The sequence below is a fragment of the Mercenaria mercenaria genome, chromosome 11 (assembly GCF_021730395.1).
Source record: "Mercenaria mercenaria strain notata chromosome 11, MADL_Memer_1, whole genome shotgun sequence".
NCBI classification, from domain to species: domain Eukaryota; kingdom Metazoa; phylum Mollusca; class Bivalvia; order Venerida; family Veneridae; genus Mercenaria; species Mercenaria mercenaria.
Window position 1 is genome coordinate 78,139,971 of NC_069371.1, and position 72,089 is coordinate 78,212,059.

Below are 72,089 nucleotides of genomic sequence, written 5' to 3' on the forward strand. Positions count from 1 at the left end.
AGTAACTGCCAACTTCCCCACATGGATCAGAGGTGGAGGACAAATGATTTCAGACACAATGTATTTTATCAAATCGTCACGGAGAACAAACCCCCGCCCGCGGATCGAACTCACGACCCCGTGATCCGTAGATCTGCGCTCTCCCTGTTGAGCTAAGCGGGCGGGTTATATGAACATTATATTTTGCGATATAAACTTTTTTATCGTTTTCCTGCAATTTTCTACTTCACTTTCTGCTTGTTTTGAGATTCTTTTACCATAGTCAAACAAGCCATCGATGACTAATAACGTATGTTGTTTTCACGATACTTGAGTTCTAGAGTAAATCTGTTTTAGATCCCAAGTGCTGTTACAATATACTCCACCATTTCATTAAATTCTTGAGTCAGTCGGTACTGTTTTTGGAACTGGCGGTGAATTTTGAATTGCTGATAATGACATATACGAATCTGTTGATCTTGATAAAATTGTGCTGCAAAATGGTTCGCCATGAATAAAAAAGAAAAAAAATGAAAACAAGACATAAAAGTTTCCAGATATGGCCATAGAAACATTTTTTCTGAAACTTTGACCACTTCACTGCAATTTTAGGGTGGGTGTCTTCAAATGGAAATTACGGATTTAATCATAAAGAAAACTTATTGTATTTACACTCAAGTTAGACCTTGATGACGAAGGGAATGACGTTTTGAGCAGGACATATATTAATTATATAACTTAGGTAACTCAACTGGTTTATGTTCGTTCGTGTTTAGCATCATTGTCAATAACTTTTCACTCATATACACTTTGCCCTACTTTATAATAGTACCCGGAATATCACGCTTTAACATGTGACATGATACCCCATCACCTTATACTTTCACCGAATAACCAGTTCTTGAACTATCCACTTATGGATGAGTGCGAAGCAAGGGCGTTACTTGTACCATTTGTTAAGTAACACGGACAGGAAGCGAAGCCATGGTCTCCCGTACTCGAATCGGGTGCTCTTCCACTGTGTTCTATAATGTGTTTTTGTGCCTTTGTGTTACTTTGTCCATACAGCTGTATGCAAGTGTCTCCTATTAGCACATACGTACATATATGCATGTATGCATTGCTCTGGGGTTTCGTCTCGGGACTTGTGTCGTAGCTATTCCTTCTGGATCTTTGTGTTCGTTTTGAGGTATGTTTAAGTATTATTGCAAATATTTTACAGCATAATATTGGTACATGAACAAAACAAAAGGGAAATTAAAGAAATAGACTCACGAAAAATCCACAGAATGTGTTACATTCCTTAGAATAATCCATGTCTGAGTGATATACGAAGTATGAATCGCACAGTTTATACCAAAGGTAGTTTAATGTAACAAAAATAGTTGATATCTTTATGGTAAGGTAATCTGCTATTGAACGTTCAATTTTAAGTGTTTGGCAGCCCAATTCAGAGTGGGAACACCTTGTAAATTAGACACCGCAAAGTTGGAAGTGTAAATACTACCATTAACATTATTCGGTTTATTTTGAAAATTGAGATTGCCTCTGTGTCAATCCTATTGACATGTCATCCAGTGCAAATTCCCGTTAAGGAGAAGTAAATATACTCTTAAATACATTTAATTCAGTCTTTAATAAGATTTCTGCTTGTAAAACGACAAGTGTGCTGCCAATTTCTCCTAATAATTACATTGTGTTGCGCACAATTTACTAATTGCTTAAACCCTATAACTGGAGTTAGGCACTTTTAAAAGCCATTGCGTTTAATACATACAGAAGGTACAAGTAGTAGGTAGGGAACTATTTTATCCATTAATTCTGTAGCAGAGGTTTTCGCAATTTCTTCTTCATTTTGTAATTACAAATTATCTAAGGTTTTGGAGTAGACAACATGGATAAAAGGAGTATTTTTTATACTTTGTACTTTATATTAGGTTTGTGCTTCATTTTCCTGAGCATTTCATATTAAATGATGAATCCGTTGCTTTGTACAGTAAAGATTACATACGTTATTAAAGTTTGAAACTGATTCAATTATTGTTACATAATATATAAGTACTATTTTCAAGGTTGGTTCGGCTCTCAATATTTACATTCGCTTCATATTACTATGAACAGTTAAATGGGCCGTGCCATGAGAAAACCAACATAGTGGGTTTGCGACCAGCATGGATCCAGACCAGCCTGCGCATCCGCGCAGTCTGGTCAGGCTCCATGCTGTTCGCTAACAGTTTCTCCAATTCCAATAGGCTTTAAAAGCGAACAGCATGGAGCCTGACCAGACTGCGCGGATGCGCAGGCTGGTCTGGATCCATGCTGGTCGCAAACCCACTATGTTGGTTTTCTCATGGCACGGCTCAAATCGTTTATTCTCGTATAAACAATATTAGTGTAATGATATCAGAACTAGCCCTTTCCGCGAGATTGCCCGCGTAATATGAAGTCATTTACAAATATATGAGAAAAAATGTTGTCGTTCGAATAACTGTTTCAAAACTGGACACAAAACTTTAAAAAAAGAGCAATTAAATTGTAGCTAAGACTTTTTTTCTGGTGGCAAAGTTCAAAATTGAAATCACACGACTTTATGAGTTAAAGTTTTAAATAAAAATAAGGATCTGTTTTTTTTTTGTTTTTTTTGTAAATCACAATTAAACGTGGGCAGGTTTTTCCACTGTTCTACTTAGATCTTGAATAGATCGATATCCTGGCTTATATTTTTAATTTCTGATACTCTTTGAATGCAAACAACTTTTTTTGTAGCAAACTACTGTAAAAAAGTAAATATAACGATTGAATGCTACTTTTATGTGCGCTTTTATGGGTATAAACCACATTGGGACTTCTAGCACGATTTATGCATTTGCAAAGAAGGCCCAGTGTGGTTCGTTCCCGTTTCAATGCACAAAAAGGCATTCTATCCTCCATTATATTGATATCAACTCGAGACATTTCTCTTGACTCAAATACAAATAATTTATTAGCATGTGACCCACGCAGTAGTTCGGAAAACAGCAATATAATATGAATAATATTTTTTATTTAAAAAGAATTTTTCACATTGCAGTTAGATAACACAACACTACGTCGTTCTAATTCTACAATGTCATAAGTCTATTTGTAGCATTCAGAGGAAAATAAAATGTTAATGGTTAACCAGACATTTGGCTTTCTTCTAATAACTGTTTGTCGTATTAATCAGTTTATTAATACGTAAATACCAAGAGCAGGAAAAGCTCTTCAATACTAACAAAATGATACCAAGAACTCAGCGTTTCCAAAAAGACATACTGCATTTAGTCGATGATTTTGGCTGCTCTGTGCATTTAGAAATAGTCGGCATGATAATAAGATCAACTTTTATTAGTCTGATCTATTTTGGGTTATAGTTAATTAGTTTCAACGGAGACACTAGCACTAATAGAGAAATAATAGCTATATTAGACTTACAAAGTCTCTTGAGATCATGAAATATGTCTGAAACCCCATTTTCTCTTTAGGCTCATCGCAAAAGAATCAGAGCTAAGTGACGATGTCAAATGTTTCAGGAAGAGCTGTTAAAGATGATTCTCATTTTTAAGGATATCTGACGATTCAAAAAGCCTATAACTATACATTTGAAGCAAAACAATAGCTATGATAATAAACAGAACCAATGTAATGTCTGTTTGTACGTGCAGCTGAAACAGAAGCATTACAATAATTTCTAGAGTATCAGACAATAACATTTCTATCAGAAATGAAAGAAGCAGACAGAAATATCGACGGTTGGTAGCCGTTTTACTGATAACCAAAATGCATAATCTTGTGCAAATCCGTTATCTTTTCCAGTCTTTTTCTTTATATATGTCAACGTTCGCTTCATAATGTAGTAATATCTATTCTGTTTAAGTGGATTTTCATGTTCGTTAATGTATTTCTAGGTTTCTGTGCCTTGCGGTAATATGTCTGCCTTTTTTGCATTCCTTTTTAGTTCTCTTGTCTCCATATTTCTGTGCTTATGGTTCATACATATTCAGCATAGCTTTAGTTTTAAAGCAATCAATCACTTTAAGTATAGTATTATGTTAATTATATTTTTCCATTGCCAGTGCGGTTAGGTTCCGTTAACATAATATGTTCCACGTCATACATTTCAGTTTTCTCCCTTGCAAAATTATCATTTTCTCTAAACCTTTGTGACACTACCGTATAGTTTGTTACCAGGGAATGTCTTTTTGATTTAAAAATTTCCAGTTTTCTCAGTGAATTCTTCAGGCAGGTAATTACCTCTCCATTGAAATAGCAAAATACAAGTGCTATGATGCCTCCCTGAAAGTAGATATGAAGTTATTAGAAGGAATAATAATAAGATAATCAGAGGGTGTTCTAAAAAATAGTATAAAACTGTAACAGTATATTCATTCATACATTGTGTGACCTGACTGTGTTTCAGTAACGCATCATGCCTTCGTTTCTAGTAATAAGAACAATTTATAGCAGACGGAATTCTAAATAACTTATTTTTGTCTTTGTTTGTTCATTAACATATAACATCTGAAATTAAGTTTAAAGGAAGCTAAGAAATGCAAACTCGCCTTCATGGGTAATTTTAAATGGTTTGTAGTAAGAGGAATGTTCCAAAACTAACTCCATCTTTTAAAGTTTTTTTTTTATTAAAGAAATGATTTGCAACAACTTTCAACGTAATTTTTGAAACTACTCTGCTTTGTACTTTTTACACAATTTCAAATGATTTCAATGATTTAGAAGCATTTTGACAATCTCCAAAAGGTACACTATTAAAGCACCGAAAGATAATTGAACCCAGGGCGTTCCTTGATGTATTCCTGCGCCCTGACAAAAACTTCTTGTAAGGAAGAAACATAGTCACATAGGGCAAGGTCTGGATATATATCATTCCACTGGAACACCGGCATTTTAAAAATAGTTTTACTTCAGCCAACATGTAGTACTATCAACCAAACACAAACTTGTCCCGTGCCTTTGGAACATGGTGGGGGTAAGAGTGAGGTTGGGTGCGCACCATAAACCGGTTTAAGCCCGCCAGTGGTGTTTTTTGCCACTGACCGTTCCAAGGCGGTGCCCCACTGTGTTCCTTTGTTTGTTCGTTTTGTCCTCATGTGTTGGCCGTGTGTGTGTGTGTGTGTGTGTGTGTGGTGTGCACGTCTGCGTACTGTGGGTTTCGTTTTGGTGAGGCTGCGATTTTGGTACGTGGCATTCCCTGTTTGATATTTGTCTTTGTTTTTTTGTTTACTTAGAGGATATTTTTCAAAATTAAGTTAACACAGAATAAATACAAGACAAGTCTGAACGGTGGGATAACTGTCGAATAGTAAATCTAGGTTTACTGGTAAGCGGTTCATACACTTTTGCTGTATTATGTTTGGTTGTTGTCGTTTTAAGACGACCCCCACCCGTCTTATCTTCCAAGTGCTCTTCCCCTGCCTTGAAACGTTTTTTTTCCAATGAATAACGGTGCTGTATGACACCGCATTATTCCCATAAATATCACAAACATCTTTAGAAATAGATTTTGTGCTAGAAGTTTATTTCTACATTTCACGTAAACCCTAATTGCAGTCCTATGTACAGAACGTTTTCCCCCCATTATTAAATTAAGTACGATGACTAAGTAATTGAGCAGCTGCCTCAACGAAACGGTTCGATGAAATCAAACCGAATTTTAGCATACAGGTAGATAATAAATGTCCTTGAATACTTGCCAAATGTGACACCCACGTTGATTGCAAGATAAGTGAGGAGTGAGTTGCATTTGTTTAAGTTCACAACCATCGTACACATAATCTAGAGTGGTAATACAAACTTTTCAGAATTTTATTTATAAATCTGTAATTATTTGCGAATTTATTTTCTTCATAATAATATCAAACAAGATATGCAACCTGAGACCCTATGATGAGTTTTGAAGCTATTTCGTAGACGTTAAGCCACTTGGACTTGCTTGGACGATATATGACAAGAAACAACTGTAGGCCAAATAGCGGAACCAGCACAAATGTTGCCTTTATAGCTCTTCTGAAATAAGACAAAAAAGAACAAATAGAATGCTGAACTGTGTTATGATAAGTAAAAAAAACTGATTAACAAACACCGCTAAACAAAACAATTCCATTATAAAGTATTCCGCAAATAACCTGTATATACGCGACAATTTATATTTTGGTATGTCTGAATGACAGTTACAAGTGAGTTATGTTATACACAATTCATAGAATAACATTAATTGTGACTCTTTGTGATATTCAAAATGTAAATTCATTTCCCGTCCTGACATGATATTGAATTAAATGTTATTTAAACAACCTCTACAAAAATGTTCTTTAACATTATTTTGGCAAAAAATTTGCTTAATATTTACCTGTAATTACTTGGCTCATTTGGATGTTGGTGAAGTTGTGTTAACAGTATTCGCAGAATTCCCAGCAAAAATATCAAATTGATCTGTAATACAGCAGGGCATGTTCAGCATCATTAGAACCGAAAAGATGTTTAGGCGAAATACTAACACGTTTAATTATTTAGTTATGGTTAGACCATGTCTCTGATTTCAATTATTTGTATTCATTCATAAAGCAGGTAAACCGTAAAATGTTACCCTAAAAGCACATCCTTGGAGAAAAGATGTCTCGCACATATATATATTCCGATCATACGAAATATCTCAGGCCTTTGTTTTTTTCTATGTATGATAAATAAACAACATAAATGATACCAAAATATAGCCCGGCTTATAAGTCATTCGATCTTGCACTTTTTAGTAGAGACAAGCCATGAACATAAAATGATTGAAGGTTATGTCAAATAGAAATCTGGATATGGAACACTGACTTTTCGCACCTTCTCTTGTCAGGGGCAGACAACTCATATAAAGGATATTTTCAGCAAATTTCTTTTTAAATCGTCATATTTCGCTCAATTTTTAATAAAACATTAAGATTTTTGGGATTTAAGTGTTTTGTATTAATATCTTTCTATTTATCATATCAAAAACAGGTTTACTCTCAAGTTTATTCGTGCGCAACGACTTCCGTTATTTTGATAAAAATGCTCTTAGTAGTTATATTTTTTAATGAATCCTGACAAAATTGTTATATAATTTATCTTTATTGGAATGCAAAATTGAAATAATGTAAATAAATAATATATTTCAGAAAAAGACAAAAATATTCATTGTGGTTTATAAACAGCTACCGGTCCTTCATTTTTATCAAAATTACCGTAAAATGTTTGTAATATAATACTCATTTTTCAATACAAAACCCTTAAAACAACACTTATTACACTTCTGTGACATTATCCGCGATCGAATATATCAGTTTCCTGAAAACAAATCAGTTAACGCAATTAAAAGGGAGGTAATCGGTAAATGTAAATAGATTGTGCATATTTGTCGCATTACCGTTATTAATGTGTTATAATTTTGGTAAGTTACAAGTATCCAGTCACTTATGTATTTAGATTAAAAGGTTCGTGGTCTCAAAAAGAATAATTGAGTGGAATCATTCATGCCGATTTACCATTAAATAAATTGCACATTCTGACATAGCTGGATTTGGTTGCAAGTTAAACAAAGAAGAATGTAGTCAGTCTCTGTATATTAAAGAAATAAGAATTAATATCACCTGGGCGTAGCTCGAGTGATATAATAATACGCATCAGATGACAAACAATGAAGAGCAAATCACTAAATTTGATATATTATTTCGATTCTAACACGTTACGAAGGACTTTAAAGTACATCTTTGACGACATCTATCATATGCTAGTATTTGCCTATTTTCTATTTTGTCTTGATTTCGTTTTCCTGCGCGACTGACGTAATTATTATTATCATTATTATTATTATTATTATACCAGATTTATATAGCGCCCTTTTCATGATAAACACGTTCAAAGGCGCTTTACAGCAACTGCAGCCACACAGGGCGCGAAATCATCCTCTGCTAGTACAGACACAGAGCGATCTGACCAGAGGGACAGAGTGAGATAAAGCCCCCAGATTAGACAGAAAGAATGTTTCAGATACGTGTTCGGCTAACTTAGCCTAGCTCTTTTCGAATAGACAGTTTGGTTCTTTAACGTGCCCGGTGTATAGCACCGATACACGCGAAGCCGTCTTTCCTGGGAAGAACCAGTATAGGCCTCTAGTGAGGTTGGGGAGGGGGGGGGGGGGGCACTCAAGAGCATCTCAGAAATTTCCAGTGCCTGGACCGGGATTCGAACCCCGGACCTCTGGATTGACAGTCAAGCGTGTTACCACTAGACCACCGGCCCACCACTAAATAATTGTGACGTCAGGAAAGTGTACTGATATATAAAAGTACACAATAATCAGCTAGGAAAATGAATTCGGTTGTGTCAGAATATGTGATAAACAACGGTTATCGCGCGGACCGGTAAGACAGCATTATGATTTGATTTGATTTGTTGGGTTTAACGTCGCACCGACACAATTCAGGTCATATGGCGACTTTCCAGCTTTGATGGTGGAGGAAGACCCCAGGTGCCCCTCCGTGCATTATTTCATCACGAAAGGGCACCTGGGTAGAACCACCGACCTTCCGTAAGCAAGCTGGACAGCATTATGAAGTCCATTATGACGTCAAATGGTGGCATGACGTCCGGTTTATTACTACTTGGATAAATGAAGCCCAGCAAAATTTTATCATAAAATTTCAATGACCATGTTAGAATAAAAATAAAGAAGGCCGTCGAGTGGGTTATTCACCTGCTTTATCACAGTTCAGAACTCAGATGCGCAAGAATTGAACCAAAATGTTTTTAATATATCTAATTAAAATGCGATATTTTTAATAGGGTGATTTATATAAAGACATGGGTGTGATATTTTAAGTGAAATGTTTCTATAAATCTAACAAAGCTGTTTTACTCTTTGTAATGGCATGATGTGTGTATCATTCTATATAGTTTTGCAAACTAACGTAATTAAAGATATACTCAAACGAACAGTACTAAGTCCCGATTTATTTCTTACGTTAATCAAACTGTATTTATATCTGACATATGAATATTTTTAGAGTGAAAGAAAATTGATATCAGAACATAATTTAATCACACAAAGCATGAAAAAGTCTTACAGAGCTATTATTTACCTATCATCCTAAAGGTCTATGGCGATAGTGTAAAATAAAAATCAGCTAAATATATTCGTGGTTTTAAATGTTAAGGGGTGCGTATTTTCGAACGCATCAATGTAGTACATACCAAAATGGAAACTGCTAATTTGCTATTTATATCATATAAGCACATTTTTTATTTGTCTTTCTTCAACATTGTTTACACTGATTCAGTTTTGCATTACATTAACTGTTTTTATAAATAAACTTTTAACTTACGGCATATATTTATACTAGCATGCATCATCATGAAAGTGTCTTATGACTAATGTCTAGTATAATCACAAAAGAATGACGACGCGACGTCTGTGAGCAATCGTACATCCAAACGTTCTGATATTTGTAGCTCCGTTTTGGAAGCCAAATTACTTCGGTAGAACTATTTATTTCTTTTCATTTCATCAAATGCAGTACGAAGTTGTGTTAAAAATGCTTATATTCATCTTACATTCCCTTTCATTAAGAAATAGACTTTGGTTTAGTGGTTCATATCTGGGTATGAAACATATGGACGTGTTAGCTTACAGAAGGCGGTAGTCTGCACACGCGCTTAAAAAAGCATGTATTTCATACCAAAATATAAATTTGTAAACCACAATGGTGATGTGTATCTTATTACTACCACTTGAAATATTCAGTCTAATTTTACATATTTTGGGAGTTATACTTCTCGGAACCCTACAGAAAACGTATTCATGTCGTGTCACAATGCAGTTTTCCCATTGGTCACATCCGGTAACATACACATTTACCATACCGCAATTGTTCCACCTTTACTTAAAGTCGTGGTAATGGTACGTAGGTTTATCGTTTATAATGCAGAAGCAATTTTAACATATACTAATGAGGTAGCCTGTCCATATTGTAATGTACTTTGATGAATTAGAAACATATGTAAAAGTACATTTATAAATATTTTGTCTACAGTCATACGACAGACTAGCACAGTATATAATCTCAGTGGTGAAATGCAGTTTGATATAAATATGTTAGATCAAAGTCGCCAGACTATAAGAAAAAACATTAAGCAATCATACATTTTTTCTCATTAATTTATATAATAGAATAATGTATCTCTGACAGGTAAAAACACCTCAAAATGAAATTTAGTAAGGAAATCGTTTTAAACATGCGCAAATGTTCAGTTTTATTCATAATTTAAAAAGCATATTTGGAGGAGTAGCCCCCTTCTCCCCCCCACGCCCCCCCCCCCCCCCCCCCCCCCCCACAACACACAACATACCTGTTTTCCGGATATTTTGCCTTATCGGGATCAACTTGCATTAGTTCGTGTCAAAACGTTATCTCACATGCCACTTTTAAATATGGAGTTCTAAGCAAATGTTTTAAATGACTACAATAACAATAAAATATGAGCTAGAATAATTAAGTTTTTTTATGAGCCGCTTCTAAATGGGTTAAGGCATTGATGTGAATAGAAGTATATGATATTGCATGTTTTCAATAAGCCGTTATTTTTGCATGTTTACTAACAATTATACTTTTCTAAATAAGGGTATAACATATTCCATAGTAATTTGAAAAGTATTTAGAAAAGATTCTAAAGTTTATTTTACGATTTCGACGTAAACCTATTGCATCTAGTGTTACAGCTTTATGCATTAAATAAGTGCGGCACTAATAAATTGCAGCTGCCTCACAAATGATTCTGAATGGGAACGATTTTATCTACAGTTGATATATATATTGCTTGAATATTAGAAATGGTCTCCACTTGATTGTATAATAGATGCATCTTCCCATCTTGTTTGCAGAAAGTCCATGAATATAATGCAAGTCTAACAACTTTTCGATTATTATGTTATAATCAGTATTAGCGAATTCAGTTCTGCAAAAGTATAAAAAGATTTTTCAAACTAGACCTATATAAATTTGAAGCTATTTCGTAACTAAGCACGGTTTGCTTGGTCGAAAGAACAAAAACAACATGTAGAATGGACCAAAAATGTGCATCTCTCCGAAGTAGGACAAAAAATGACACATAGGAATGTAATTGTTGAGTAAAATACTATAAGCAAACCTAATAAAACAATTCCATTATTTTGAATAACACTTTTATAAGCAAATTTTATTTTGGTATGTCTGAAATACAGTAAGTATAGTTATAAAATTAGAATAGTCTTATAATTTACCTTTTGATATTCAAAATGTAACATTTCCTTTGACATTTTGAATAATTAATGTAACTTTACAAAATGTTCTTACATTATTTTCCCAATTGCTTTTTTCACCTGAAATTATTGGCTAATTTGATGGGTGATCATTTTAAACGTTTGCAACATAGCAAAAATCAAATTATTTTCCAATTCACATCATTAGACCAAAAAGATGGTTACGAAATAACGTTTATCATTTCAGTTATGGATAGACATGTCCTGATTTCAATTATTTGTATTTCTTCTAGAAGCGGTTAATCTAAGTTCCCTACAAAATCTGGCAAGAGTTCGCCATATTTTAGATTGATATCAGCCGGGTAAATAAGCAAGACAAGCTAACAAAATACTTTTGTTTGAATACCTATTATTTTAGAATCAAAACGAAAATATAATACAATATAATAAATCTGTCTATCTAAAGTTTTTGGACAGATTATAGTTACATCTGCTACTAATGGATTTTATATATCCTTCTTAAAGAGAACACAAAAAGGACTTACTAGTATGCTTAAAAGATTTGGAGAGTATAATATCCATTCAAATGCACCGGCATTATTGACCCAGCAGCTGAAATTGTATCGCAATATTCTACATATATTTCAAAATGTGAAGCAAAAACGAACATAAGATGATCGCATTTAAGAAAGTTATTTAATTGACTTGTTAAGGTCAGTGGTCTAACAACTTGCCTCTGCGTGTCTGTTGTACTGCCAGGAAAGTAAACAAGGGTCTCGACCATTAAAACTAGAAATTCGACTATATTGAATAAAACTGTCATACTATTAGCCGTTATGTTTTATACTGTGGTAAAATTTTACAAGATGTGAATCAATATAAAATTGAAAAAGAAATATATGATAAGTGGGAAATGGTTGCATCTTCAATACTGATATCAAGATCTTTTTCGACGTATACAGGTACCTTTACAAAGTCGGTGTCTTAACTTCCTACTTACATGTCGTTTGCAAACTTCCACCTCATTATAGAATACACACATACTGGGATTGATGGTCCAACTGAGAATAAAAAAATCAACTATATTGATGTTTTGGTCTTTTTCAAATGTCATTTTTGAATTTATTAAATTTAGTGTAAAGTTTTGCACAAAAATAGGTGTTACAAAATATGGGTAGTGTTCCAGTATAGTATGAGGTAACTGTTTGGCTAATTGCTTAACCTGTGTTATAATGTACCGCTTTCAGGTTTTCAAAATGTAAGAGAATGGTCATTAAATTTTTCTACTCTTTTTCGATAATGGATGGAAAATGTATTAAAACTATAGAGTATAATGTAAGGAGAAGGGCTAAAACTCGTGCAATGTTTGTTTCATTAAGAAGTGTTTCAGCCTGCAAATTGGAGTAAACACTATATACAAAAAATGTATAACGCATTAAAGCGTTAAAAATATTTATATTAAGTGCAAAAAGTAGATGAAGAATGCTTACTCCACCCAATGGCACAATACGGCCTTATGTTGCGTGGGCTACGGAAGGCGTGCACGAGGAGACGATGTAAAAACAGTCCCTCACAAAACATCCAGAAGAAAGATGTAGCGGTTGCGTAGCGACCAAGGATGTTGATTAGTTTACATGTGTTCTGTAATAGAATTCAGAGATATGGTATTTGCAGTATGAATTTGTTTCTGCTAATCTGTTTTTTTACCGTGTTGTAAAGTTTCAATTTTACAAAATCAAACACAATTTGCCTAAGGCACGATAATAGTAATTATATTTTAATTAGATCTCTGTATGTATGATTTTGTTCTGACACGCCGTTAAACGTATCATTCACCCAGTAAATGTAACTTGAAGTGCTTCAAACATATACACGTAAACGGTCATCTGGACGGCTCTGCACGTTCGAAAATAATTTCAGACAAAGGCATGAACGTGTTGGTGAAAACAAATAAAAACGTGATATCTCAAAGCATGTATCAATGTACCAATTTAAAATATTAATACTGAAAGCTTAAGTATGTTAAAAGTCTCTCGCAATAAAAATATTTTGTTTACATCATATGCCATGTAATTATTAATCTTTCAATGTGTAATTAGTCTATGTAAAGAAATTAAGTGCTAAAAATCATTATTTAATTCCAGTTTCGTATTAAAATGACATGTAGTTTGACTTGACAAATATTCAAAATTTCTGAAATATCTATATAATTTTAAAACATATAGCAAAGCTAAATATCATGACTCTTTTTGTTGGAATAAACAGCTTTTTGTGTGTGTTAAGCAAGTGAAACAGCCTAAAGTTCATAGTCAGTTTCTACTTAAACTGCCATGTTGATCTGTTCGCCACAAAGTTTACCCTTTATACCTTGAAAGTTCAAAATAAATTGAATAATAGGATGTTTATTATGACACTGACCTGTCTTTGAAACATAAAAGTTTCATGTGCTGGGTTCTGTATCCGGTCACTGTACACAACCAGCTCCCAAATCATATTAAGCACTGAAGTCATGATAAACGAAACAAACAGACAGACATGCAATTGTATACGTTGCTGACCTCGCAGTTGCCTGAAATAAAAAGAATAACTGAGAATATTTGAGTGTCGTTTAGCAAAAATCGACGTTATCGGATATCGCGACCAGTAAGCATCAAGATCAGTGTATATCCTAAATTTGTTTATCCTTGCATCCATACTGCTAGTTCATCAATTTCAGCACTTATACGGTACTGATAAGCGGACAGATTCAGATCAGACTGCACGAATGTTCAGGCGAATTAGTACCCATACTGGTAATAAAGCCACAATGTAGGTTGTCGCACAGCGGCGCTAAATAAAGATATATTAGGGAAATTATGATTGATAAGATATTAATTACTAATAACTCTCTCTAATACATCGGGTTAAGAGGAAGTTAATTAACGGTCAGTTGCAGTGTGGCATTGATTAGTTATTATTTCATTTCCGAATATGGTGTTATTTGCATGCAGGGAAATGATTTTCTTCAGACGGAACTGGTTTAGTGGTGGGTTCCTTTGGGTTTTTGAGAGGGCGGGGGAGAGGCTGGGGACGAAGATTTCTAAAGATAGTATACAAGTTAGGAATCTCAAACTCTGTAATTATGAAAATTATAGTAGTGTCACTGAGTGTCTACAAACAGCGGAAGGGGATTCCTCGTGTACATACATACCAATACAATATTGAAAACCTGTCAAATCCTTTAATAGAATATATGAAAATCTAAATTATGCATTAAATCTAAATTATACGTTAAATGAAATTGAGAGCATTCATACCTTTTGGTCATTTCCAAAGAAACTGCCACTGTTTATTAGATTCAGACTATGTAATATTTTACGAATTATGTTGATAATTGTGAAAATCTGCATTTAATAAATCATAAATTAATTTTTTGACAAATAAACAAGGTCATTTATATGGCCAGTAATCACAGTATTATTTCATATCTTATTTTCTCCCATAATGGTCATAAAAAGAAGCTATGTCCAGACATAGCATATGTTATAACAGCATATAGGAGGAACGGATAGAGGATATCAGAATTAAGTTCAAAACCTGTCAATTATCAAAACTGGATCAACCGATTGTGACCAGCCTTTTTAGCGTAGGCGCTCTGTAAACACAGAAAACATTTCGATTTTCCTACGACACCTACAACACACACTGAATATGGCGCTTTACTCCTTTAATATATTTTTATGGTAGCTGCATCCGAAATGCATTCCTCCGCCTCTTTATTTACCGTTCTGTTATTAGTATGTATCATTTTGTACTTCTAGTCAAGTTGTAACATGTCTCGTGCCATTTCTATAGAAAATTTATACATTTTGTATTTCTAGTCAACTTTAATTTGTTCCTGACATTTCTAAAGAAACGGCCACTGTTTATTAGATTCAGACAATTTGATCTTTTACCTATCGTTTTGATAATTTTGGAAATCTGCATTTTATAAACTATAACTTACTTTTTTGACAAATAAACAAGGTCATTAATATGGCCATTAATTCAACAGATATCATGTCTTGCTTTCTCTAATAAGGGTCATAAATGAAATTTCAAATTAGCGCATTTTATTGTTCTCAAGATGTATTACAATATATTGCATCGCTTCATGTTTTATGTTTACCTGAATGTCAGAAAAATTGCCACAGACGGAACAAGAAGCAGAAGACTGAATGCATTTGCTGCCACCTCTGCATAAACCACCCCGCCGATACCCTGAAAAATAGGAACCAATATGCTTTAGAATTAATCAGCTTTTATCCTAAATACCAACCCGCTTATAACCCATTGTTTTAGAATAAAAAGCCATCCCGCATATTCTATCAAGGTCATACTCCGAAATACAGGAAATAATATATTTAAGACTCATATATCCAGTCCTCATTTTCTCTGAAATAGAGAACGTAATGTATTTTTGACATGAGTAGTTTTGCAAGTCATAATACTTCACTAATACCATTAATTTCAGTAAGCAATGAATATAAGACCTATGTAGTCTTTTCATGTATCTATATTACAGTTGCGCCGATATCTCTTAAAATACTTGTCTTTTTATATAAAATGGTCAGATGTTCGAAAACTCATTCAAAACATAAGTAAAAATCTTATGTATAAACTGTCATCATTTGAGGCTAGACATATATATTAAAATACAAATTCCTACCTTTATATTTACACACCCCTTGTAGCTTGTCCATTCTTTCCCAGTGTCCGGATGTAACACCCACGTTCCATTGTCTGTACAAGATTTCTCAACATGACCTGATAAAATACGAATTTTCTATTATGGTTTCTAATGTTATGCATTTAAAGTTGATTTGTCTGGTAATTCTTGCACGTGTATTAGCAAACTGTATCAGCTGTCGTCATGTTTATTCTTTTTGTCGTTTGAAAATAAAGGTATAAAGTAAACCCACATCTTCACGAAACAAAATGTATTTCAATTTCATGTTTCAAAGCATAATTTCTGCATGGAATAACAAAAAGATTTTTTAAAAAAAAACTTACAACCGGCAGTAAATTTTTTGTTTCTTGGTCTGTTTCAACGGATTGAATTTGTATTTCAAACTTATATTGCATACAAGAACAAAGTCATAAGAAACATAAATAAAAACATATGTCAGAGAAAGGTTATAAAAGCTAGCTCATTTGAAATGTATTTATGACAGACTGTACACGCAAGGGCAGTGATAAAAATCAAACACCGGCCATTGTCTCATAAAACCTGTTTATGTCGTCTGTATAAAATTGTAATGAACCTTCATTAGCTAGTAACGCCTATCACTGGAGGCATACTGGTGCCGTTGGTAGACGTTTGAACGGCATATATCGCTATAATATGCCACTGATTGTAATGTTAACTTTCATTTACATTTACAATGGCCTACGTATAAGATTTACCGAATTTTATTGCTTGTGTACAGACAATATACAGATGCGATAATTGTATATATGATAACCTTATACACCTTCTATCACCTTAAATGAAACTTATATCAAATTAGGTAGCACGATTGTCAATTTATCTATGTTAATGATACATGCATATTTTTAAACCCACTCGGTTCTTATACGACACCAGTACCGGTTTTTCAAGGAAGCGGACCTGAGAGTGGTTTAAAAAAGCTTGAAGCTTTCAACACACTCAAGCTAAAATAAAGTAGTAGAAACTAAACTGTTGTTTTCAAATTATAATCTTAATATAATTTAAAGTAAACAGTACGAATCTATAAGAATGAAAACATTATTTTATTGCCACTAGTAACTGTACTCATACATAAGCACGCATAAAATCGCACATTATACTTCATTATCTCAATTGCTATTTTTATTATGTGTGAATAGAACTCAAACATATACAGACCATTAACATATCATTAATAGCAAGACTAAAACGTTAAAATTCATAAGCAAAGTCTGTTGAATTCCTTCATTTTTTATATTTTAATGAACATCGCAACAGCACAAAAGTGGCACTTCCTAATCCCAACACTGACCTTGTATATTTACCTAATGACATACATTACAGCTAAAGAGCTTAATGCGGTCATTCGTTCTGTCATCGCTTTTTTTCACTGACTAAATGACTGTCTAGCACGTACTAATGTCTTTTAAGTTCCATAAGGCTTTTAATGTTATGTCAAAATCAGATAAAGCAGTTGTCCAAATAGAGAAATTCAATGTGCATAATGAAATGGTTAGATAAACACTAATTCAGATATTACACATGAATTTCTGAGTCAAAAAGGGGGGTAACTAAAAAAACTGATTCAATTATACCTTATTATATGTTCCAATATTCAAACCTATGACAAATATTATAGAAAAACAATTATTGAATATAAAAATTAACAAGAAAATAAATGATATTATCTTCATAACAAAAACTTATTGCAACCACATTTTAAACAAAGGTATTATGGACTTTTAAAAGCACCATATGCACCAGTTTGACATACTCTCATCACATTTGTACTTGGCCTATCGTTTTGTGTTCGTTTTTTATGGAAATGCAAGATAGACTGAATCACTCTATAGCTTATCGTTTATCGTTTTGCAATAACGTTCTTTTAGCGTGTATCTATGACTTGTCCCTTTCACTTTGCATATCTTCAACCATAACACTCCAGACAAAAATAAAAATTTGCTTTATAAATTATTTATTTTTACTGATGGAGACAATATTTTACTTTGCAGATAGTTGTTGTTTAAAAATGAAATCTTCTTCATGGAAAAACAAAACAACTAAATAAAAAAAATCAAACCTTGCAGACTTCCATATTTTATGTAGCTTGGACACGAAATCTTAACGGTATCTCCAGGATCGGTATCGTCAAAACAGCCCCAGCCATCCCAAGTGCGTGGACAGAATTTTTCTAGTAAAGAAATATATATCAAAATAAAGTGAAAAACAAATTGATGGATAACGTATGGCGGACGACACACTCTCTGTTTGTAAACAGAATCACTTGGAGGTCATTATAAATGTTACATCAGCATGCATTTACTGCCTGAGTTGCAGACAATTTAGCTATTAAGCAGGTTCTAGAATAAACAATCATATTCGTATTCAACAAAGATGTAATATGCGGGTGTTATATTGGAGCAGCAGTATCATCAAGAAAATATTAAATGGCGTTATAACTTCAGCCGTCTGCTTTTGCTCAATATGCACGTTTAATGTATTAATGTAACACTGGTTAGAGTTAATTCACAGTATGTTGGCATATGTTTGTTTACGATAACAGGTTAGATTTCATAAAAAAATCAAAGCAAATTCGCGAGATATTTTCTAGAAAATATTTTTTCATTCATTTAAGTGAAAGACTCACTTTCAGATGATAAATTCACAAGAGTGCCGAGTACGGCATACGACAACAATTCATTTTAACAATACATTTCCTTTCTCTTCGTGAAAGATTTGTTTTATTATCGCGAAACTTAAGGGTTTTCGCAAAAAAAAAAATATATCTCGAGAAGTGTTCTGAATTTACTATTTCCATTTTAGGATAATATTACTATATTTTCTCAAAAACTTTAATATTAATGGAAATTTTACTTTCGTGAAAACCTTAGTTCATGAAATAACTTTGTTCGCGTAAATTCAAAGATTTTGCTAAAAGTAATCATGTTGTCATTATAAAGTACTGAACATTAATTTGACATTTTTCTCGATTACCAGATAGCATTTTCTCCAAAACTCAATATAATTACAAAAGGTGTAGTCATTTCTAAGGAAAACCGTTTAATTCTCTAGTAGAATTCATAATTTTCACGATAGTTATTTGTTTATGGTATGCGGATGATATATTCCGTATATTTTGTCCTGATATATAAGTAATAATGTACTGCCAGTCTTACTTTTAGTTGGCAAAGGTGTGTCCCGTTGATGCTGGCAACACTGTTCGGCTGATCTACAACAGTCTTTCCATCTGGTACACTCATGTTCGTCCAGGCTATCACAGATATACTCAGTGCTCTACAAAAGATAAGACGATCGGAATGTATTCCAAACAACATCAAAGACGTTAACTGAAATGTAAACGAGAACCATTTGTATATCAATGTTTCGTAGAGAAACAAGGCTTAAAGTTGTTCCAAACATTAAAGTTGTATTTGTATCTAATAATCGCACTCCAGTCACATGATTTAATATTCTTTTGAACGCCTCAGGAGTTTTCTTCAAATATTAAAGAAAATTGTTTTATCTTTATTTATGTAGAATGAACTTTAAATGTCAGTAACTGCATATAAAGAGAAGAATTGGTGCATTTCGGTATATTAAAGTGTGTATCATCTATGATTTCAATTGTAAAGCATTTTAAAGTGTACAAAAACTGCACAAAGCGTAATATACAGAACAATGTAAAAGACTTTAATTAATCTTTACTTCCTGTTAGTCTAGATTCATAGAACATAAATTTCGATAACTTTTAAGAGTTAGGTCCAGGTTTCGGAAAAAAAGTTTGAACATCACCAAATCATAGAAAGAAAACATTGTTTTACATGAAAATTAAACAGCCTATGTACAAATGTATATTATTCTATAAAACCATTGTCGATTTACTCATATATGTATTGATATGTGGAAAGGGACTGCGTGAAGGGGGCACACTTCTTGACAGTTTAGCTCCGTTAAAAACGCATCTTTTTTTAAAAAAAAACCTGTTAAATGTCGTCGTTTTGATGCATTTGCAACAATGCACCAGTGTTAAAACTTAACTAGGTAAAACATTGTTTTTGACAATTGTTTACATTTATTTCTTTACAAATGACATTCTTTTTTTAAAGGGGAACAACTCCCTTAGAATATTTTAAGTATCCTATTCTATGGGACAGAACAATAAAACATGTATTGGACAGATACGTTGTTTGTCCAGATGTTGTTCGTTTACTAATAATTTCTGTTGTTTTGTGATATACTGTTAAACCATATTTTGACAAAGTGTTCAATACACACAAAAGTCCTTTTACTATTTCATAGTCAGTAAAATCAGTGAAAATATCCTTTAGAAGCAAAGAATGCATTTGTTGCTGTTACTAATTACATGGTCACATAGAAGTTCCACTACGTGATCTCGCTTTATCTTAAAACGTGAAAATACTCTTTGTGCTGGAAGCTTGAATAAATAAAAAAAAGAAGAAATTCCAGCAGGACAAACCATATTCAAAGATGGCATACACCAATACATCACTTCATTTGACCCGTCTAACAACTAAAACTGTTAAATGATTCACTTAGTTTCTGTTCTTTTCACTTTCGATATCTCAGCAACATTCAGCCAGTTATTGGCAGTGTAAACAGGAAACTTGACGGATAGATATTTAGATACTTTTTGTCTGAATATTTCTTTGTCTGTAATCATTATAGTCTCTCTTGCAAATAATATATCTCTCTTTGCTTAACAAATGTTAAATGTATATTTAGTCACATTGACATAGCCTTTTAAGGAAGTGGACCCGTAATGACATTCGGCAATTTCCGTTCGTTTACGTATTCTCCGAATGCGGTTTCGGCATTCTCCGGTTGTTATGAAAACTAATTTTCTGTTATGTCCGAAGGATGCCGAACTCGCATACGGAAGTTACATATTGCACGGAAATTGCCGAGTGTCATTTTGAGTCCACTACTCTAAATGAAGGTTACCGTTCCGTGCTATTTAGATTGACTGTGCAAAGATAATTGACTAATAAAATGTCAAAACCTTTACGTCTAAACATGTGAACGTACGTAGCTACAAATTTTATTTTATAATCTAAATTAATAGACATTAAAGAGTCTGCATCCGCATTTATTTCTAAACTGTTTTTATCATCTTAAGTGCTAGCAGCTAAGAGCTAAGAAAGGATTTATGTTTAGAATTGTTCATGATCTGTGTATTAAACCCATTGCCTTAAAACAATCTATAGTGATTAGTAGTATAGTTGGCACAGTTTCGGAATTTGCCTGGTGCTACTGGTGCTACACGCACGACCGAGCCGAACAATGGTAATGATCACATCAAGTGACCCTATGACGTCACAGTGAGTCATCGCGTGGTGGGGCGGGGCTAACGGGCGAAAAACCCATGACGTCATAATCGCGCAACAAGATGGCGGACGGGTCAATGCCCTAGAACAATGGGGAGCCGCACCCAACATTCCAAACTAACAATAGAGACTAGGTGAGTCAATCGGAAATTACCATGACGTCATGTGCCGCATCCAACATTCCATTACTACCCGGTTTATCTATTTTTAGACAATAGAGGGTATTATATAACGTTATTCCTTTAATTGTCAACCTATGTTAATATTTCATTGTTTTATCCGTCTAGAACGGCGATTTAGGGTCAAATTTGACATTCCGGGTTTTTGACATTTTTGGAAAGGTCGAGAGGTAAACATTACGAAAATCGATACTCGGACCGGAAATGACGTCATCAAAATTCAAAGTCGTCGTAGAGGCATATTGTTAGTACCGTTGGAAAGGTCTCGTCGAGCACGTTCAGAAAATATGTACTTTTACGGGTCTGTCTAGTACCGTTCTTGAGCTATTGGGATTTAAATCGAAATCATTCATGCGTTACAACCCGGGTTTTCTCTTTCGTTATTGTAGGGAACCTAAGCATGTAGGGTATCTAACGAAAGGTCTCGATGAGAACTATTTGATGACCACGTCTAATCGAGGATAAAATCACTCACGCGTAAAAACCACTTTGGACTCCGAGGGTGGGTTCGAACCTTGTCAAGGAGGACACCCCTATAAAGGTCTCGTCAAGACAATTCAGAAAATATATACTTTTACGGATCTTTCTAGTACCGTTCTTGAGCTATTGGGATATAAAGCGAAATCATTCATGCGTTACCACCCTGGTTTTCTCTTTCGTTCTTGTAGGGAACCTAGGCATGTAGGGTATCTAACGAAAGGTCTCGATGAGAACTATTCGATGACCACGTCTAATCGAGGCTAAAGTCACTCACGCGTAAAAATCACTTTGGACTCCGAGGGAGGGTTCAAACCTTGAAGATATTCACTGATCTGTTACATTTTACGATGCGCAAAACACGATATTACATTGTTATTTGAAAATAGCCATAATTACAACAATCGTAGGGACTTTTACGATTTTATTTACAAAATTGCCAGCATGCTACATATGTATACATTGATATCAATTAAAGCCAGTTATTTACAAATAGGTACATACGCAAAGTTAAGTAAGGTGTTTTAAACGATGCAGACGACATAAATCACTGTCTTTTAACTCAGCTGTTAAACTTTTAGGATAGTTTTTCTACAATATTGTACGTTATTTTCTTTTCCTTTTGTCTTTGTAATTATGTTAATTGTAATAGCTGAACTGAAGTCCATTTTCTGCAACTTCCCGTATTTTTACTGCTGCTAATGCTAATCAATAATGCTTTGTTCTGCTATTAACTTCCATGTTTTGACAGATTAGACACCAACAACTTCATGACTTTTAGTTAAAAAATGGATATCGTTTCAAATGAAGTGTCAGGCGCACAGGTTTCACTAAATGCGGCGCGTTTGTGTCATCTTCCTGCTTTATGTGTATTTCCAATTCCCGAATTTCTTTGCTTTTCACAGGTAGGTAGTAAGGCGCATCAAGTGTGTAATCCCACCCACTTGTCTTGTTTTTCTCAAGTCGTCGCAGCAAAGGACGAGCTTCGCCTTTCACGATACTTTGATCACAAATATCTGAATATAGGTAAAACCCATTACTAGATTTCGATTTCACTTTTTCCCTAGCATGAAACTCGATTAAAGCCACTTTCCATATACCTTCTAAATATAAAGGCTCATTCAATCGTATTTTGAAATGGCTAGTATCATTGTTTACAAAATAGGCATCGCTTTCGTCACTTTGTAAATATATGTATATGTTACTCATCATGTTGACTTTGTCTGTCAATAAATCTGATCTACTCACTCCAACTGTCTAGAGTATTATGATTACTTTGAAGACTTACACACAGCTTTATCGGTTATAAGATTTGATCTATCGGATGTTCTCAGAGTCCATTTCCTCTCCTTCTTCAGATTCATCGTCGCTTTCCTCGCTCTCTGTTTCCGTTTTATCCTCAGGCTCTTCCACCTCTAACAAATCCCTAAATTCTGATTTATGCTTCCTTAACGAACGTTTTACTGCTGAGACAGTGGACAATCCCTTTTGTTCCAGGGAATTGATATCCTCCAATATCTTCTTATTTAATGCGCTGGTTCGAAGGGGAAGGATGAAAGAATACAATAATTGTTCGTACAATACGAAAAATTTGCGTTTAAGTTGCGGTTGAAGTCTATCTTCCGCCATTTCGAGCCTCCTCTTTGTCTTCCCCATTTTGTATAAACTGATCATAGAGTTTGCCATATTTATCGCGGGTACATACTTTAGCCCTTTTCCTCAGCGAAATATACCCCTGATTGTCCTCGACATTATCGTCCAACTCGCTGTCACTTGTTTCGTCCATTCTGGCACGTTTAGACGGTGGCTCATTGTACGCAGAGCACCAACCACTTTTTACGTGCCTCTGTACGTCATAAGGATTCTCGAAAAGGAGCCCACAGTCGAAGCAAGCTTCTGCTTTGTTATCCATTTTGTCAAGTGACTGTTCTTCGATGTGCGTGGGTGGACTTCCCACTAAGGAATGATAGGGACCGACCTCCTTATACTCTCTTATAGCCGTTATTGGTGATGCTTGACCATGATTGGTCGACTCATTATTAAAGTTTGTCGCAGGCTTGGACATCTCAGTTTTATCCGTAGAAGAGATTCCCACCTTCCGCCTTATATCGTATTTTAATCGTTCGTTTTCTGCCGTGAATGGTTTCAGATCTACCATAAGATATCCGTACGGACCTTTCGTAGCTTTTTCGAAGGCTTTCATTAATACGTCCGTTTTGTTCGGATACATTTGTCGGACCAATGTCAACACAGACTGTTTATCCACAGGATTATTAAAAAGCGCTATATAGTGACAATTGCGCCTTTGTGTAGGGTCTTTATTTACGTATAAATTCTGGTTAATGGAATTGACTGACAGCGACCGATGATGGGACCCTTCCGTAAACAAATCTGTGATTCGTTTATCCTTGCCAGCTTCTGAGAATAAGTCGTCTAAAATGAGTAAGTTATTTACTCTAGGGTCGAAAAAGTCATCATCGGCCAAATCGATCGGAATGCCTTGAATAAACTCTACTCTGGGAAGCACTGTCCTTTGAATTACAGAATAAAGAGGTTGCCATCTCTTGTACAGCCAAACGATTCTCTGTTTCCGAGGACTGATTTTAGCTTCGTTATTTCGTAATAATTTCTTGACCAGCGTTGTCTTCCCGCAAGCCGTTGGACCCGAAACCATCATAGTAAATGGATGTTGAAAAACCATGCCGGACATACGCTCTGTAAACGGTGTTAGCATTGATCCTCCCGATTGATCTTTTTGTGGCAGTAAAAATGGAGACGTTGGTGTTCCAGGTGGAGGTGGTATTTTGATCGGTTTTGACAATGGAGGATCAGGCTGATACCCTTCACCATTTTGTGACGAGATGGTTTCTCCGTGTTTGTTTCTGCGGTGTCTAAGCATAACGTCTTTTCTTGAAAAGTCTCTCTGACAATCCGGACACTTGTTCATGCTGCTTCCACGGATGTCAAAGAATGAATGAAAGGTCCGTAAATCTGCATTAAAATTTATATTACTTCTACATTATGAGGCGAGCAAATGTGGTGGCTTTGGTTGCGGCGGTGGTGGTGGCGGCGGTGGTTGCGGCTGCGGTGGTGGCGGCGGCGGTGAGGCGGGGGCGGCGGCGGTGGTGGCGGCGGTGAGGCGGGGGCGGCGGCGGTGGCGGCGGGGGCGGCGGCGGCGGCGGTGGTGGTGATGATGATCTTTCCTTCCTCGCGCTCTTCTTATTTAGATCAAGAACAGGGACCGTTTGTTGATTGGGTAGACTTCTCCGACTCATTTAGTTGTTCGGGGTTATCCCAGTACGGTTCTCATCTATATACGAACGAAATGTTGGGGTGCACCAATTCCCTGGGCTGTCCCACGGGTTGACAGAACACATTCAAGATGTAATTATTTAAGCTGGCATCGGAGTAAAGGACTTTTCCTGTTGGTTGGTAATATCTAGCTCGAATAGCGCTATTCTTATGCGAGTTAGAAGCCATATTTGTTAACACACGTACGTTTATCTTCCTCAAAAGTTTGAATTGAAGTGATATTCCGAATGTAACTTAATGTTTATATATATACTGGAGATAATGTAATATCGTGTTTTGCGCATCACAATATGTAACAGATCAGTAGATATCTTCAAGGTTTGAACCCACCCTCGTAGTCCAAAGTGATTTTTACGCGTGAGTGACTGAAGCCGATTAGACGTGGTCATCGAATAGTTCTCATCGAGACCTTTCGTTAGATACCCTACATGCCTAGGTTCCCTACAATAACGAAAGAGAAAACCACGGTGGTAACGCATGAATGATTTCGCTTTAAATCCCAATAGCTCAAGAACGGTACTAGATAGACCCGTAAAAGTATATATTTTCTGAACGTGCTCGACGAGACCTTTCCAACGGTACCAACAATATGCCTCTACGACGACTTTGAATTTTGATGACGTCATTTCCGGTCCGAGTATCGATTTTCGTAATGTTTACCTCTCGACCTTTCCAAAAATGTCAAAAACCCGGAATGTCAAATTTGACCCTAAATCGCCGTTCTAGACGGATAAAACAATGAAATATTAACATAGGTTAACAATAAAAGGAATAACGTTATATAATAGATAGATAAACCGGGTAGTAACGGAATGTTGGGTGCGGCACATGACGTCATGGTAATTTCCGATTGACTCACCTAGTCTCTATTGTTAATTTGGAATGTTGGGTGCGGCTCCCCATTGTTCTAGGGCATTGACCCGTCCGCCATCTTGTTGCACGATTATGACGTCATGGGTTTTCCCCCGTTAGCCCCGCCCCACCACGCGATGACTCACTGTGACGTCATAGGGTCACTTGATGTGATCATTGCCATTGTTCCGGCTCGGTCGTGCGTGTAGCACCAGTAGCACCAGGCAAATATTGAAACTGTGCCAACTATACTACTGTGATTGCTAGTACGACTCGATAGCACAGTCATGTTGAGTTATTATAATTTTAGTACACGCTCATTCAGACAAATAGCGGTAATATTCGTACAAAATTTTAAGAATTTTTGAATCCGTATGAATCTTATATTCTTGTTTAAGAGCTTGCAGAATACAGTGATATTTACTTGCATATGTGGTCACATTACATTGCAGGGTTTGGTTTTCTGTTTCTGTTGCCGGCACGTGTCCATGACTTTTATCAACAATAATTGTATAAATTTTCAAAACAGATTATTTCATATGTGCTTACAGTCATGTAAACGAACTTACCGACGAGTGTATAAACTTACTCATTTGTACATCCTATATCAAAAAGTGCTATAAGTTTGCACTAAGTGCTTCTTAATTCAGGAACAAACTGTAGCTATAAACACAGACATAAAAACTAAAAAGAAAGCAGCTGCAACGTGTTCTAGCGAAATTACTGATAACAGACATTGTTGAGCGACTGGGAATGCATCATCTTGAGACTTATTTAAAGGGAATTCATATAGTTTTTATGCGCATCTTTCTGCGCAGCCGACACTTTCTATGGAAAACTGAACTGAAGCCAACATTTGTTGAAGCATGTTACAGACAATCTTAAATATGAGGAATCTTGAATGAAATAACATTTTTGATAAGTTGTATCAGTAATCAAATGTTGATACTGGTTTATGTTGTATTGACAAGTACCATGCCTGACAGGTATCTTGCTATTTTTGTGGTTGTGTTTTCACATCGCATTTTAGTACAAAGACAGTGTTGTTCATATAATATAAAATAATTGACTTAGTACTGATAAGACAGTATCACCTTTCAGATTATTTAGTATTCAATTATAGAAAGAATTAAGAATTTTTAAAACTTTTTTTTAAGTTTTAGCAGACATACATGTAATCAATTTGGCCAGGTTCGCGCCATTTCCGTCCGAACAGGTGTTGTATTCTAGCGGTCTTAACATACAATTTAGCCTGGTGACTCATACATTTTTAGCCATTTATATGCTCACAATACAATTATCTGTACATAAGATAAAAACAGAAAAAAATTCTATGAAAGAGCTTTTTCAAAATTAAAAAAAAATATTCTTCACTATGGGTATTTTTCGTTGAAAAAAGTTCACAAAAGTAGATATGAAACAATATTTTTTTTTCCATTTGTACCCATTATTGTAAGGATAGTGTATTACAAATATGACTATGATATCAAATAAGTATATAATAAAATCTGTAGAAAGAAAAAACCGTATTGTGCTGTCTTGATGTATATTTTGGTTGGTATTTATAAAAAAGCAGAAAATTATGAAAATGTTGAAAAATCGCTGGCAGTTTCAGCAACAGTGGGTGTGTTAAAAACAATTTTTCACAAAAACAAACCTGGTGACCTATTGTTTTTATTTGTTAATTGTTTTCAGCACAAAATTTCCTATCATATATGTGAATCTAAAAAAAAATGTATGAAAGGAAAAAAAATTATAGGAATTCTCTTTAACTTCCATTACTAACAAAACCATAAAGATGGTGGCTTTCACAACGTATTTTATTCTCTTTGTCTATGAAACTCATAAAACAGTAAATGTTACGTAATTTTTATACAAACATGCTGTTTCTAATATGTCTCATTTATTATAAAGAAATATATATATTGTAATAAATTAATTTAAGTTTAATGTTTTGTTGACAAGACTGTCATTAATCTCTTCCTCTGAGACACACAGGCACACGAGTTTGGTGTCAAAGTCGTGATTTATGAACGTTGTTATTAAAATTTTCCTTGTTAGTGATGACCAATATTAGAATTATTTGATCACATATAAAAAGACAAAGATAACTGGTGAATTAAACTTATATTTTAATGGGGTTGCGAAAATTCTACAAGATTATATTCATTCGCTAGGACAAGTTTCACTACCTTACTATTCATATTTCGTTTCTAATAAGGAATCTTTATAGCTGAAAAGAAAGGACATAAGTGAGACATGGAAAGTCACATTGCAAATTAAACTCTATATATCGAAAAGGTCTTCTGAATGTTATTGAAATACAGATGTTACAAACCCAAACCTGCAGCCCGAGAAATTTATATTTCATTTTCATGAGGTTCTTGCTAGTGTTTATTGAACATCAGCTTGTTTCGGCCTGCCCTTGATCGAAGTAAGAGGAAATCCGTTAACAAGAGTTAACCTGGGTTTAATTGGTAAGTATAATTAGTTTTGAAATGGCCAAAACGGTATCTACGTTCTAGATTAAATTATTATATCGCTTGAACAGACATGTCTTTTAAGTTTACTGTTACCTTTTGACAAAGTAAGACATGGGCCATAGAAAAAAAACTCGTTCAACAATCATTGTTTTTGAGTTAACAATAAGAATAGTAAGCCACTGTTTAAATCTATTTTATCGACAAAGCACGAATTGAACACCGTGGATTGTTTCCCTTAACAAGTATTCCCTTCCTTTTCTTACACGGAAACAATACAAGGTTTTAGACATTGAGTTTTCGTTACTGGCCAATGGAAATATTTTTGTTAACATGTAAATATAATATCATTTTCTTTACCTTTGTTAGTTAAAATTAAATGAATAATTAAAATGCCAATCTTCTCTTTAACATCACTTACGTTTGTCTTTTGCTTACCAACTTAAGCTTTAGAAAATATAGAAGACATATGACAACAATAAATGTTTGACTTGACTAGGAGAACAAAAGATGCTTTACTATCTATAGACGTTACATAGTTGTGAAGTTACAGGAAAATGTTTCGAACATCTCTTTAAATAAACATGTTAATTGTGAAGAGTGCTTGGTGATATTGTTTTCAGGAAGTAGTGGTAAAAGTTCTACATTTAAATATAAAAATAAAATAGCCAATATGTCAAATATTTTGCTGAATGTTTGCATTTTGCATCATACATCCTTTCGAAAGTAGGGTAGAAGCTAAATTACATTGTCAAATTGTTTACGTAAGCTTTGTTTACTGGAAGTCAGCAGTGAAGTGGCCAGAATTTGCTCTATAACCGTTACGCTGGTGTTAAGCGCTGTGAGATTCAGATAAAGTGGTAGTGTTTCAAGCAGCACCAGCTAAAGGTGGATACTGAGGAGGCTTATATGACTCGGTTTTAAACAAGTTATTCCATTCATCCCAGGTAGGGACTTCAGTTTAACCAACTCTTCATAAGCAACTACTTAGTGTGACATTCGCCTTTGACCAAGCTTCCTGGTTTTTGACGCGATACATCATTTTGTAATGGGGAATGTCTATGCCAAATGTTTTGAATATCAATCAATAAATAACAAATTCGTTGATCGGACAATTAAAATGATACTTACTCCTTGACCCCTAAGTTTGACATTGACTACGGTCTTGTTAACGGAAAAATTTGTAATTATCCAAATCCCCTGATAAAATTCATAGTTGTTGATTTGGCACTATAATGAGCCCTACAAGTGTGACAATTACTATGCACTTGCGTTTTTTTCCTGCTTAGGAAATGTCATCTTGTTATAGAAGATAATAGGTAAGGGTAGATTTCTCGAAGCACAGAGCACCACTAACACAGCCTCAAAGCCACCCATTTGCAAAGTAGGCCAACAACAAAAAGAATCTGTAAGGGAAAAACATTATAGACTTCAAAAATCCAACAAGTACATATTAATTTTATGCAAAATATAGAAAAAGGGGGAGGAAGGTGTAGGGGGTAGAAAAGGAGTGGGGTGAGGTATAGAAAGCATTTGTACCAAGCAATGTCAAAATACACTTATTCATGAGAAAGCTCCTGAACCTGAAAGATATAATGATAGAGAAAGAAAGAAACTCGCTCATCTTCTTGTTTTGATTTTTTTACGTAATAAAGTTTATCTGCATCAAAAGAAATGAAACATCTGCTTTTAGAACATGAAATATAATACTGTGCAACAAAGAACGTTATTCAATCAATTAACAATATCTAGAAGGCTGAAGCCACAATCATGAATATCCTGAAGAAATGCACGTAATTGAAATTTCCTTTATAGATGTATCATTCGCGCTTATCTAATGGAACTGTAAACGTCCTTCTTTAATAACGTCAGCAAATATGCAATAATTAAAGAGAATAACACTAAACAAATGAAATAGGGAATTGTTTGCAAATGATCCTGTGACATTTTAGAACTGTCATACTAAATCAGATGGGAACCAATTATATCCTTTCATGTCACTCTTTGCATTCTCCTTCTACATTTGCATTATATTATATGGTGTGCAAATATCAAAATTATTATGGATAGGTAATTCAATTCCCTTGATATGAGTTTCGAAGTGCACATTTTAATTTTAAGGCACTTCAACGGCATAGGTGATTATCGTAGTCTTTGTTTTATGTGTGATGTATGCCCATTCAAGACGCCTATATCTTTCTTTGAATAATAATATTAATAATAATAATGATAATAATAATAATAATAAAACTAATAATGATTTAATCTCTGCGTAGACAAAGAAATATTACACGTGCAAAATTCTCTTAATTTATCGCTTTGTATGTTTCATATTCAGTTTGGTAACAGAAGTATTTGTTGCGAAAACAAAATGTTTCGTCAAAACTTGGCTGTGATTTAACCCTAATTCGTTGATCAAACCAGTCTTATTCATTATAGTTCAAAAAGACTGAAATATTAATTTTCAGAATAAAAGCGCCCTCAGGAAATAGAAAATTTTCCCATACATAAATGTGCTTTGTAGAAAAAATGGCATTTTTCACTAACATTATGGGGGTAGGCCACTTCAATACTTGTATCATAGCTCGGTGTTTTTTCTTAACAAATTTGGTGCAGTTAAATCGTATACACAGAGTACAGGGTGCGGTAACTAAAAGTTTGAAGATATTTAATACCCGCACGCTAGTTACCGCACTGTTGGATAAGAAAGTCTGCCAGACTGTATCTTGGAACAGTAGACAGCGAAGTGTATTTTATTGATTTTCTGCTCTCGCATTGGTTTATTTTACCTGGGCTTTACACATTTGTAAAGCAAGGATTTTAAGTACTCACTGAACTACTGTATATGGCAACGTGGAACGCCTACAACTACCATATATGGATGGCTATGATACAAAACAGAAAGAACATTAAAACTCTCGGGTAAACGATTTATACTCGGGGGCTACGCCCCCTCGTGCAAATCGTTTACCCTCGAGTTTCAATGCTCTTTCTATTACTTAACTGTACACACATGTTGCATTATATTAGGAAGTTATTTTTGTTTTGTTTTATAAAATAGTAGTTGAATTTGCATTGTACAAATAAAAATTCAGATCTGACATAAAGTGTTTGTGTTAGAATCAATGAAAAAAGAAACGCTTATTTATTTTCAAAAGATGAAAATGTTCGAACTTAGTACATAGAACAGAACGTTTTTTTCTCCAATGAAAATTTTGAAAATAACAAGATTCCTATAGCAGTATTACGTCAACATATTAGCATTTAATATGACGGAAAACTATATATGTCTTACTTTCCATGATTTCGTTATGCTGATTTACTTTTCCATTTGGAACGAACTTTTCTTACACCCTTTATAAGCTTTTAATTTGTATAAAATGACTCACCACTCGAGAATACGAAGTAAACCTGGGAGTACAATGCAGTTACCACCATATATATAGAAAACGATAACGAAAACATTATCGGAAAAGTCGATTATGTCTTTATTAGTAACTCAGAGTTTACTTCATGGTAAAATAGTCAATACAATTCAAAAGAAGTACAGCTATTTTTTTTTTTCACGGATAATGGTTTCACTACCCGATTCCCCTTTTCTCAATAATAACATTAACATGTTATTGTTAAAAAATCCGTGCGAGAGTAGTACTTTATATAGTGATGGTAAATATAGAAACAACGTAAAAGCAATAGTTATACCGTCTTCAAATTGATAATAACAGTTCATGTCCTACGTTATGGCACTACATAAAAATTTCTCGAAATATTGTTTAAGAGCTGGCAGCATATTACATATTGTCATATTTCAATTTGGTTCCATACGGACATCGTTTCCAGGCTAGTGTTACGTTTTATTTTAACCAACACAAAACGTTAAGTATATATTTTGATAATGATCCTCACAATAAAGTGAATGTTGGCGTTTATTAAGAACGCACACGAAGGAGGGGCTAAAAATGGGAAATTAGAAAAGTAAATTACGGGAACTTTATCTGTGAGAAAAACAACCTTCGCAAAGATCTCCGAGTACCTCCTCAATGACTTCTTTAGCAGATATAACATTTAACGTGTTTATGCTAATTTGTTTTTTGTTTTGTTTTGGGGTTTAACGCCGTTTTTCAACAGTATTTCAGTCATGTAACGGCGGGCAGTTAACCTAACCAGTGGTCCTGGATTCTGTACCAGTACAAACCTGTTCTCGCAAGTAACTGCCAACTTTCCCCCATGAATTATCAAAGGTGGAGGACGAATGATTTCAGACACAATGCCTTCTATCAAATCGTCACGGTTTATGCTAATGTAACTGCGGTTAACAAATTTTACCCATTCCCACCTGTCTTTGTTTTTTGTTCTAAACAAACAGCGACAAAATTTCAGTGTCTAAATATAAATACCTGATATGTCAAATGAATACTTGTTACTTATAGAAATATCTGGTAGCCATGAATACAGCTTGCTCGTTACAGTCTTGAAACAATTTCATTTCGAATTCTGAAAATACATACGTGCAGATAAAAAGTGTACAAAAATTAGGAGGAATCATAGTTTCTGGCCCTTGGCAAATAAATGTTACTTCTATTCTTATTTTCATTGTAAATTCATTAACTTTTCCCCCGTGAGCTCCATTTACAGAATGTATTTCATATTTATCAAGTAGTTAACGGTTACAGATCACCTGATTCAATGCTTCAGACACGTATATTGCTTGCAGGTTTTGAATATATTAACTACACCAACAGACAAAATAGCTAAATGGTAAATAAAGAATTGAAAAGTTTTCTGTGCTCTCAGGGGATCAGAATGCCATATAGTTTAGTGCTAGTACAATAATTGACAAATTTAACAAAATGGGTCATTTGTCTTTACATATCAGTACAATGGTACTTTTCTTTTCTCTGTGTAGTAAAACGATCATAATATTAAATGCCAGTATCTCAAAATAAGACATAAGAGTAAGGGCAATAAAAGCAGACTTCATCACTGACATGCAGGCAATCTGAAAATCTGAAAGAAATACAGCAAAAATATTGACAATTGGAAACTCCAAGATATAACGATTGCAGATGTATCTCGTTTAGAAGAATTGTATTTATTCCATCTCAGTTTAGACCCTCAAGCAAACACGTTAGCATCATGAATATCGATTACTTTCAAAGAAGCGATCTTTTCTCCTGAAAAGCCATTCATAAGCGTTAAAATGAGAAAATAAATGGATCAAATAGGAGTTAGCTGCAGATTTTAAATGTCAACTGGTCATCTATTTACTTTAATATATGTTAAAAGATCGATGTATTATTATTATTATTTACCAGTTTTTTATAGTGCTCTTTTCATATATAAAATAAACGTTCAAAAGCGCTGATAAACGTTCAAAAGCGTATGTAAAGATAAGTTTGGTATACACAAAGCCGTACACGTTTCAAACTAAAATAAGAATGGATATGCTTTTGCTTTAATACCAGATCAAACTAATGTATTTGTTGTTCTACTTAAATATAAGATTTTCTGTCAAATAATTCAGACATACAGATAATCATACATTTTCCTTGCAATATGCAGCAATTAACTTCAAAAAAAGAAAGATAGCTATTTTGCAGTTTATTACTTGTAGAATAACGAAAATTGCAGAAAACCTATAAAAGGAACTGACCTCGACATTATACAACAACAAAGGGTAAAAAGGATACCAGGAAGTAATTACTTTTAATATATTTCTTAGAAAGGCTTTAAAACTAGATTACTGACAGATTTTATGTTATGGAAACATTAGAGTATGTTTTTTTACTAATTTTCCTATTCACAATTGAAGTGTTTGTCACCTGGTACCAAAGAAAAACTGCCTATATTATGAAGCTTTGTATAAATGCTCTTTACGTACAAAATCCTCCGTTGTGTACTAGCAAAATGGCAACAAGGATTCCCGAGTCCAACATTTTCCCTTGACTTTGGTTTCTTTAAAAGTAGTTTGGAAACAAAACCGCGTTCTCTTATGTTAATACAATGACCGAACCTAAATTTATAAACAAAGTCTTTTTTAGCCAAATTTTGACATAAATTAGTATGAAAATAACAAATAAAATACGCATATAAAACAAGAAATGTGGCACGAAAACAGTGACAGACAAGAGCGCCGTCAAGCGGGGCAATATACGCCCGAAAGGTTACATCAGAGGATGGGAGCAAAATTTAAAGAACTTGACTGTTGAAGCCCAAAGGACAGGAACAACAAAAAGAAGAAATTCCCAAAAAAAATTCTAAGTCCACAAAAAATTCTTACCAGGTAAAGTTATGTCAAAGTACAACTAAAAATTGGGTGTACCATCCATGTTGTATCACAGAAAAGTGGTCTTGGATTTTCCCTACGGCCAGTAATAAAAAAGTTTTAAAATAAACTATTTGTAGTAAACAAAAGGGAAGTAATACAAAAAAAAAATATTGTAAGAGAACAAAATAAGGATCTGCTAAATAAAAACAGGAACACTGCAATGCAGAGCAATATACACAAAGCAAAGTCATATATGACCTTTGACCCCAAAATGTGACCTTGACTTTGAAGCGAGTCATCCAAAACATGCGCTCTGCACGTCGCCTCAGAGTAGTGAACATTTGTGCCAAGTTTCTTTGAAATCCTTCAAGCAGTTCAAGAGCTACAGAGCGGACACAGCAAAGTCATATATGACCTTTCACTCCCAAGTGTGACCTTGACCTTGAAGCTAATCATCCGAAACAAGCGCTCTGCATGTCGTATCAGTACGGTGAACATTTGTGACAAGTTTCTTTGAAATCCTTCAAGCAGTTCAAGAGTTAAAGAGCGGACACGAAACACACTCATATGACCTTTGACCCCTAAGTGTGACCTGGACCTTGAAGCTAGTCATCCGAAACAAGCGCTCTGCACGTCGTCTCCGTGTAGTGAACATTTGTGTCAAGTTTCTTTGAAATCCTTCAAGGGGTTCAAGAGTTACAGAGCGGACACGAAACTGCTAACGGACGGACGGACACCGGGGGTATAACATAATACGTCCCTTCGGGCGTATAAAAATTAATTAATGTATACTGTCTGCTGTACTTTCACAAAAAACATGATTATTAAAACGAGCTTTTGGCTTTTTAAAAAAGGAGCAAAAGTTTAAAACCAAAGGAACAACACCATTTACCAGGGAAAAAACCAAAAGTATTATACAGAGCTATATCCCTTTCAATCTCCACTAAACTATTAAAAAAATATTAAAACCTAGGTTATGCGACGTTTGAGGAACTATATCTACACCCAAAGGTCACTCCAGTTGTGATAAATCACTGATGCAAGGATAATCTTGTTTGATTTGAGAAAGCACAAATTGACATCTATCTACTCAACAAATTATGGACAGGGTGTCCTTTAGGATTTTTGTATTGTGTAGGTATCAGCGGCAGAAAACTCAAATTGATAGCTAATTTCCTACGTTATAGAATTAATGCAATTAAACAAAACTCAAAATAATCAGAAAAAGTAGCGATGAAATGCAATAGGTCCCTTACAGATTGTGGTGTGTTTAAGCAAATAACAATTGTGACAAAATTTAATGTAATAAAATTTGGGAATACAAAATGTATTATCCTGCAATCTTGCATATGTTGAAAATTTATATATGTTAAGGTTGCTTCTTACTGATGGGAGGAATCACACGTGATGTCATTATACAAATTGTTGACCTCTTAATTCATGGCTGCCAACTTAAGGACATGGAGAGTGTAATTTATATCACCAATTTCATTTAAATGTATCTGATTTTCGTTTTAACGAGATTGTCTGTCAATTAGTTTGAACCTACAGATATTTAGTACATGTTCTTCCTCATAATAGACAGCAAAAGTTTTAGAAATGACAAATAGCGAGCAGTTTATCCGTATTCGTGATTTAAAGGTAATAACAGCGATTTTCTACAGTTGTTAATTAACATCAACGAATAAAGATTACACTGTAGCGATATACGTGTTTAATTATTCTTATTATCACTTAATCATATGTGTCCTTATCCTTCAGTTTCGTCATATACACCAAAATATTTCCTAGCACATATATGTATATAATTTTATCATTGTTATGTAAATTATTTAAAGACTATTTAAAGGCCTTTCTACTATAAAGCAAAAAGACTATCGACTGTTTACTCTATAACCATTTTGATGTGTATCAGAGAGCCCGATTATACAGTGAAGTTTTCTTAAAAGGGTTCCAATGTACTTAAAAAGTTTCAATGTGTACATTGTATATTCAATGTCTTCCATAATACTAGATAAACGAAGGTAATTCAATAAAATTTGCCAATAATGGTATTCCATAGAAACCTTAGGAGAGGATAAGTCTTGCAAAAACGTCCGAGCTATTCTCAGCATGTTTGTCGACAAATCTGAACGATTCAACAAGCTAATACTGACCGTCAACACATCCGAACTCCACATGAATGTATAAATGTAAAAGTTACGAGAGACACTAAACTACTTTTGAGACGTTCACACAAGAAGACATTTACGGATGATGGAGACGACAACAATGAGTTATTGTGGCGGCCAGAAGGCTTAGACATCAAGATCAAGAAACCAATATACATAGCAGCAGGGGAGTTTCATGTACTTGATCAACACACTAAAGAAAAATAAATACATTCAGGGCATATAATTAAACCCAATGGTTTTACCTGTACCTCCAAATGAGATATTTTCTGACTTCAAAGTTGGAAGTTTTGTAAGAAAATTACGAACAGTTCTTTCGTTTGGTTACAAAATCAAGGGAGTCAAAATAGACAAGATAATTCGTCTATTCGCAAAAGTCTAATTTGTCTCTCTTAAAAAGAAAAGGTTATTCAGGTTGAGCACACTCTTTTTTTCCTGATCCAGTCACAATGACCTTTTATTTTTTACATGCTTAAGAAAATGCTAACCGGTAAACGCTATGTCACCTGAAGTACCACTGGGTCGACAACTTTTCAGTTTCTTAACAGTATACTAAAAGGAGACTGCTTTACGGCATTCTGGTCAGTGATAACAAAATCCCAAAAGTTTGTTTCTATGCAGGGAGAATATTTTGAAGGGATAACACTCGGTTTAATGTAAATATATTTACAAGTAAGAATATTAATTGTTCTTTCACCATTACCCTGCTAAATTTCTATAATGAACTTGTCCATCGTTCAGTTTGGACAGTACCATTAACTATTTAACGAGGTGTTTACCAAATAGATACTGACTAAATAGCGAACTGTGCAGACCATGATCAGACTGAACGGATGTGCTCAGACTGCACAGATGTGCAGTCTGGTCTTGGTCTGCACTGGCCGCAAAGGCAGATTCACTTGCCACCAGCAGGCTAAGGGTTAAATGATAAATGTCTACGGATAACTACTTAGTTTTGCATAAAGTTTTTTTTATTTAACGTCACACCAACACAATTATTGGTCATATGGCAACTTTCCATCTTTTGATGACAGCAGAAAACCCAAAATGCCCCTCCATGCATTATTTTATCACGGCCGGGCAACTGGATAGGACCACCGACTTTCCGTAAGCCTGCTTGGTGGCTTCCTCACACGAACAAATTAAGGCCACAAGCGGGGCTCGAACCGACTTCGGTGAGGGGCAAGCGATTTGAAGTCACTGACCCTAACCACTCGACCACGGAGGCCCCCGTTTTGCATGTAGTAACACCTAAAAGTTATGATACAGATTATGTATTCTCAACATAAGACAAAGGTCCAAAAGACAAAGCCACATTCCAAGGACCTAGCCTCTTCAAGTCTTATTTATGCAACAGTGTATTTATAATTTTAAGAAACCTTTGACCTGCAATCCTTAATCTAGCCTGGCACCTTACCAATGGGTAATAAATGAATATAAATTCGCCCGCTTAGCTCAATTGGGGGTGCGTCGGTCTACGGATCGCGGGGTCGTGAGTTCGATCCTCGGGCGCGGCGTATGTTCTCCGTGACGATTTGATAAAAGACATTGTGTCTGAAATCATTCGTCCTCCACCTCTGGTTCATATGGGGAAGTTGGCAGTTACTTGCGGAGAACAGGTTTGTACTGGTACAGAAAATAGGAACACTGGTTAGGTTAACTTCCTGCCGTTACATGACTGGAATACTGTTGAAAAACGGCGTTAAACCTAAAACGAACAAATCAGAAAGTACAACGGCCCCTCTTGATATTGATACGATTTTGTTAAAGTCGTGGTCACTGTCACGCTTATTTGTCAGACTGACGTTTACTAAGCTGGTGCATATGCATGTCGATCTGAATCGCCATTTAGGAAATTAACCAAAGATACGCTTTCAACTATGATACGTAAATATGGCAGTGTTATTATTCACGGACAAAGTATGACTCCAATGGATTTTGCGGTCAGTATGTTATAGGTATACAGTGACTGTTGGCACAAACTAGAATTTTGTCTTATATCTTGTTATACCTGCCCTTCCATTGAATTAAACATCCAACTCTATCTTTAAGCGCTGTTAAAGGAATTTCGCTATTTCAATTTATCGTTAAAATTCATTGAAAAAGGTTCATGCCCCAAAAGTTAGATCTAGATATTCAAATACATTCGACAACGAATTGTTGCTTTAAGATATACTTGATGGACTATATAAGAGTCTTGCCGTTCTTAATTTATTGTAGAAGAGGTGTAAAAGTTGTGAAAACCAATACTTGCAGTATTTTATTAGAACGGGTACATTTTTAATAACGCTAGATTTTTAGTTTGATGGGATAAAACATTTTCATAACTTATACACATAAACTATTTGTCTTGAAAGATATACTTCTCCAATGTACGAATGCATTTAACTCGTAGTTATTGTTCAAGAACTCTGATTTCAAGAGAGAGAGAGAGAGAGAAAAGAAACGGAATTCTGACTGAATAGGAAAACATCTGCTGTTAAATACTACACAAGATAATTGTTTGTAAATTTTGAAGATGCCGTTCTAAGTGTCAGAATAATATCTGTTGCAAATGATATATCACAAGAAAAAAGCCTGACATTCGTCTCAGGGTTCCGGCATACGCTTACATATCACAGTTTCAATCAGCTCAAGACTGTAATGCAGCAGGGAACATATTGTACCTATCAGGAAGGGAATTTGATTGAAATCTGGACAGCCATTTTTCTGCATTAGCCTGACAGTCTTTTAAATTGGAAAATGTAGAGGATAATTTAGTAAAAATATCAAGTTTCATGTCCAGGATGCTATATTCTTAAAACGATTTCCAATTAGTTTCAATAGTTTAAGGTTCATAATTGTCATTTTGTAACCCGACAATTCATTTTGTACATTTAACGAACGTTTTAAACATTTAGAGATTTTTATCTTAAAATGAAGGTAGAAATTTGCAGAAAACAGCAAACTTTCAGTTTAAGTTTAATGAATATAAACATTTCTAGACCATCATTTATAAAACATTATAATGATAGGAAAACTCGGGAGTACGCTCTAATGGGGAAATAATAAAGAAATAGTATGTTAGAATTTCGTCAGCTATTAAAGTTTGATTGGTATCCCGAAAGCGAAAGTGAAAAAAGAAATCAGTTGATGGAATAAATAATAGTTACAACATGTCATACTCCCAAATGTATAGTGGATAATTACGTTTTCAAAGACACTGATAGTGATCCCATTAAATAAGCTTTAGTAATATGCATGTTAATGGAATGACTGTTACTTTCACTTTAATACAGATCATCATTCTAAACAAGCAAAAAGAAAAAAAAACGCCCCTGAAAGAGATGATATACAAACATATCTACTGCCTTAACCTATGAATTTGATATATTTTGTGAAAACAAAATGTTATTCTAAATAACGGAAGAAATACAGGCGTCGTTTGCAATCCTTGTCAAGCTTGCTTCCTGACATAGGATTGACTGAATCCTTATTTGGTTTCTGTTTGAAGTTAAATATCCCACTAGCTCACTTATTTGTTTGTAAATTGTATTTTTATTTCTTAATAGTCCTATCTGGCAGTCTTGGTGAGATTTTATGTGTCTTTGCCCTAAAGTATTGAGCTTAGTAAGCTGCATAACAGAACAGATTTCCATCTGGCTGAACTATGTCGGATTTATATATTTACAGGACAAGGTGTGAGGTCGGTCTTCACTTTATGCTATAAAATCATGTTAGATTGATATTAGCGTGAAGCAATTATCACGTTCTATTCTGCAAAACGCCAATTTTAACAAAAAACACTCAGCGTAGGTTCATGCCTTCAAAAAAGAATAAATGTAGATTTATTAGCTATAAAATCGGCACTATTTAAGTGTTTTGAGCGGCTATAAATGGTATCACCGATCTTGTATGCGTCGTGTGTTTTCTGTTCCTATGGGATCAGGGAGTCCATTAAATATATTTGTATAAAATTCAGTTTAAGCCATGAGGGTATTATCTGAATAAACAATCACGATTATACCAAGTCCACTATCATTGTTCATTTTCAGGCTTCATGCGTCCAATGTATCTCCTTTTTGAACTATTTAAACAGTAGTTTTTAATGCAGTTTGGTTGCATTAGAAGAAGGCCTCCTTTTTTAAATTTTGCATCTGGATAACAGATTTCAACTTAAGCAGTTGCTTGAAGCGAGAGGGGTTTTGCACTATCATTGCCTCTCATAAACATACTCAATAAAATATTTCTTCATGTTGCATGTATAAATTTCAAGTAAAACTAAGACTTTTTGCCAAAGGAATAACATTAAACATTAATAAGCTTCTTTATTGCTTTCAGCTGCTAGACGTGATTTGTCCATGACCTATTTCAGCATGGCACGTTAACAAGATTCAAAGATTTATATCTAGTAACAGAACAAATCCAATAAATAGTAAATCACAAACAAACCGTGTGGTAGTCACATAATGGCGAATTCTAATAGTCCTCAGTTTTTGTAGTTTTTGTAGTGTTGAGCTATTTTCCTTATTTTCTTATCAACTTATTGTTGAAATGACATTACATATATATGCTTGACATGAAGGTAGCATATTCATTATGAAATAATGACAAGACAGAATGTGTCATGGATGCTTAGGTCATACACCACCACTACCACTTGGGTCTCATTTTTACCTGATTTTGCAGTTTTTGTGTTTGACTGAAAATATGTTCTTGCATAAAACATGGTCCCCACTTTTCTTTTAATTTTTATTCAGCACTGACAACATTCTTCAAGACAATGCAAGTTACAGACATTTTAAATGTGTCCTGATGTGTGCTGCAGCCATTGGAAATATGTCAATTTTATATAGAATAGAGAAGAACAGCTATTTTGTGTGTTGTAACCTTTTGATCTAAACTTTGACGAATATCTTCAGGAAAACCTTTTCTTTTTAAAACAATTATTTCAATTGCAGTAGAGAATTAAACGATGCTCTTTTATTATTTAACCCCAAGGCGTATCTGCCACTTCATACGCTGTTTAGTGTCTGATATAAGTGGAATATTATTCAACAATTCTCGATAAAGTAGTTAATACCTTTAAATATACATCCACAGGGTGAACAATCCACATAGCAGACAGTTTCGTCTTCAACATGTGATAGCAAAAGTATAAGAATTATCAGTTTTCAAAGAGAACTTTCCCCTTGATGTTCAAATGTATTCGGAATTTCCAATGTTATATTAGAGAAGTGCTTTCAACAACATCTCTGAACTATAAAGAGATTTTTTGGCAGTTATATTGTCTCATTCGACGGGAAGCTGAACGAAGAATGTCTTGGCTACAAGAAACCGTTAAAATTGTCTTTACAAAGATACGTTTGAAAAGTTACATGAAAACAGGATATTAACCTAAGTATATAGTTCGAACTATTATATATAGCATAAAAACACACGCCTCTGTGGTAAATGAAATGGATTTTTTTAGGCGAAGAAAGCAAACGATGTGGATACAAATTATTGGCAATTTAGCAAATATATTTGATATCGGACCAGAGAAATCACAAAACTAAGCTTTCCTCTATTTCACTCTGAACATATGTACGGCTAGCGTTAACATTCGCTCAGATCACAATTTGCGATTCAATAAGGAAACGATATTCAGTCTTGTAAGAGATTTATGTACAATCACATTTAATAGCTTATATGTTTGCCGCGCTGCTATGTGGAAAAGCGACCTAATCCTTAAAAAAGCAAAACTGTCTAAACTTATCACAGTTACAAATCTATTTGAAAAAGTAATTATTTGGTTTTCAACTACACTGGAAAACAATTTAATGAAAAAATAATGCGCTTGGCATGGCAATAATTCTCTAGTTCTCTTAAAAGCTGTTTAAATATATTTTTGAGCATATGTATACGTAGAGTTATAGCATTTTATTTGGGTAATTCATTATTTTTCCCGATGGTAGGACCATTGAGAAATATAGAAGTATGAAAAAGTTCTGCAATGTCATGTAAAGTTTTCGTTAAGTTTTGCTGTGACAAAATTTTCTAGTTACAATCTTCATAATTCATTTTTTTTCAACTAAGTTAATGTAATGAACATAGCTTGAATGTTAAAAACACCCACAGAAACATTCCTATATCTCTTGATTATAAAGCTATTTCAAAAATGTTTTTCATGAAGAGAAAGCGCGTTTTGCGGTGCAGCTGTCAATAGAATATAATGCGGCTTTGATTTCCGGATATGAGTAATACTTTTAAACTACTAGTGTGCAGTATTGTGTGATCACTTAGACAGGTACTTTTGTCAGCAGTATTGGCGGCTGGTAAGTACCAATGATACATGTTAGAGAGGATATTATTTGTTCCAGGTGAGAATTATCGTCACCACATAAACTGTTGATATATCTGTCACGGCGCTTTATTGGAGAAACGTTAATTTCATTAACTTCCTCTATAACATCTTTTTGGCCATTTTCAACCTTTTCTCAAAGAACCAGCCTATTGTTAATAAGGCAAACTTCCATTTGAGGTATTTCTGCACGTTTGGATCGAAACTTTTTCTACAAAGTTCAATTTGATTAAACTCTGATTTTTCAAAACTTCAGAATATACTTAGAAAATTCAGCAAATAAAAAAGATAGTGTCGTGTGCTTGATTTTTTTGCTAGACTGATTTGAAAAATTTGGACCTCACGCACTTTTTATAGTTGTGGTCAATGGGAAAATCATAAATTCCATTACATTTTCGGAAATAGAAATTTTTCTACAACATAGATTTTAATGAAACCTCTCACAGTTGTAAATAAACATATGGCCTTTAAAGTGGTGAAATAAAATGTATATGGCCGTGTGCTTATTTTTGAGATATTTGACCACAATTACAGGAAACCGCACATTTCACGCTATTTTTAAGATATTTTTTTGAATTATTTAATGTGTCATGTTTTAATATCATGTTTTAACTTTAGAAAGATACTATCAGTGCCATTGTAGTAAATTTACTCACAGGTTGGCATTAATTCATAAAATGATTTTCATTTCCGTACGCCGAAGCCAGGCTTTATTCTATGTTTTCCGGATGTTACGTTACGCCATAACTTCCGGTTTACCAAAGGTGCAGAACTACCTTAAACTAGACCAGAAGTATCTTCAGGAAATTGTCAGGAAAGACACCCGGTGTTCAATATTTCGCAAAGATACCAGTTGAAGAATGAATGTTTGTAATATTGAAAATGTCTGTGAGAGTGTCTGAATAACACCTGCTGCAAATGATATATCACCAGGAAATGGCCTAATGTTTGTCTCGGGATTCCGGTATACGTTTACATATTACATTTCCAATCAGCTCAAGGAATATATTAGGAATTGTACCTGTAAGGAGCGGAAATTGATTGAAATCTGGACAGCCATTTGTCTGCATAAGCCCGGCAGTCTATTAAATTGGGAAAATTCAGAGGATAATTTAGTAAAAAAACATCTAGTTTCATGTCCAGGATGCGTTATTCTTAAAATGGCTTCCAATTAGTTTCAGTAGTTTAAGGTTCATAATTGTCGTTTTGTAAACCGATATTCATTTTGAACATGGAACGAAACATTTTAAACAGTTACGACCAGAGTAATCATAAAATTATATGAAAAAAAATAAAGAAAGGTTACGATATGATTTTGATGTAATTATAAGCATTTAAAAAGGAAAATGAATTAAAACTTTAAAGTAATTTAACAATTAAATGTCGTTTTATTAAAACAAGCACAAAAATGTAATTTCAGGATCAATATTGATAAGAGAACAACAATAGGGATACTTAAGAGCACGCTCTAAATGGTTTTAAGAATATTATAAAGTGTAAGCAAAGCATGATTGTGAAAGTAAAACAAATAGTTGATTTAATAGATCATAGTAACAACATGTCATACTCCCAGATGTACACTAATTCTTAGATTTTCTGAGATGTTGAATACTGATCACGCATAATTTACTTTTATTAGAAATATGTTTATAGTATGACAATGGCTTTCAATTTAGTAATGATCATTTTTCTAAACAGGTTTACAAAAATATTTCAATTGTATACCTTACTGTGGTGTTCGTTTTTAAAAATATAGTACTAAGTTTATGCTATATATTATCGACAGTAGTATGTTAGACACATATTTTATGCTATATAATTGTATTAGGTTGAAGCAATTATCATGTTTTTAAAAAAAACTTACTTGGCATAGGTTCGTAAGTTCCAAATAATTGACGTAGATTTATTTATTATAAAACTGACAATATTTGAATGTCGTGTAGTCGCTGTAAAAGGTATTCCCGTTCATACGTGAGTCTTTCTGTTCCTGTGGGGTCAGGGAGTCCATTAAATATATTTGTATAAAAGAATTCACTTTAAGCCGCAAGGGGATTACCTCAAATAAACATTCTCAATTATATCGTGTCTGCTATTATTGTTCTTTGTCACGTCTAATGCTTCCGAAGTATAGAAACAGCAGTCACTTAATGCAGCGCGGTTGCCTTAGAAGGTCTTCTCCTATTTTTGTATCTGATAACAGTTTTTCGCTTAAAAATATGCTTGACGCGAGAGGGGTTTTGCATTATCATTGCCTCTCTTCATGTAAACTAAGACTTTTTGCCAATGGAATAACATTTTACGTTAAAAGCTTCTTTATTGCTTTCAACTATTGTTAAAAGCAATTTCATATGATCCATGACCTATTTCATGATTAAGCGTCAACAAGGTCAAAAGCTATATCTAGTAACAGAACAAACCCAAGCAATAAATTTTCAGGTAGACCAACCGTGTGCTAAAAGGAACTATTTTGTTTCAAACTAAGACTAATATCTGTAGAAAAACCTTTTTTATTTAAGCTATTATTTTGCTTGGTTTCAATGTATGCTTCAAAAGGATCTTCTTACATATTTTATTTACTATCACAACAATAATCTTCAAGTGCCGTGTGGTGCCCGTAAAAAGTATCCCCGTACATGGATTCAGTGTTGTTATATTTTCCATGGAGTCAACTCAATGTTTATGGGTAATGGAGTGCCACTTAAGCCGGTGCTAGGGGGCATGTTGTGTGTTATATTTTGCACTACCTCTCATGAACAGACTCAGTCAAACCGAGTCAGCTATTATTTTGTTTTGTAGCATTTTATGCATTTTATTTATACATTTACTTTTAATCAATGGTTGCAACTGCAGATGCTTTTTCATTTAATGACTTGTAGGCATATGTGCCAATACATATGTTGTTTACTTTCTGTTATAAGTGAGACATTAATCTTAAATTCTCAATAAAAAAGCTATCAACCTATAGATATTTATCCAAAGTGCAGCAAATTAGTGAACATACAAAAAATGTACTTAAAAGTGATGTATTTTTAATGTATTCTTCAACACTCGAGAGTAAAAATATAAGAATTTTATAGGTTTTCAAAGAAACTTGTTTTTTTTGTTGACGGATCGAGGAAAACATTTAATGGAAAATATTATGATAAAATATATTTCAACACTGTCAACACGATTGGTATTTCTTTAAGACGAAAAACATCTGTTCATAGAATTTAAGATGTAAGATTTTCATAAATCAGTATTTTTAAGCACACAATTCCATATTGCTTAAAGTTTTTAATAAAACAATCTTAAAGAATTAATAAATTCTAAAATATTAACGTGTCTCATATGTCTCTTGAAGTTAAAATGTATTCAGAAGTTTCAAAGTTATACTAGGGAAGTGCTTCAAACAAATCCAACTTCCCTGAACAATAAAGGAATTGTGGCAGTTATATTGTCTCATTTGGCGAGAAGCCAAACGAAAGAATGTCTTAGCTACAAGAAACCATTTAAATTTGACAAAATACGTTTGGAAAGTTATATAAAAACAGGATTACTTATATGATTCGAACTGATATACTAGTATATATCGTTAAACACATGTCTCAAGTGTTGCTTTAGGCAAACACAAGCAGTAGTTATAAGATGAGGAACTTCAAAATGAAGTTTAATTTGAATATTCAGATGTATATAATTTCAAATTAAGTTCTTCAAACAAACGAAGAGAATATTTGCTATAAAGGTCTTGTCTCCGAACTATTAATGTATAGGTCTAGAAAAAATTGCAAAATTTTCAGTAACAGGTTTACAATACGTATTGCGGCTTACCTTTAAAGTGATCTATTAATGTACATGTATGTATATTAGAAGATAAATATTTTATGCTGCTAGCCTAATATAGACAAATAAACCAACTGACATAATATATTTTGAGGTGAATTAGGTGAGTGTAAAAAATAACGAACAAAATGGTTTCCGCCTAAGATATGGCAAAGGGATGCATTATTTTAATATGTACTGACATTTCCTTACTAATGTCAATTAGATTATATCAACATATTCAAGTTAAGCAATAAAAGATAGTACACGGACGATGTCAGCAGCACGGTTCAGGAAAGGTGACCTATATACGAATACATAAGGTTATACCAAACTTGATCTATGTTTTTCGTCCCCGTCATTTTTCGGAATCTACAAACCAATCAAGCACAATAACGTTGATAAAATGCCAAAACCTATTGTTATCCTCATGGCTTTCTCGTGACTCATCTAGAAATATATTCAGTTGAAGCAGCACATTTTTACCAGGCTATAATGAATTCATTTTACCGTAGCAGTTCATAATCATTCTTTTACCTCAATAATGAGCTACTGAAATCCCGTGTTTATTTGGTTTTTGTACCTTTAAGTAAACCTCATCCTGATATATAATCTACATGTCTCTAATAGTATTTTATATTGAAAGACGAAGGAAACTGTTGATATATAAAACGTTTCAGTTTAAGTCTAATACGTAGAAGTTTGTGAAGTTGATAATTGTATAAGTATAAAAATAAGCTTTCGAATATAAGCTTGAAGTATATACGCCGTGGGGTCTGTGTTTCTGTGGTAACGCATTTTCTCTAAAGTTCTCAAAAGTTTAAGCACATATAGATAATGACTTGATTGTCAACGGCTATGTGCCATTTTCTATATGACCTAAATGGAATATCAGAGATGATTTACGAGCAGAATATTAAGACATTCACATGGTTCCACATCTCATTTCTGTGTATTGAGTAAAATTTCATTTATCTGAACTACAAATCGTAGAGCAGAACTCCTCATTTGACTTAATTATTGGAAAATCATTCGTGCTTGCAACTATTATTCTCACGGTTGATTTTTATTATAGTTAAGAAACGAAAAATTTGTCCTTCAAATTACCAGGTGTCAATACCTTTAAAGTTTGTTGGAAGAGCCCTGCTCTGCAGAGTTCGATCACCAACCAGCCTAACGAGATGCTTTGGTTCTTAAGACAAACACAAAACATGTATTATTTTTTACCTCTACTACATATTACCTTGTCACTACTTCTGTTGTCGGTACCAACTGTCTACTATAAATTCAGGTAAGTAAGACTAATATAATCTACGGATGCGAAATATGCAGATAATGGTAACTCAATATCTCTCTTACTAATGGTGTTATTGGTGTTATTAAATGTTATTAAATGTTAAATCAGTCTCTGAACTGCATGCATGTCAAACGCAACAACAACAGTGCAAATCACATGTAAACAACACAGCATCTCAAAAATCAAATCCGACAGCAGTGTGTATATTTGGATGATTTTTTTTTGTCTTAGCTAAAACTGCAATGTATCATGCGGCAAACGAATCTAGTTTTTCCATGCAATAAAAGCGAACGATGTGGACACAATTGCCAATTTGTCAAAGAATATTTGATATCGGTTTAAGAGCAAATCACAAAGCTTAGCTTTCCTCTAATTCACTCAGAACATATGTATGGCTAGCATTACTAACATTCGCTCAGATCACAATTTGCAATTCAATAAGGAAATGATATTCAATCTTGTAAGAGATACGCGGGGTGTTCAAAAAGTTTTGAGACTGTAGCAGTAGAATAAAAACAACAAAAGATATGAAATTCCATTCTATTTTAATCCCTCAAAATAGTTTCATTGAACACGAATACACTTCTGAAGTCGATCGATCCACTTCCGGAAAGCGTCAGAGTAGTCCCCCTTGGGGATACCCAAAAAGGCACTGATATAGCGCACTTCCCAGCGCGCTGCGTGATGCGTAACGCCGCCCAGACAGCTGCTTCTTGACTTCAGGGAAGAGAAAAAAGTCACATGGACTAAGATCAGGAGAATAAGGGGGGTGTTCCACTTGTACAACTTTTTCTGCCTCAATGAACCTTTGCACTACATCACTTTTATGAGATGAAGCGTTATCATGAATGAAGTACAGCCCTCTTAAACCAGTTCTAGGCCGACGAATTTCATAAAACGCCTTGACACGTTTCAAGACCTGGAACTACAATCTGTACCACAGGGCCTTGCGATTTAAGAAAACAGCATACATGACTTTTTTGGCACTCTTGGTCCTTTTAGCAATGATAGGTCTAGGCTGGTCTTTGCGGAGCCATTGCTTGTTGTTTATGCGTCTCTGTGGCTCGAAGTAGTAGATCCATGTTTCATCTCCCGCAATCAGTTCATTTATTTTCCTGAAATCGAGCTCTTTGATTCTTTTTAATGTTTCTTTAGCACAACGCACTCTTTCTTTTTTCTGATCCTCGGTCAGGAGATGGGGCACCCATCTGGAACAAAGCTTTCTTAAATACAATTTCTTCGTCAGAATGTTCTGAACTGTTCTCGTTGATAAGTTCAGATAACTAGCTGTCTCACGTACCGTGTACCGAGCATCACCTTCTATGAGGGTTTTCACAGCAGCAATGTTTCTCGAAGTGATTGCTGTCTGAGGTCTGCCAGAACGGTTCCTGTCTTTGACATTATTCAACCCATTAGTGAATGCTTTGAACCACCTGTAAACTGTGCTTCTCGATACACTGTTGATTCCAAAGTGTCTATGCACTTCATTCAGAATCTTCTCTGCAGTAATTCCTAAACTACACTGTACTTTTATATATCCTCGGATCTCTAATTTTTCACTAGGTTTCATATTTACATGTACAATTGACCAGTGTATACGAGTATATGATAAATAATGCACAATAACTTTAAAACGCTTGATTTGATTTCAATGAAATTTTACTAGATTGTCAACGAAATGCTAACAATAACATCCCGTGAAATTCGTGAAAATCAAATGGTAACTTTCTACGGAAGCGCATTAGTTTCAATTTTTTTGAACACCCCTCGTATATGTACACTCACATACAAAAACTTATTTATTTGCCTCGCCGATATTTGGAAATGTGATCTATTTTTTGATACGATCCTTACAAAAGCGAAGCCGTCTTTTATCTACAATTACAAATCTATTTCAACAGAAAAGAATTAATTTTGTTTTCAATTATTGTCATTTTCGAAAAAAAAAAATAGAAATCATTTCATTTGACATGACAATTATTTTCCAGTTTCCACAATTTATTTCTGAACGTTATTTATTATATACATATTTAAAATCATAGCATTTTATTTGAGTAATTGATTGTTTTTTCTTGATGCCAATAGCAAAATATTCTGCCATATCAAATTTCTTTAAGTTTTGCCATGGAAATGTTTTCTAAAATTAAAATCGTGATAATGTAAAAACTCTTTCAACTAAATTAATGTAATGAACATTGGTTAAGTATTAAAAACACTCATAGAACGATTCTTACTTCTCGATTAAAAAGCTATTACAAAAGCTGTTTTTCCCAGAAGAAGAGGTGCGATTTGCGGCGCAGCTGTTAATAGAATTAAACACGGTTTTGATTTCCGGATATGAATATAACCTTACTAGTATAGTGTTTTCAGTCAGACTGGTACTTTTTTTAACAGTATTTGCGTCTAAGAAACAAATATACATTGGAGTGATTTGTAGTTGTTCCTTCAATTCAAAGTGGCAATCCTTAGCTGCCACATTTTCGTTTTCTTACGCAAAAGATTGAATATACTATTGATAGAATATATCTGTCACGGCGCTTTATTGCAGAAGCGTTAATTTGTTTTACTTCCTCCCCTTTTTTGGTCTTTTGCAAAGTCAACACAATTGTTAACTAATCTGACTTCCGTTTCGTTTAGAAAAGAAGTAACGTCTTTATCTTCAGGAAATTAATCTGGCTTTGTTTGAGAAGCTTTAGATATTGCTAAATGTAAGCTTATTTACAGTCAACCGTGCTGAAAGGGACTGGCATGTTTAGCTTATGAGACACCTAGAGAAATTTAAAGGTACATCACACCTAAATTTTATATCGGAACACAGCATTTTTTCTACATGTAGCTCGTGTAATCATAGAATTACCTTATTTGAGCCACACCATGAGAAAACCAACATAGTGCATTTGCGCAGTCTGGTCAAGATCCATGCTGTTCACTTTCAAAGCTTATTGCAATAACAGAAACCGTTAGCGAACAGCATGGATCCTGACCAGACTGCGCGGATGCGCAGGCTGGTCTGGATCCATGCTGGTCGCAAATGCACTATGTTGGTTGTCTCATGGTGCGGCTCATTTATGTTTATTAATAGAACTAAAGTATTATATATTAGGTGTGAAATGCTACAAACTTAATATAATGTACAACTAAGAATAAAATGTGTGCTACCATTACAGATCAGAAAGATTTGAAATAATCAGCCTTTACTTTATTGCATGGAATTATAAAATGAAGCTTTATATACAGTACTGAGTAAAGTTAAACGCATTTGATGAGGTTTTATTTCTACATTGAAATGAATGTCTAAAGATAAAATACCCTGTGCATTAGACATCTTTATTAGCATTATCACACCAAGCACCATGCAGGTAGGCAATTTGTAAACCAATTAATAGTCGCTGGCAAGATGTAGGTAAGGAAACATTGATAAGTATATTATGGTACCGAATTAGTATTATAATGAATGCAACACATACTTTTAAGATACATCTGTGACATCTTCAAATCAAAATTGAATAACTATTAATGGTATCGGAAAGGTCTTTCAAATCGAGTATCTATAATAGTTTTTTTGGTTGCATTCTGTGCTGTCAAATATTGTACTTTTCACTGAAATTATATTGACGAAAGAACAATAATTCAAATGCCAATCGAACTAAAATGTTTCACAAATGTTTGGTTCTATAACAGATATTTGAAGTATGAAAAACAAATTAAATAGCATACGATTATGGTATTTTAAGATCTGACATTGGAGGATAGTGATTTTTTTTTTCATTATATTCTGTCATTTTAATTTAATTAAAACCAATTTTATCTCATTTAAACTATAGAAATATGCCAAAAGTAACCGTTTCAAAGGATAAATATATGCAAAAACATTGCTGACAGTATCTTTCCCCAAAGAAAAGGAAACAAAAATTAAAACTGATAAAAGAAAATCGTATCCGCTAACACATGATAATATCGTGAAATTTCATGATATTTAAATATCTGTTGTTAATAATGCTAAGCACATTTGTATATGCAGCAATACAAACTGTAAAAAATAATATGATTTTCGCAAAATTTGTATGAAATAATTAACTTTAGGATATTTGAATTAAGCGTGCATTTTCCTAAAACACACTTATATATTTATCTTACTTTTTTTTTTTTTTTTGAAATTTAGTCGACGCAAACATAATTCAGCTGTATAACACATGAATTTACGGTGCCCCTAAAGTGACATGTTACACACTTTTTTTTCCAATTAGGTAATGTGACACTTTTTCTATTTTTTAATAGTTATTTCGTTTAAACGAAATCATTTCGTTTAAAAGAAATAATCATTTCGTTAAAACGAAATAAGTTATTTCGTTTAAACGAAATGATATGTTTAAACGAAATGATTATTTCGTTTAAACGAAATAACTATTTCGTTTAAACGAAATGATTTCGTTTAAACGAAATAAAAAAAGTGTCACATTACCTAATTGGAAAAAAAGTGTGTAACATGTCACTTTAGGGGCACCGTATGAAATGCATAAACGATCCAGGAATTTAACAGATCAGGTATTGGCTACTTTATAAATACCATTTCCTAACATTTTAAAGTTTAAATGCAGTCAAGTGATCGTTTTTATTGTGAGGATGAAATATATTGTAGGCATATTGTAGGCACGCATATTTATCATTTTTAATTGTAAATACACTTTTCAACAGCTGTAACATCACTATAAAATATATAAGACAATTCGTAACAATAACAAACCTTTATATCCGAAGCATCTTTTCTTATGTAACCACTTCGTACATCTACATCTATTAAGCCGGGCGATGTTCTATCATAATTGAATTTTAATTTTTCTTTCGGAAATAAATAAATATAACACAATGAACATGTCCAAACATTAAAAATAGAATTATTCAATAATCCAAAACTGTCCCTACATACTCCGTCCATTTTATATACGTTACCTCTGTAGCTAGAATAATTACGTTTTCTTTTAATCAGTAATCTTAAATTTTAGCAACATTTCCCATTCAAATAGCTTATACCAGTATTTCCGTGTGTTTTTATAGTTTTTTACTGTTTTTTAACATTTTCAAAGATATATTTAACATCCTTAGTGAAATAAAGATTCAAGAGTAATAGTTTTCATACTTTACTACTTCACTTAACTAAATACAAACGGCCTAAATGAGCATTTTCAATATCCCGCGTGATTTAATTATCTATCTTTTTTTCCGTTTTTTTTTTTTAGTTCTGAATACTAACACAAATCACAAATGGTGTCTAAAACATTCTTTAAGTAAAATAACAATTAACAATTAATTAACAGCCAGCAAGGCAAGGATTTATCACGATAGTTGCACCAACAAAGTTCTGTTCTTGTTGAACGCCGTTATGTCTGTGTGTACGCTCAACAATTCTATTCTACAAAGTCTATTTAAATACCAAACTTTCAGCTGCTGGTAAGTGAGATACATTATCGATAAAAGCAAAATAATGGCATCGCGACGATCCTATAGGAACGACGACGAACTCAGCATTAACTACGTGGTACTATAAAGTGAAAGTTTTTCGTTTGATCAAATAATATTTAATTCTAAAGAAGCAAAAACATACAGTGATAATTCAGAAGGCGAAGTGTTCTGATGTTTTATATGAAATACGGAAATAACAATTTGTATTAGTGTTTTAACAAAATACTAGGTTTTGTTAGGTCAGCTAAATTTGAAATGACATGTTCTGAAATTTTCAGAAAATATTTGAACAGAAAATGTTACATTTAGCAGAACGAGAACAAAGCTTTATGCAGCTTCAACATATGTTTTAACCAAACACCTAACTCTGCAATATTTCATAATGTAAACAGAATTATCCTAACATTTATACGCATGTGCTTGGAATTAGTATTTGAATATCTTCCTTTTTTTCGAGTATACCCAGACAACTGAATGTATCTGCACGATAGAATTCCTCATATTTCATCACATTTCAGATTTCATGAACCTGTCATTGCTTTATTTGGTTGCTTTCTCTAAACTTCCAAAGGGTTTTCTTTTCAATTTTACACATGCATTTAAGAGGTTTAGGATTAAACCCGGGAAATACAGAAGCAAATATAATCTTGTGCAAGGAAGTTACAAAAAAAAATAAAAAAACAATTAAAAAAACTACAGAGTCAGAACAAAACAGGAAACCTCATTAAAATCCACGTGTCTCAATTTGTCAGTTGTTTATTGCTTACGGAGCCTTTCAAGATTTTCAGTATGTTGGACATAAGTTCAAATTTTAACTAGCATACTATTGCATTATGTTGTAATGCATGTACTGTTTATGAATCATGTAGGTCTGTAGTATGCATTTCTACTGCCGTCCATAACAGGCTCTGCAACATTTTCGTTTTTGTCGTGTTGAGCGACCTGTGGAGTTTCCACTTTTTCTATTTTGTTTATTCATAGTAAGAATTATTAATGCGAAAATTCTCCATGTACTATGTGTATGTGATTAGCGATAAAGGGCATACATAAATTTATTTAAACATATTATTATTTTGCATGCCTAGGGCATCAACCTCATTCTCATAAGACAAATGTATACAAGTGTGTCGCAAATGTCATTGGCATTTAAACTGTTTAGAAATGTCTCATATTCACAAAAATTAGATCATCTGAGGATACTATGGAGGTCGTAAATGATTCATTTCCAGTATCTAATTACATGTTTGGCACCCACTCTACAGATTCAAAGAACACATTCAAAGAACACAGCTGTCTCTTTCCATGACCTTTCTTAAAGACAATTATTACAGTTTTCTGAATATCTAAACATAATTTTCATTTATAACAATAATTAGATATTTATACTATATTTAGCTGCTGGTGAATGTTATTTAACAGAGCAGTCATTTATAAACAAATAAACAAAACCAGGCTTAAATTACAGCCCTGACGTAAGGTTTAAAGGGAATGAAGTATGTCACTGAACACCAGTTCCATTTCGGACACAGGCCTTCCATGAATTTTATATTATTCTACTGAGACTAAAAGGTGGTCTTTGACATCAGATTTTGACAATACAGAAACTATTTTGGTTTAAAATGCCATTATCAAATGAAGTCAGAGTCAGCAAACCAGTTTCCGAAGTGTTAATGAATCCGCTGATGACAAATTGCTAGAAATATTCTTTAAAATTCATAATGTGTCCATTTATTGAATAAAATTTCTTCATTTTACACTACAATTATTAATTTTTTTTTTTCAAAGTAAGTAGTCATAGGGCCTTGACTTAATCCTAAGTCCTCGGTGCTTATGTATTCACACTGTGGACTTGTATTCTTAATTATAGAACTTGTATTTATTTCCGAACCATAATGGGCGTTTAACCTGATTAAATGTAAGAGTTTAATATGGTTCATCATCATTACGTTTCCATATCTCTTTGCAAATTTGACTTCATTTATATACTTTTATCTAGACATTACATTTGATGAATGAATTTAAGGTATCTGCACTTTAAATATCTAGTTATCGAAGATTATGTCTTAAATTACTCGACCTACAGCTATTTTACTTGTTCCGCATGTCTTTCGCATATATACATTTGTAACATAAACTTCTAATTCAGTTCCAATTTCTAAATGGTAAATTCTGCTTTTAATTTCCACACCATCTTTCAAACATATTTTGCTTTGTTTTTATCTCTTCAGCCTTATTTTATGGAGGGATATGGAGGCTGTGTTTTTGGAATGTGGCTTTTCGTATTAGAAATTTATCTGTGTGTTGTTTCAGTATGTTTATGAGAAGTAATAAAATGAGTAACAATCCTCAAGCCCCCTTCCTTGAACAGACTTAAGAGGTAATTCATCATACACATATTTATCATATACCTATATAAATTCTGTCAAACATACAGCTTGTATTTAACCTTTAATCTACTGGCGGCAAGATATTCTGCCTTTGCGACCGTACAGGCTGATCATGGTCTGCACTGTTTGCTATTCAGCTGGTAAATTTTCATTGAACATCCCTTTGAATAATAAAAGGTACTGCCAAAATTGAATGATGAACCAGTCCATTTTTGAAATTTAGCAGGCTAAAAGGTTAACGAGCAAATACGATTAGAGAGACAAAAATCCGTATTGTACCTTTTGTATTTTATGTTGCCTGACTACTTTCATTTAATATACATGACCTGACACATAAATAGCGCATAAAAATATCCCACTTAGTCCTTTTTTTAACATCGATAAATATTCCATTGAAGATTTCGTTTGATAACAAAATAACAAGCATAAGGTGGAGGTATGTAATAAAAGGATCATTATAACAGTAGCTAGATCTAAGATTTTGTATTCGGCTCTCGTGTGATTCGATCTGGCAAAATCCACTCGAGCCGAGTACAGCAACTAATATAATAACCCTATTAATTTAAGCATATGAAACTAATTTAAAAGAACCTACCTAACAATGAGTACAAGTGCGTAGAAAAATTGTACGGCTACTACACGGTACTCAGTACTCAGCCGCCGACGAGGTGCAATAACGTTGCTTCAAAAGCATTTTTTCAATATTGATAATGAGAACTTTTCAGTTTATAATGGTCAGCCGGATGTTTGATTGTTTCTCTAATGTAAAGAGATAGTGTAACAAAAGTAAATGTTAAAGAGTGTAGAGAAAGTATCAAGGACATTTCCTCAATATGAAACAACAATGGAGAATACGAGGTGTATATTGAAGTGCAGTTAGGTTTTAGCCATGTCCGTCTTTCTTGAACGACTTAGACGTCAGGTTTTTGAATTCAGTTTTCCGACAAGTAATTGCTTTCCCATGGGAACAAATTGTCGAGCACTTGTCTAAGAGGTGTTTTTATATTGTTACGAAAGAGATTTTATTCTCCAGATAAATAAAAAACATTATCACTGCATTTTACGATACATCACCTAGCTGAACAAAGTTCTTAATATGGATGCTTTGTCTTTTTTTGCAAAGTTGTTGGGTACTATTTATCCGCTGGAGCTTCTGTTAAGGGTAAATGGGAGAGTTGCGGAAAATACTGAAAAAATACCTTCAAAGGCAGATAGTTTATGATCAGGCCTGGGTACCTTTGATTTTAATACATATTTCCGTTTGAATCTTGATTCTCAGTCAGTATATAAAGTTTAAAGAAATTCTGCCCGTAGGAAAGTTTTTGCCCTTTATACATATAGGCAACTGTCCCATTTACCCTTAAACGAAGCCCTTTCCAATTTGGATGGAGATGTACCCCGAGAAACATCATGTGGAATATATATTTCTTAATTCATTCAGTTTTGCCAGAACAGAACAGTCCCGTTGAGGATTTTAATGAATGTAAACAATACAATAAACTTACAGATAAACCTCTTAGCAAGGCCAACTTCATTAAAAACAATGTAAATGTTGTGCTAATTATTACTACAGTATTGTAATTCGGAATGGTTTTAAAAAGGTCATTATAATCTAAAGACACTTCTGTGAGAAGATTCATGGGCTGTTCATTACAGGCTTGGTACGAGTTTGGGTCATGGCATTTGGTAAAATTCTACATTGTTTATTTAAAGAGATTAACACCCAACTGTTTTGAGACACACCGCGTATCTAGTATTCAACCCTTTAAAGGTTGAATGCTGTGCTTTCCTCTTTATCCACTGGAGAAGATGACTAAGTAAAAGGAGTTCTAAATTCCACCGTGACAGCTGTTTTGATATTTGTCTTCTCTCCTGTTTCGTCGACCCTAAAAAGTGCATTGTTCTTCATGTTCTGTCTTCTGCAAGGGCCTTTAATGCGTACGTTGTTGGTTCCTAAGGCTTTCTGTTTATATAATACATACTCCAGTACATTTTTGTGCTTTACATACTATGCCTTTATGTGACCATGGCGTGCGTCAAGGAATCCACCTGGCGGAGATATCTTTTGTAAATATACTCCTGTGACTTTTGACTATAGAGGGTATTAAAGGTGAATTCAGACAAGCACAAAAAAACCTTTTTAAGATTCACAACGAGGTTCTGTCACTGACCGTTCTAAAACGATGTTCCACTGTGTTCTTTCATTTGATCGTTTTGCCCTTATGTGTTTGTTTTGGCTCTGCGAGTAGTGGTTTTTGTTTTGTGCGCGCGCATGTATATTGGTCATGTGCTCGGCCAAGTGCTGTATGCTGCGGTTTGAAGAGGGTGCGGTTTTTGTGATATTCTCAGTTTTGATACTAAACGATGTCAACTAGTTAAATGGCATTCGTTTTAAAATTAAAGTGTTAAATATGGACATTTTTGAACATATAAAATGCATAAAATGATAGCACAGTTGATGTTTAAAACCTGTATCCTACAAACTTTTAGCGGTTATGCGTTGTTTCACGCAACAAAATACCATATATAAACTAGTAACCATACCATACATTGTATTTGTAAAATGAAAAACAATAGATATAACTAAGTAACTGCTGATTATGTCATCTAATTCATATTCGAGTGTTTTCCTTTCCATTAAGTTGACTTCATTTACTGCGACTGTATAGAGATATTGTTTCTTCATATGAATGGTCAATGCACTAGACCTATGCGTGGTCGACAGAGGACAATTATAATCTGTGTATGATGTCTTGTTGCACATAAATTTTTCATCGGGTGTTTCCTTATTTGCAGACACTAAAAGCTAAATTATTTTTCTTTTGAATAAGGAACAAAACAATTATATCCAATGTGCCTTTCTGTAATATTGCGTTCATTACGAACACGCACGATATATTGAGAACTTGAAAAATACAAAAATAACCGCAAATAGTGCGCAATTTAACAGGGAGAATAAACAAATATGCATTGGACGCCTCGGTGGATGTAATTGAAAGGAGAACTTCCTAACTGATATTACGCGTAATCTCATATGTGAATAACAGTTTGACCCGTTCACATTTGTCTTTTACGCAGTGGAATACAAGATACAATTTAAACTATCCCAGAGCTGTCTAGTTTCCAAAAGAATGTGTTAATTTATGCAAATCACCGAGACAAGATTTCCCAGGACATTTTGCTAATTTATGCTTCATTGAAAAGAGCAAAAACATGTTGCACAATAGATTCTTTGGTGTAAGCATTTACTGTCTGGTATCAAATATTATATTGGGAATAGGTCCGCTTCCGCTTTTTTGTCCAATCTTTGAACTTAGTCTGTCGTTTCTGATCAAGAAATATCTTGGCAGACCTGCAAATGGAATAACCAGCATCCTTTTTAACTGTTTGCTATGCTTTAAATTTCAACAAGCAAGGAAACGAATCAGTGGAAGCTTTCAAAGAAAGCTTGTTTTTAGATTGTTTCCACTATTTTTATTTAAGTAATAATAGTTCCCAAGTGTGGTTTATCGTAGAATATCCCGTGTTTTGAGTTCTTATGCGTAAGAATATATCACGAAGGTCGTATATTGTTTCGCATAAGAACGAAAACCTCGGGTTAGTGTTTAGTGTTCAACCCGTTTACAGTTGGACATTACGCTTCCCTCTTTGATTGTGTCTGACGGAAGAGGGGGAGAACTCTACAATAAGCAGATTTTAAATATCTGTCTTCTGGCCTGTTTCGTCGGGCCCTTAAGGGTGTTTCTCTTGCTGCTCTCTCTTCTGAAAAGGCATTGAGTACATACGTTTTTGGTTCTTGAGGTTTGCTTTTTATATATTTATACTGGAGCATTTTTGTGTTTTACATGCCATGCCATTTTGTGTGTTAGAGATTCACCTGAAGGGGATCACTGTCCCGTATCTTTGGAATATGGTGGGGGTAAGAGTGAGGTTGGGTGCGCACCATAAACCGGTTTAAGCTCCCCAGTGGTGCTTTTGCCACTGACCGTTCCAAGGTGGTGCCCCACTGTAATCCTTTGTTTGTTCCTTTTGTCCTGTGTGCAAGTTTGCGCGCGCGCGTGTGTGTGTTTGTGGTATGCACGTCTGCGTGCTGTGGGTTTCGTTTTGTGGAGGCTGCTTTTTTGGTACGTGGCATTCCCTGTTTGATATTTGTCTTTGTTTTTTATTCTACGATAAATCACACTTGGGAACTTGTTATTTCAATTTTAACACACGACATACTTGAAACAACAGTGTTAAAAAATTGGTAACTACTTTTGACATGAGCTACACTTCTTGCTACGTACCTGGATTTGGCTGTTGAAATTTCCTCCATGTATTCTCCCCATTGCTTAAGGATTGAAGCAACTATTGTGTATCATGGCTATCAAACCTTTCATCAATTACCCTCAAGTTCTCAAAACCACGGCGAATCTCGCAGATTGTTCCCGTACGCAACAGATTAGTTGTTTGTGCCATTTGCAGCAGAACTTTGTTGTTGTACGCGGATACCACGATTTTTACGCTAGTATTTTACAAACATGACGTGACTTTCATTCATAAAATGAATTGCACGCGCGGATTTGGCGGTATACGGAACAGCCAAACCAATCCTTTGCACGCGCATGGGATATCGCAAAATAACCACGGATTGATTTTCTTCTATGTGTATGTAGGTTATTTGCTGGTCGTGTTAGAATGTAAAATTAAACTAATTGTATGTTAATGCGATTTGTTTATGATAAATACTGTTTAAACTAACTTGCATGTTACTATCAAAAGTTCAAACTACTGCCCACGTGTGTGGAGGGGTATTGAAAATTATAAACCGTCAAGCATATATTGTTAACAGATATAATGAATACAACTTGTAAGATAAAAGTGCATATACTGACAAATAATAACATAATGATTGTCCTAAAGTAGATTTGAACATACCACCTTTCTCTTTATTCTGTTGACTATTTGATAGTGTCGATACATTCAAAGCTGTTGCAGGAAAAGTCCTCCATGTAATTGTAATATGCTCACAGCTATGGAATAATCTAGACGTCAGTGAAGTACAAGAAACACATTTTTCTCGGTATGATGGTAATTATATGGACATGTAGAAGATAACAGATATTGCATGCGAGCCAGATGTGAGCTAAGACTAATTAAATGCGTCTATTACTGTTGTCGAAACATGTAAATGTGATTAAAAGTACAGCATACTTTCATCAGCCTTTCTGGACTAAAACTGTAAAAATTGAATCTTATATGACGGCGCAAAAATAATTTTAGATAATTACTAACAGATACAAACTTGACCTATTCAAAAAGCAATATAAATTATTGTTTTGATTTTTCAAAGAGAAAAAAAATATACAACAACAAGATATTTAAACGTGTAAAAACAATTTACGGTGGTTCATTGAATTGAAAAATCATTCAGCGTCGTACCTATAATTGAAAACACACCTTTCAAAGTGATTAAAAAATCTCCTCTCTGTTATGATAATGCTGAAACACGTTTTTCCTAATAAGTCCATATTCGAGAAAATGTGAGGGAAGGTTATTTTTTATTTTTCTAAATACACAAACAGGTTTGTCAATAGAATTATTGAGAATGATAGAAATATCTATTAATATCAGCTCATTATTGTCACACTTAAGACAATTTCACTGAATTATTAAACGTAAAATGTTCAGACTAGTATTGTGGAAATAGAAATAGGATGAAGAATAAAGATATTGAAGCTGGCCATTAGCAAATAAAGATATTGCTTTTTTAAATGTTCGATGTAAATTCATTAACCCTTCTCCTGAGAGCCTAATATACCGATATTATTTCATATTGTTCATGCAATAAAGGTCATAAACGGTTAAAATTGAAAAACATCCAATACGGAATGTGTTTTGCAATACTTCTGACCTAAATATTTCTTCTATGCGTTGTATATTACTTCAACAACAGATCTATCAATCAGTACGTCGTTTTAGAAATAGTCAAGTGTAATTTTCTTGCAGACTTGAAGCATGCCATATATAATCTATTGAACCTTATTTTTTCATGGTTAGAACGCAGTTACTCATTAGTTTATACTTAAAAGGAGAATATGCCATTTGCTTCTTGCAGATTAGCGTTAAAATTATTAAATGCAACATCTCTCATTTAAAAGCAGACAGTACCAGCTGACACGGAGATAATAAATCTGGACAAAAAAATGCTAAATTAATTGCTGGAATTTACTGGAAACGAAAAGATAAAACGACTGAAGAGCTATCTCGTTGAGACGTATCTAAGGTATTCAATCTCCAGCAAACTCATCAAACAAATGTGTTAGCACAATGTAAATGAATTCATTAAAAGGAGATAAATAATGTTCTGCTCCAGAAAGCCATGCCATATCAGATTCGTAAGCATTTAATTGGAAGAAATGTTGATAAATGGATACAAATGATGTTGTAGAATTTTAAATACGTTTGGATTATATCTTTATTTTCTTGAGTTGGAAAAGGGCATAATGAATGTTTATACACATACAAGCAAATATTCAAATATACTTAGTAAGTAGCAGGGTGCGTCTGTCTAATATTTTCTGATACGTTTATGGTGCAATGTGTTCCTTAATTTGATCGTTTTTTTCACTTCCGGCATGTTTTAATTTGTATATGTGTATATGACATAATGCATTCATCTACAATCTTACATAACTTTGTAGAATGAGCAGACAGCATTCTTGAAATTTTAGTTAATGTGTATAACGTCACACTGACACAATTATAGGTCAAATGGCGACTTTCTAGTTTTAGATAGTGGAGGAAGACCCAAGGTGGAACCTATCGTAAGCTGGCTGGATGGTTTCCTCGCATGAAAAATTTAACGTAAGCCCCGAGCGAGGCTCGAAACCACATCGATTAGGAGCAAGCTGTTTGAAGTCAGCGACCTTAACCACATGGCCACGGAGGCCCCTCTTGAAATGTTGGATTATTTGACTTTGTTTCTTTCTCTTTAAACTACACACATAGCAGAAATAATATTTACAAGTGTTTGACAAACTTTTGAAGATTTTCAGAGATCAATGGCATTTTGTATTTATTTGCGTAGCCATACTGGTAAAAGTATGAAATAACCTTAATTGACAAACTATACCAATTTCCCAAACTATTTATATTCATACGCCATTTTGCATATGTATCACTAATTAATTGTAGTAGTATCGAAAATAAACACGGTTGCATAATACAAATTGTATTGAGACTGCATACGCTATGATTGCCAAGTAAATAAAGGAGAATGTCATTATTCTCAAATAATTTCCATGATATAGTTTATGGGTATAATTGAAGCAAAATTTGTGTCAAATGCTTTTTTAAAAAGTCATAACTTATGTAATTTTCTATCATAGTCATACAGAAAAATAGGCATGTGGCTTATAACCCTTGGTGATTTTGGTTTAATTATTTGTAAGATTATGTACGGAAATATACTGTATACAAGATCTACTATAACACTAGAACAATTTAGTAGAGCAATCTACAGCAGAAAGAATCCGCCTGCATATTTCTGCTTCATGTGTTTGTAAATGCACAGCACACATTTTGCAACAATGATTCTTCTACCATATGTTAATTGAGAATAAGTATGGAAGCTATTTGGAAAGTTTGATGAAACATTTTGTTTGTTAATCATTTTGTAATGTGATTTAAGTACAGTATTACTGAGAAGGTTGAATGTCGATCTCTCTGTTTTATGATTGGGCATCTGAGTTGGCTTTTTTTCAAGACAGTTGCTCATCTATTGCAGTCGTTTGAATGCATAGGATGGAACATTCTAAACATCAAATTATCATGTTTAAAACAGTCTTGCGTTTTTCAAAACTTTGTATCTAGAATTTCTGATATATACAACGGGAAATATACTTACGTTTTTACCTTTTACTTTTTTAATATCAAAGCAACTTCAGAGAGATCAACTAACTCCAACAATTTTACATTTTTTACCTTTTAAACGTACTAGTTAATATCAAAAATACAAATATTTGCTATTCATAGTGTCTAATTGAAACCATTCAGTCTGCATTCATTAATACCTTTGTATCTTATTCTACAGCCTATGGACCGGTTTATAGTTTATTGTTGTCAAATCTGATTTGATCACAATAAAACTTCTAAATTGTTTTAAAGTGAATTCATTTATATGTTTCCTTGGTTATCCTAATGAACTCTGACAGCCTTATCTTACTTACTGCAAAATAATCTTTTACGAAGACAATCAATATGTCTAAATGTTAGTGTATAGTTTTAATGAAACTACAATGTAAACGGATTTATCATTTGGTGAAAGAACTCTGGGTTCTGTTGCAAATCACTATCGAAATAGCTTAAAATTCTTCCAAAGATCCAAGTATATTGGCTAAAATATAACTTTTTCATCCTTAAATCTCGCAATGAACGGTGACCATCAGGAGTGGACTTTACAGCTGCCAAAGAATTTGTGTTTGCCAATTTTGACGATAATTTAGACGAACACTTACAATTTCATGTAAATGAAGCGCTAATGCATTGTGAATGAATGTTATGGCTTACATCCAGTTATGACAGCGCAGTGTATGTATCCAGATATAACTTCTCTTCTTTACATCGAAACATAAGGGACAGGCATTTTTTTATATGGAACAAAGTCTATGACAAAACTTTTCAAAAAAGTAAATATAAATAAGGGGTAAAATGCTGCTACATTTTTTCCCAATAATACAACATGTATATGGAATAATGTGTGTGAAATGGAAATGATGTAAATGTTTAAGCGATAATTTGAATAAGAGATTCAAAACGAATTCAAATGCAATGCTATGTAATTGATATAAATGAACAACATGAAGTCTACATAAGGTATAACAGGTATAATTAATAGTATTATGCGTGTGGGAATATTTAAGAGCATGTTTTAATGGGAAAATGTTTAAAGAAGTATGTGATGATAAATTCTGTAACACTTTGATTGTTACTCTTGCAGTACAACTAAGATAAACATTTGATTTAAGAGATATTGATAACAACGTCGCATGGTCCCAAGCGTGAACTGCAGACAATTACGTTTTCAATGATAATGGATACTGATTATACGTAACGCATACATACGGTAACTTATCATATGCAGGTTAATGGAATATATTTGCTAACGTATATTCAAAATCTGATACAGAGAGACCGCCTGTAATAGAGGTAATGCACATAAATGAGTAATGAAATTTAGAGACGTCATTTGCAAATGACAAGCAGACATTGATCAAATCAGCGGTTGTTTTAACTTGGAGAAGTTTAATAATATTCCATTCACAACCTTAACTGATCCAGAATTTGTCTGCATGTTCAAATTGTTTATGGTAAAAAATATACTTGAACTTTTCATCTATCATTTTCTTGTGAGAATAATGTATCACTGCGATCCAGTTACCCATCTCCGATCTTGATAGAAACAAATGCACACTAAAGACATTTCCGAAAAGGCATGCGAAAATGATAGAGATGACATCTGCGAAACAACAAATTAATGTCATGAAAACGGGAATGAATATGGGGAAATATTGATTAATTTAAAGTGGACTTGCCTGCCCTGATTTAAGGTATTGGACCCCTAATAGTAATGTTTAGAAAATGGAATCTGCTTGGTATATTCTTAAAGTTGACCATGTTTCACACTGTGTTGCAAATTTTAAACAACTTTTACCGTGCCGTTTTTTGTAAATTTTGTATAATTTATGGTATTTCCATACGCTCAAGAAGAGACAAAATTCAATGTGATGGCCACTATCTAAAACGTTTGCAGAGAATTCATTACAGCATTAATTTTGATAAAAGAAACATCAAACTATTGTTAAACAATTTTAAAACACAAAATAAACCTGTAAAAATCATTTTTTTCTAGGGTGCCGCAAGTAAACAGATTTAATGAGACAGAATTCTAACTCCAACATTGAAAAAATAAGGTCGAATCCTGTGGGTCTGTTTTGAATTTTGCTCACTTCATTCAAAAATAAACTTGGGGCAATAGTAAAACCTTCCTGCATTTCTTCCACAATATGTAATCTAAAGAATGAAGGCAAAATAGAGAACTTTTACCGCACGTAACTCAGTATTTTTAAAGATGTCTAACTCTACCCCTCCTGATTGAGAGGTAAATTCACATTGAACAGCAAAAAATCGCTTATAAAATGAAATTTTCCACTTTTGTACAATGCATCCATAATTAGTCTTGAAAGAAGTAAAAACTTACTGGAAGAAAGAAAAAAATGGAGAAAAGAAAAAGGTTCCAGTGGGGTTTGAACCTACCCCCCCCCCCCCCCCCGAAAATTGCAGTCAAACTAGGTTTATGGTAGGAATTGAATACTCTTCAAAAAGGAGATACTGTATTACGGGTCCAATACCTTAAACGCAATTAATATGGAAAAGTTGATCATATGACTAAATAGCATCATCCGAGAGGTTCAGCTATTTTTTTGCACACATGACTGACGTTTCCAGGTCTTTTGATCATGCAGGTGTGAAGTATTTCGACCCCCATAGAATAACGACCCCCCCCCCCCCCGGTCATTATTCTATAGAACATGTGACTCCTTCCTTTCCTGTAAAATATTGACTCCCCTTATAAAAAACTGACTCCCTTTGAAAACTCTATAGAATAACGACCCCCGGTCATTATTCTATAGAAAAACTGAGCCCTCCAAGTAAAATACTGACTCTCTAAAGATGACTCCCTTCGAATTTCATAGAATAACGACCCCGGTTATTATTCTATAGAAAAAGTGACTCCTTCCATGTAAAATTACTACATTCGAACTCTCATACAATATCGATCCCCGGACATTATTCTATTTAAAAAAGTTACTCTTTCCGTGTAAAACACCGGCTCCTAAAAAGACTTTCGACGATAATATCTATTAAAAAGTGATCCCCACCAAACCTAACGGACAATTTTACTAGATCTACAACTCTAATACCCTCCATTGCCAATAGTCAACATTTTGATTGTACTACTACTACTGGTGCCGCTACTTCTATTGCTATTACTACATGTACTTCTTCTTCTTCTTCTACTATTACTACTACTACTTCTACTACTACTACTACAACTGCTACTACTGATACTACTATACCTGCTTCAACTAATACGTCTTGTACATCTACCTCTTCTTCTCCTGCTGCTGTTGTTGCTGTCACTTATTCCTCTGCTGCTGCTGCTACTGCAACTGCCACTACCACTGTCACTACTACTACTACTACTACTACTACTACTACTATTACTACTTTCTGTTGTTGCTGCTACCGTACTTTACTGCCACTGCTAAGTATTGCAACTTCTATTAATACTAAGTTCTATGCTAGCAGTTTCTTGTGCAGTTTTCTTCTGAAGAATTACTTCATATCAAAGTTTGCAGGGATTATTGACACTGGTGTGTTTTGTGAACGTATTGTGAATTGTTATTTTCCTGAAAAAAAATGTATACACCAAGATACAGCGTCTAGAAATAGAATCCCTTTTCCCGTTGCGGAATGCTCTGATTTCTGTGTCAAGTGATGGTATCTGGGGCTAATGGTCAAACGGAAGGACGGACGGACAAGGGCAAATCTATATGCCCCCCTCCCCCGAGTGATACATGAGTTATCACTAAATTTGACCAAATGACCCGGGGTCGTTTTTTTATGGGAGTCAATATTCTTCGTGAGGTTCAGTTTACTTCACGTGGGGGAGTCATAGTACTATGATCTGGAGGTCATAATACTATGACCGGGGGACCCCCCGGTCATTATTCTATGGGGGTCGAAATACTTCATTACACCGGCAACAAATCTTGTGATCCCACCCACATGCCAGATGATTCTCGTGGTGTAAATGGCAACTAACGATTTGTACACACATTAAACATATTGTTTATGTTTAAAAAAAATGTTTTATAATTGCTGTTTGTCCGTGATAAAAGTCTTCTCGATTCATAAAATGTTATTTTACGGAAGAAAACAACGTTACGCTACAAACGATAAACACCCCATGTACACAAGTAATACGACAGCGGTTTGATAAGGTAATCGACGGTTTACGGCAAAAGCGATAGACTTCGGGGTAGGTAATAAATTAAAACTCTAAAATATACAAAATTTGGATTAATCGCGTAACACATTGATATGTGAAAGGCACGAGCTTTGGACCTGCTAGTATGACAAGGCCTTGGAGTTGAGTAAAGTCCAACACGTTTTCCTTATTTGTAAATATTTAACAAAAACGTTTTAATAGGAAACCAGCCGATCGGGCATTTAACATATGTAAATGTACATAACTTACAAAAAGGAAGTGGAAAAATAAAAGCAATTTGCAAAAGTGCGAAGTCAACATATGACGCCTTGGGTGATGTAATCCGTTGGAAATCTCCGTATACCACTTCGGCAACAACTATGATTACAGTACAGATATTACGCCTCTCTTTTGATATATTACTTTATCGTGAGTTCACATTGACAATGCCATTGTGTGGAGACAAGTCTTGTCCCAGTGCCGTCTAGTGTGCGTGCGTGCGTGCGTGCGTGTGTGTGTGGAGAGGTATTTGACAAAACTATAAGTTGTAAACATGCGTTGTCGATACATGTTCTAAGATAATAATATTCATACTTAAGTCTTTTAATAAATATTTAAAAGCGGAGCCTTATATAAGTCTGTTTACTATATTACAGTGACTATAGCCTCTTCAGTTATTGTAGTGAAAATTGCTCACGGCTTCGGTATAACCAGTCACAGTAACCGCCTCAGTGTATGTGTGTGTGATCGTAAGTAGTTATACTGACATCAGCCAACTACTTACGTTAAATTAAAGTCTGACGCAAATACATCTGTCAAGTAAATGTATTCATTTTTAACAAACTCTTCTAAATCAATAGTCGATGTAAAACCTAGTAGTAGATGTCTCTAACATGTCTTAAAATGGTTACTAATAGCAATACAGACCCGTACCTACCTACGTCCCTTTGTAAGCTTTTTTTTTTTTTAATTATTTATTAGACAAGAGTAAATACAACATACAGTAAGAAGACACTAATGAGTGCGGATACTTCCTTGAAAGTAAGACTCATTCTGCGTCACAATAAACTGATTGAGAAACATTGTTTTATACCTACGTTCGTCTCAGTTTTTCCCATTTAAAGTTACGACGTACATTTTGAATGAACAGCATATTAAGGAAAGGCGCCAAAGTTACTACAACGCTGCTGCCGCTGTTTTGACGACGTCAGCGTATAATTGTAGTTGTTCCGTCTGGTGAACAGAATGGCAGGGAAGCTAACTTTAATGTTAAATGTAACAAAACGTGTGTTGTTTTAATAAAACCTTGTTTACAAATGGAAACTTAAGGAAATATAATGTAATTATAAAGAAATAAGTTTTGCATGTTCATGCGAAATGAACGACTTAATAGGATCGGCAAATTAAACTTTAATTTGCCGATCCGATTCTGTCGTTTATTTCGCTTGAAGAACGAAAATAATTAGTTCATGTCTAAAGAGTAAATTCGAGATTCCTGATCAGTTGCTGGCGGCAATTGTTTGTGCCTTTGCGACCAGTGCAGACCAAGATTAATTCAGTCAGTAAATTTTCAGTGAACACCCCTTCGAATGGTAAGTGGTACTGCCCATATTGATTGAATGATGGAAACAGTCCATTTTAGAAATTTAGCAAAATAAAGGTTAACGCACTGGCCTTGGAAATATCAAACTCATACACATAAATACTGTGGAAGAATAAATATAGGAATAAATATTGAGACTCTGGCTCTTTGAAAATAAACATAATATTTTAACAACTCATTGTAAATTCATTAAATATTTCTCTAAGAGCATCACTTTCTGAAATTACTTCATTCTGTGCATAAAAAAGTAATAAATTGTTGAAATTACGGTGTATCAATACTTTTGGCTTACATGTTATTTATTTGTCTGTTTATTACTTTAACAACAGGGGATAAAACAAAGAAATAGTTCAGAAATGATATGATAAAGTCCACGGTACTTGTAGGATGTAAAAAGGCCGTAATTATTTATTTAATTGATATTATAATAATTACTTACGAGAAGTATGTTAAATTGTATTTAAATAGTTTACACCTAACAAGAGAATTTGAACTTTGCTCCGTGCAGACAAACGACAAGCCTATTAAACGCCAACGACTTCAAAGTAAAGGCACGCAATACCGGCTGACATTCAGACATCAAATTTGAACGAATAACAACACAAATAATTGACAATGGAAACACCGAATGTATACCTCCTTGAGACATATTAAATCAATTTCATTTCTGCCAAACCCATCAAACATGTTTGCACGATGCCATTTGATTAATTTAAAAATGTCAAAAGCAATTGTCTTTCTTACGTATAGGCGTTTAATTGGAAAGGAATGTTAGAAAAATGGACCCTAGTCGTCAACTTAATTCCAGAAGCGTATAAGTTAATTTTTGATAAAAATGTGTTTTGTATCGTTGGATTCGTCTCCAAACGCTGTACAACATGCACTAATTATGTGCGTGTAGCTCTAACATGAAGAGGTTTAATCGGTGTGACACAAACGTCTAATTAACCCACTTTATGTTCAAGACAAATCTTTAAATGCGTTTTCCTCAAAACGAAAATTGAAGTTGTACGCTTCTTTAATTAAGATGACGTAGTGTAGTTATAGATTTGATAATCAAATTTGTTCATCTGTTTCGTTTTATTTTATTGATTTGTTGAAAGTATTCTAACGGGTTTATTTACCTTCCATACAATTCTACATTTTATTGGTTATAATTGGATCACATGGTGACCTTTCGGTACTTCTATGGAGAGTGAGTAGATCTACATGTTGTAGGTTTATGCTAATATAAGCGGCCGACAAAACAAATCATTTATTGGGTTTGTTAGTGAATATTGTGTTTCAGGTCCTCATTTATCAGTTTGATCCCATGCATTTCTGTGGGTGGAGGGTCACTGAAAACACGGAAATTGATAATATACGTGTAAATATGTATAAGAGTATGGCTAAAGAATATGAAAACTACATGGTATCTTGAATAAAGCACATGGTTGTAAACTGTAGAAATGTGATTTACGTGTGTTTTTTTTTAAATAACTGTCCACAACTTTGAAATCTCTCTGGCGTTTTAGATGTAATCAAGTGGGCATACTCTAAAATATGATGCATGTACTATTAGTAGTGATGAGAATCAGACAGCTGAAGCAGAATCGATTAATCGGTCCGATTCTGATCTCTCTCCGATTCGGTTAATCGAAAGAATCGGAACCGAAAGATCAATACAGACTTTTGTAATGTGGCAGTATGGTAGTAACAGCAAACCTTTCTCAAGACTTTCAGATTTTTGTATGACTACTTTTATTACTTTTTATGAAGAATTCTATGACACAGCTGCTGTACTGTACAGCCTTTAGCAACTGTTGGGCAATTATGGCCCAGTTTTTCGAATGTTAACCTATCTGCTGGTTAGATCTTGATTCAAAATATTTGTCTTGATGGGATTTTTTTATTTCATTATAAAGCAGTCCTTAACTCAAAGATTTGTTATTCAAATTCTTCTAAAATGTCGGCATATAGCCTTAAAAGTTAACCAACTGGCTGTTCAAAGGTTCGAACAAATAAGTCCAAACTGTGGTCTGGGAGGAACTATTGGACCAAATGCAAAAGTAACTAGAATTCAACTTTTCTCTATGACTGAAGGCCTGGGATTCAAGTCATGCTGCCAAATTTGACATG

At 34.1% G+C, this 72,089-nt stretch overlaps 1 protein-coding gene across 1 annotated transcript; it reads right to left on the reverse strand.

Annotated features, from left to right (window-relative positions):
* Positions 1-3,622: 3,622 nt before the first annotated feature.
* LOC123532389 (calcitonin gene-related peptide type 1 receptor-like) lies at positions 3,623-53,924 on the reverse strand. The gene is made up of 12 exons (XM_045313812.2): positions 53,232-53,924; positions 19,160-19,277; positions 18,064-18,174; positions 15,963-16,060; positions 15,423-15,514; positions 13,694-13,844; positions 12,766-12,916; positions 12,276-12,336; positions 11,821-11,887; positions 6,365-6,447; positions 5,889-6,021; positions 3,623-4,293 (listed from the first exon to the last, which is right to left on the reverse strand). The coding sequence occupies exons 1-12, from the start codon at positions 53,421-53,423 to the stop codon at positions 4,054-4,056; spliced, it is 1,497 nt and encodes a 498-aa protein (XP_045169747.2). The 5' UTR covers positions 53,424-53,924; the 3' UTR covers positions 3,623-4,053.
* Between the last annotated feature and the right edge of the window lie 18,165 nt (positions 53,925-72,089).

Excerpts from the sequence above, each read along its gene's own strand:
- LOC123532389 (XM_045313812.2), bottom strand. The coding sequence starts at position 53,423 with ATGGACGGAGTATGTAGGGACAGTTTTGGATTATTGAATAATTCTATT. Across the intron at positions 18,175-19,159 it reads CACACCTTTGCCAACTAAAA|AAAAATTCTGTCCACGCACT; the intron begins GTAAGACTGGCA and ends TTTCTTTACTAG. Across the intron at positions 13,845-15,422 it reads GCAATTTTTCTGACATTCAG|GCAACTGCGAGGTCAGCAAC; the intron begins GTAAACATAAAA and ends TTTTTATTTCAG.